The sequence below is a fragment of the Girardinichthys multiradiatus genome, chromosome X (genome assembly GCF_021462225.1).
Source record: "Girardinichthys multiradiatus isolate DD_20200921_A chromosome X, DD_fGirMul_XY1, whole genome shotgun sequence".
Taxonomy (NCBI): Eukaryota; Metazoa; Chordata; class Actinopteri; order Cyprinodontiformes; family Goodeidae; genus Girardinichthys; species Girardinichthys multiradiatus.
The window spans coordinates 3385355-3447130 of NC_061817.1; the positions used below are offsets into that span (position 1 = coordinate 3385355).

At 41.0% G+C, this 61776-nt stretch overlaps 3 protein-coding genes and 1 long non-coding RNA gene across 10 annotated transcripts; 1 reads left to right on the forward strand and 3 right to left on the reverse strand.

Moving 5' to 3' along the window:
• Nucleotides 1–15418: 15418 nt before the first annotated feature.
• On the reverse strand, nucleotides 15419–18825 carry LOC124862999 (homeobox protein Hox-B2a-like). 2 transcript variants are annotated; one of them, XM_047357231.1, is made up of 2 exons: nucleotides 18105–18825; nucleotides 15419–16888 (listed from the first exon to the last, which is right to left on the reverse strand). In XM_047357231.1, the coding sequence occupies exons 1-2, from the start codon at nucleotides 18580–18582 to the stop codon at nucleotides 16089–16091; spliced, it is 1278 nt and encodes a 425-aa protein (XP_047213187.1). In that variant the 5' UTR covers nucleotides 18583–18825; the 3' UTR covers nucleotides 15419–16088. The 2 variants fall into 2 exon arrangements, with proteins under 2 accessions (XP_047213187.1, XP_047213186.1); XM_047357230.1 differs by having other exon boundaries at nucleotides 15419–16891.
• Nucleotides 18826–21768: 2943 nt separating this feature from the next.
• LOC124862997 (homeobox protein Hox-B3a-like) lies at nucleotides 21769–48222 on the reverse strand. 4 transcript variants are annotated; one of them, XM_047357227.1, is made up of 3 exons: nucleotides 47948–48222; nucleotides 27725–28416; nucleotides 21769–25071 (listed from the first exon to the last, which is right to left on the reverse strand). In XM_047357227.1, the coding sequence occupies exons 2-3, from the start codon at nucleotides 28293–28295 to the stop codon at nucleotides 24215–24217; spliced, it is 1428 nt and encodes a 475-aa protein (XP_047213183.1). In that variant the 5' UTR covers nucleotides 28296–28416; nucleotides 47948–48222; the 3' UTR covers nucleotides 21769–24214. The 4 variants fall into 4 exon arrangements, with proteins under 4 accessions (XP_047213183.1, XP_047213185.1, XP_047213184.1 ...); XM_047357229.1 differs by lacking the exon at nucleotides 47948–48222 and adding an exon at nucleotides 42553–42657; XM_047357228.1 differs by lacking the exon at nucleotides 47948–48222 and adding an exon at nucleotides 32021–32225.
• LOC124863006 lies at nucleotides 42564–46437 on the forward strand. Its single transcript, XR_007037054.1, has 2 exons — nucleotides 42564–42697; nucleotides 43548–46437. It is a non-coding gene; the product is annotated as an uncharacterized LOC124863006 (long non-coding RNA).
• A 6578-nt stretch (nucleotides 48223–54800) lies between the features above and the next one.
• Nucleotides 54801–60427, reverse strand: LOC124863003 (homeobox protein Hox-B4a-like). 3 transcript variants are annotated; one of them, XR_007037049.1, is made up of 3 exons: nucleotides 59544–60427; nucleotides 57683–58087; nucleotides 54801–54935 (listed from the first exon to the last, which is right to left on the reverse strand). XR_007037049.1 is itself a non-coding variant. In XM_047357234.1 (2 exons), exons 1-2 carry the CDS (start codon nucleotides 60010–60012, stop codon nucleotides 57786–57788), a joined length of 771 nt encoding a protein of 256 aa, XP_047213190.1. In that variant the 5' UTR covers nucleotides 60013–60427; the 3' UTR covers nucleotides 56565–57785. The 3 variants fall into 3 exon arrangements, 1 of the variants encoding a protein (XP_047213190.1); XR_007037050.1 differs by having other exon boundaries at nucleotides 54816–54932; XM_047357234.1 differs by lacking the exon at nucleotides 54801–54935 and having other exon boundaries at nucleotides 56565–58087.
• Between the last annotated feature and the right edge of the window lie 1349 nt (nucleotides 60428–61776).

Sequence of the window (61776 nt, forward strand, 5' to 3'; positions counted from 1 at the left end):
AGAATGTTACACCTTGTTGTGGGAGTAATAATTGCTTGATATAAATGTATCTGATTCTTCACAGAATCCCCATACCATCACGGAGAATTCCTGGTCAACAAAAGTCAGGCATGATCTCCTTTATTAGTTCTTATGGGAACTGTGCAACAGATGGCTCTGCCACTCCATTACTTGGCTTTGAAAGTTTATTGCACTCTTTCTGAACAGTGTGTGTTAGTGAGTCCACAATATTTGTAAGTATTTCTACTTTTTCTGAAAATGTTGTATTGTGTCTGTTTTGGCTTTATGTCCCACCATACCCATCACCATCTTGTATTTGTTTGTTTCATATTTTCTCCATGAACATATGCACTATGCATAGTGTCATGTTTCTGACTCTTTGTGGGTCCCAACCATAATTGTTGCTAACTTTCATCACAAGTTTCTCGCCTAACACGCTTTCAGAATGGCCTCATCAGAAACTGTGTGAGTGTGTCTGACACCCTGAATATAGAAAGACATCCTGAACAAAATCTGGACTGTACTTAATTCCAGTTCCTGACTGTTTTCACTCAAACAGGACCTTCTGCTTCAGATCGATAACAGGAACAGGAACTAGTGAGGAATTCCGTGGACCTTCTGCTTAACACACAGTAACTCTTGAAATAGCACTGTGCCATTTTTCCCCAAGGTGTGACTGCAGAAACCCCCTTAATTCAGTCATGTACTCCTTGTTAATGAGCATGTCCTTGAATTTAATCTTTAGCGCATTTCACACAATCTCTGAATCTGTGAAGTTGTCTTTCACCTCTTCTTTCTGCCTGCACACACTGTTGTAATTTACACTGTATTGGCTCACAGCACCACATTAATGAGTTCTGGTGTTCCAAACACTTTCCAAGTTTGGTTTGGAGAAACCTAACTGGACTGCAGAGTCCTGACCTAAACCTTCTTGAACATCTTTGAGATAAATTAGAGTGGAGGCTGCAGTTCTGGTTTTCTCATCTAACTATGAACACTCTCCTAAACCTTGGAAGATGTTTACAGAAAAGCCAAAGTTGCTGTTGCTGACAACAGCGAATCCATCAACAAATTGGACCTCAAAAATTAAGAATAGGATGTCATCAAAGTTTATGTACATGTAAAATTAGACAGACAAATACTTTTGGCAAAATAGAGTTGAGATGAGTGGTCCTCAGTTTGACCTCTTTGAACTTTAAACTCACATCATTAGAGGGAAGATCCTTTAAAGACACTACTTTGCCATGTGTACTCTGTCTCCCTGCATCTCATGGTGTGTTCAAACGTAGGGCGGATTGTGTTTGTGTAGCTGGTGTCACTGCCTGCGTGGAAGAAAGATTTACATGGTGCATTAGCTGTTTAGACAAGCATTCATAATCTGAAATCATTTTCTGGACATCATCTGGCAAAAACACCGCTACTGTTAAGTTTTACGTTAATATTTTCTTCTGAGTCTATGCCGCAGTAACATTTACTACATCAAATAATGATATATTTGCTGGCAATAGGTTAGCTGGATCAACAGGTGGGGTCACAATACCCTGAGACTGTACAATCTCATTAACAAAATATTGCAAGGCCAACTATTCATCCATACTCCTGACCTCAGCCTCTAATACAACCTCTAAAACAACCTGGAAACATTTTTCAGATGACAGAGTCAGCAGGCTTTTCCTGATGTTTCACACTAGGCTCTTCCTCATGCTGTCGGCCATAATCACACTTTTACCAGTCTGTCACACAAAAACTCTCTTTGGATCACCTCTGCTCTCTGTGTGATTCAGTTCTTCTTGGTCAGATCAGCAGCGCCTTATAGGTCCAGTCATGGCACCAAACTCTCATCCATGGTCACAGGAAGGTTTTGGAATCAACTTCCATGGAATGTATAGAGCCTTTAGCCATACGGGCCTCAGGTGTGTGGCCTGTTGCAAGATTACGTTTGTTCTGTAAAGAACAGAGAAAGTGATGAGGTCGGCTAACAGGGGTTTACTTCCTACTTTCTCTCAAGTCAGTCTGTTGTATTACCACAAACATGTTTCCAGTTTCCATTGTATTCAGTTTGAAAATGAGTCGTCAGTTACACTTTCAGTTCACAATTCAAGAATATCCCAAAATAATTTTCTCTTTTCACATATTACAAATGATCTAGGGACAATATTTCCAATAAGTACATTAAGTACAGCTTACAAAGGTAACATCTCCCTCTTAGTTTAATAGGCCAGCTGGTCGGTTCTTATTAATGTCGTGCCACAGAGCTGAGTGAAGGTTGGTGTTGTGCAGGTTTCTCTCTTTACGTTGTGTTACGACCCCAGGCCTAGGGGATCAGGGGGTGGTAACATAAAAATGTGTCCAGAGGAAAAACAAATGAAAAGGGGTAGAGTTTAAAAGGATTTATTACAAAGAAAAGGGTTCCACATACAAAACAGCTAATGCTTTCCCCAATTAATAATCAAATTTGGGCTAACATAAACAAACTAGAGGAGGACAAATTCAGCCTCAGCAATTAAAAGATCAAATCAAAACAAGAAAAAAAAAAAAAATGAACCTAAAGCAAACTCAAAACTCTCCACGACAAAGGGACTAAAATAAAGGGATGTCACATTTCCCAAAGACAGGCTGCTAGGTTGAACTATTAGAAACAAACCAAGTCCAACACCAAACTGCTAAGCAGTGCAAGGTGGGCCAACAGTACAAAATACTATAAAGCTACCAAAGCAACCTTCAAAAGACTTTACACAAAGCAAAGTGGGGGTCAGCTGCACAAAGCATCTTCCAAAAGCTGCCCCACTAGAAGAATGACTCCAGCAGATTTTTATATGGTGCAGGTGGGCCTTATCATCCACTGATTGGCTTGGTCAACACCTGCTTGGACCAATGGAGTTGCCTCTCTGCAGCCATCGAGTAGGCAATCAGCTGAGTGTGCTCCCACATCTGAATCTGCATAAAAACAAACAGACTGCAAAACTTCTAAAGGCCAGGGGCCATAACAATAAGCAATAACAAGGAGAACCTACTTCTTATTCCTAATATCCGCAGACCAAAGAAAACTACGAACTGCTTCTCATGATTACCTACCTCAAGCTCACCTGCCAGTTCACCTTCTGACATCACATGCCACCATCTGGAAAACAAACAAGGAGAGATTCAGACACAAAATAAAACTCCCAGTCAATCACAGCTTCTGTGGTTTAACTCTTCTCTTCCTGGAAATCCATCTTCCGCAGCAACAGTAAGATGCCTCTACACATTTCCCAATACTGAATCTTCTCTCATACTCATCTTTCTCACTCACCTCGCTTCCTTAGTGCACGGACCCATTGAAATAAGGCATCCTGACATTCCCTCTGCCTCTCCTCGTTTATCAACAAATCTGTTAAACCTGTTAAACCATAACCTTGTCTCTGTAATTGTTGCCTGCACTAGAGTCATTTTCTCAACTGTCATGAGAATACTTGTTGTTTTTCAGCACACTGCCTTTAATTTTCTGCTCACATTAAGTCAATGAGTAACATGTAAAGAACACAGAAAATTATGAGGTCGGCAACAATTGGTGTGCCTCCTCCTTTCTCCGCCTGAGCTTTCTTCCAACCACACCACACGAAACAATGTCCCCCAGTTGCATTAATTGGTACTAATTATTATTATTATAATTAGTACCACTTGTAATTATTTCTCATTTCTGGAGAACTCCACATTGCCTAGTTTATTATACACACAAATAGTGCAATGTCAACCAAAATAAACTATATACAATGTGACAAAACATTTATGTGTGTCACATACCAACCTTTTTAATAAAAAGGTTAATTAGGTTTAATGCAAATTGTGTCATTAGTGTTTTTAAAGTAACTTATTTTTATTACTGATTTTTCTCAGTATCTGTAACAAATTTCAGATGCTTTATTACTCGGCAACCGACACATAGTACAATAGAATAGGGAAAGCCCATTAAAGTGGCCATATCAACACTTGATTGACAAATATTTGCCTATTTCTATTTAACATCCTGAGCATCACTGACAGACTAATGCCCTAAAAGCTACTGCACATATAAATCATGTTCAAAGACCCATTGCACACATCATGATTGTAAGGCCTTTTGTAAGACTTTAGTCCCTGCCATAAACTCTGACCGTCTTAACTGTTCCTGCTAAAGAAACGTGTTTTCACAGCATGATGCTGCCATCAGAGCCCTCTCCAAGTATGGTGGTGCCCTAAGCAAGATTATGTCACCCCCATTCCATGACATAAAATCTCATCCATAATACATTCGAAAAGCACAAGTAACCTGAGAAAGAGAGGAGATGTCAATACCAAACGTAATTTAGAGCATCTCTGTTTCAGGAATAAAGACATGATCTAATAATTTAATCTGCAACTATTATCTAGCAAATATTTAAATGGAGGCAAAAACACTGTTCTTTGTAATTTTATTCAGTTTTTTGGTTATCTTTATAACACAAATAAATTAATACACAAATATTTGATATACTAAACAAATTATTTTGTACAGTATGTTTAAGATAACAGATAAGAAGGGAGGTGAAAAGCTTCATCTTGAGCATCTTATCCTTTCATATTTTTCCTTTAACTACACACTGAAAAGAAAGATAAAGGAACACAAGAAACACAAGCTATCTTTCCTTAAATTTTGAAACATTTGTGTTCTTGAGTACAGCTTTAGGTTGCTACTTGGCTAAATCCTTGGCATTAGCTGACTAGATTCTAGATTAAATATACAGCTTGTGAGAGATACCTACGTTTTAATATTGATACTAATTGTCTGGCTCGCATTCCAATTAAATGAAAATTACCTCCACACAAAACTGATTAGACATGGTGTAGATGTGTCTAATCAAGGCCTAAAGCCCTTTAAAAGAATAAAATAAAATACCAAGTTTTGAGGACTAGAACATTTATATATTACATCACCTGAATTTTTGTTCTTAAATAAGGGGTATCCAATGTGTGGCTCGGGCCCCAATTGCCGCCTTCTCAATGATTTTATGCAACCCCAGCCTTAGACCACACTGATATTAACTAAGTAGGTTCTACCCGTGAGAGGTCTCTGACCTTTCCATATATTTTAATTCAGATTGTTCACCAATCAAGCAGTGTTCCGTACAAAATTGGCTGAGTGTTCCACAGTTCTTTGGACAACTTTTATCATACTTGGTCATTTGTGAGTCACAGTAAACTCAGGCAATAAAATGTTCTTGTGATAGTTCAAATGTTGGTGTATTTCAATGCAGGCTGTGTGATTAAACAACAGTAAATAAAAGCATGAAAACATCAGTGTTTACTTTCTATCTGCGGGTTCTAACAACTTGATATATTGAGTAATTTTGCAGAAAATTTGATAAAATTGCAACTATGTTGTTTTGGTTAACTCTATGTTCGACAGATTATTCTTTTTTTTTTTTTATGGCAGTCATAATAACTGTTACCACTACATACTGATGTGGCTCTAAGCACTTACATAAATCTGAAACAAATGGCCACAGTTTGAAATGATGAAAAATCATGAAAACATTAGCAGAAACCTTTTTATAAAGATTAAAGTGAGAGAAAGGTGGAACAGGAGGGGATTTTAAAGGGGTCATCAGGAACAACATCTTGGGCCTGCAGGAAAATATCCCTGTAATGCTTTTCCTCTTTAGGTTCCTAAGATACCTAAAGGCAGGAAGAATTACTGTGAAGATCACAACTAGTAGCAGTTAAATCAGTTTTAATGGATACATGACTTTTTTCCAGTTGGAATTATAAACTGAATTTTATTACCATGAGGATTCAGTTTGAATTGCATGCCCAGTCCCTGTTTAGGCTTTTAAAAATTAACATTTTCACCAAGTATTCAACATGTTTACACTGGGAAAAGAGATTGGTTGGTGTAATCCATTGGGTACTTGAAAAACATTGTGTCAAACCTGACACCACTGTGATAGAATCCAGAGCCTTAAGGTCAAATGCAAGGCCACACGTTATCGCTAGTTAGTTATCTCTCCAACATTAGCTCTTAACATGCCAAGGGAGGCCTGCAGAATCAGTGATGTTGCTCGTTGGTTTCCTTTGAGTATTGCATAGTCCGACCTTACATGTTTCATTAATAATGACAAGTTGAAATCGATTGTGTGCTTTTGGACACTTTGTGGTTATATTTCTATAATTTTAAAACCTCAGTTAATAAAATAATTATTTTCCATTACTTCCAGAATATTTTTCTTTAAATGCGGTTTAGAGATTTTATTTTATTTTTTCACAAATCATCTCTTATCCAGAAGGTAAAATATACGTCTTTCAATCAAAACAACTGTAGAAAAGTTTGACTGAAAATGCTGCCCTCTATTTGAGATGTGTCTGTGTCAAACACATGGCATATACATGTTTTGACCCCTGCTCGACTGCTGTTTTAACCATGGCCCGTGTCTGATCCTCACCATCGTCTCTTTAAACCTGATCCATCTCTCACACTAGTGGTCTGCAGAGGCTTAGAAAGACAGGTGGGAAGCAAATGGAGAATGAATGAGGGGGATTTCCTGTGAGTTGAAAGAAATCCTGTTAATAGTTAAACAGCTAATGACTGATGCGTCAGCTGAAGATAAATTAACTGTATTTGACTATTAAACACACATCAGGTAAAACCCAAAATCCTGAAAGTTAATGTGAGCGGTTTAGAGTAAAGTTGGGTTAGGCATATAGGTTCCTATAGAGACAATATTCAGAAGTTATGAATATGATTTTGGTGGTAGAAACACAATTCAATTCAGTTTTATTTATATAGTGCCAATTATACTTTGTAAAGTGCCTTGTCGTCTCAAGGCAGTTTACAAAGTTTATTCAATCAAATTATACAGATTTCAAGTTGGGTACATACATTCCATTCAGCTGAGGATAAGCCACTCAAACTATAAGTTTTAATAATAAAAAGGAAAATTTTAAGTCTAGCCTTAAAAGTATACAGGGTGTCTGCCTCACGTACCAAAACTGGGAGCTGGTTCCACAGGAGAGGAGCTCAATAACTAAAGGATCTGCCTCCCATTCTACTTCTAGAGACTCTAGGAACCACCAGCAAACCTGCAGTCTGAGAACGAAGTGCTCTGTTAGGAATATATGGAACAATCAGATCTCTGATGTATGATGGAGCTAGATCATTAAGGGCTTTATATGTGAGAAGGAGAATTTTAAATTATGTTCTGGATTTAACAGGGAGCCATTGAAGGGAAGCTAAAATAGGAGAAATATGATCTCTCTTTATAATTTTCATCAGACTTTTTGCTGCAGTATTTTGGATCAGCTGAAGGCTTTTAACAGCATTTTGTGGACATCCTGATAGTAAAGAATTACAATAATCCAGCCTTGAAGTAACAAATTCATGGGCTAGTTTTTCAGCGTCACTCCTGGACAGAATATTAATAATTTCGGCAACATTCCGGAGGTGAAAGAAGGAAATCCTAGAAACCTGTTTATCATGGGATTTAAATGACATGTCCTGCTCAAAAATAACACCAAGGGTTTTTACTTTATTACCAGAGGTCAGTGTAAACCCATCCACATTAATTAATTGTCTAAGCAGTTTCTTTTTCAAAGACTCTGGTCCAAACACGACAACTTCTGTCTTGTCTGAATTTAGAAGCAGAAAATTTAAAGTCATCCAACTTTTTATGTATTCAAAACATGCCTGTAGTCTATCTAACTGGTTGGGCTCATTAGGATTTATGGATAAGTAAAGCTGAGTATCATCAGCGTAACAGTGAAAATTTATCCTATGCTGCCTGATAATCTTACCTGTTGGAAGCATATATACAGTAAAGAGTAATCCACAATTAACCCTGGAGTTTAAAGATGATTGATCATTTACATGAATTAACTGGAATCTGACAGACCAATAAGATTTAAGTCAGCCTAGTGCTGTTCCTCTGATCCCTACAGCATGTTTCAGCCTTTCTAAAAGAATATTGTGATCAACTGTATAAAATGCAGCACTGAAATCTAACAGAACAAGTACAGACACAAGTTCATTATCTGAGGCCATAAAAATAAGTGACTTGCATTAGTGCTGTTTCAGTGCTATGATGAGCTCTGAAACCTGACTGAAACTCTTCAAACAGATCATTGCTGTGTAAATGCTCACACATCTGATTAGCAACTTTTTTCTCGACAATTTTAGATAAGAATGGCAGATTGGATATAGGTATTTCTTAATAAAGGTTCAATTACAGCTACCCTAAAAGCCTGTGGTACATATCCGTTTACTAAGTATATATTAATCATATCTAAAATGGGGCTGGTAATCAAAAGGAACACTTCTTTAAATAATTTGGTTGGGATTGGGTCTAACATACAAGTTGAAAGTGTAGATGAAGCTAATATTTTTGATAACTCAGGAAGCTCCAGTGGATCAAAACAGTTCAACAGTTCCTCCTGTGAGTGAGTTTTTGTTATTCAAAGATTAAAACTTTTTACTTACCATCATGCTGCCTGCTTGTCTGCATTCCGGGGTCCTACGCTGCACCAACCCTGACAGAATGTTTCCGCCAAACACGGACCCCGTGGACAAGCAGAAGGCAGACGCCTTGGATCGCTGGGTTCAGCGTCAAATGGAGGAGGCAATGAGGCATCTGCCCAAAGATTTGGAGGTTCTACCGTCTCCACTGCTGCTGGAGCAGATGGAGCGTGAGGCGGCCCAGTGCCAGAGAGAGTTCTGGCCATCTGCCACGACCGACTGGTCGTGGCAGATGGCCGCTCACACTGAGCCTGGTTCTGCTGGAAGTTTCTTCCTGTTAAAAGGGAGTTTTTCCTCTCCACTGTCGTTACATGCATGCTCAGTATGAGGGATTGCTGCAAAGTCAAAGCCAGTGACTGTCCACTGTCTCTATATGCTCATCCAGGAGGAGTGAATCCTGCAAGTCATTGACTTGATGCAATCTGCTGGGTTTCCTTAGATAGAGAAACTTTTTATCCAATTTGAATAAATAACTGAATCTGACTGCACTGTTCAATGGTTAGGATTAATAGGAATGTATGTACCTGACTTTTGTGAAGTGCCTTGAGAACACATGTGTTGTGAATTGGCGCTATGTAAGGAAACTGAATTGAATAGATAATATGGCTGTTTTTTTTTAAATGTCCTTTTAGAACCAACTACAGCTCTCCTTTCCAACAGTAGAAATGTTTTTCTACTACACAGTTTCATCTCATCAGCTGTTTGTTTAGGGGACATTGTTATTATTTTTTTAATGTTTACTGGACTGTTGTGATAAATATCCATTCTTATTGTTTAGGTTTTCTTGAAACACCAGTCATACCCCTGCCTGCTGTTCTTCTGTTTTGCCAATGTGACACTTGACAGTGCACAATAGTTCTTCAAATACTTTTCTTCCATGACTAGCAACAACATAAAGCCTTTCTGGGTGACTAATAGTGTGATGCCAGTTTCAGCCTGCCGCACCATTTCACTCCATTCAGAGACCAGGAAAGGCAAGCATAAACCAGCAATAGCACTCCTGCAGTTTTTCACCACTCTTACAGTTTGCTCAACATTAGATACACAGGACACCGTGCTGAGATATGACAAGATTCTGGCCCAGAGTTTTTGAACAGTCCAAATATAGCAGAAAAAATAACATTTGTTCATTCATTCATTTTGTATACCGCTTATTCCATAATGGGTCGCGGGGAAGCTGCTCCCTATCTCCAGCAGTCTATAGGTGGCCAGTCTATCGCAGGGCAACACACAAACAACCATGCACACACTCATTCATACACCTAAGGGGAATTTAGAAAAAAAAATTGTATTTAAAAAATAACATTTTATGTTTATTACACTGGGTAGCTGGAAGAATATTTTAGATGCAAGTACTAAAAAATTTAGTTTGCAATTGATTATTTGTTAGTTGTTTGTTAACTACAGACACAGCACTGGTTTATTGGTTAGATGATAGATGTATTAATTAAGCCTAAACGTACTCGTCTTCTGCTCTATCCAGGTCACGGGGACAGCAGACTTAGAAGAGACACCCAGACCCCCTCTCTCCCCGGACACCTCCTCCAGTCTGCCAGTCCAGAAGCAATGTCCCAAAATACCACAATGTTGAAGAGACCTGTCAGCCAGAGACTTGAGGTACTCAGGGCAGATCTCATCCACCCTCGAAGCCTTGCCACCATGAAGTTTTTTGACCACCTCAGTCACTTCAGCCTGGATGACGAACGAGTCCAACTCCGAGTCCCCAGTCCTTGCTGCCACCAAGGAAGGCATGATAACAGGATTTTGGAGATCCTCGAAGTAACCCTTCCACCGCCCGATAACGTCCCCAGTCGAGGTCAGCAGCTCCCCACCCCCACTGTAAAGAGTATAGGCGAAGCACTGCTTCCCTCTCCTGAGAAACCGGATGGTTTACCAGAATTGCTTCAAGGCTGACCGGTAGTCCTTCTCCATGGCCTCACCGAACACCTCCCAGGACCAAGTTTTTGCCTCTGCCAAAGCACAGACCATGGCATGCTTGGCCTCACGGTACCCGTCAGCTGCCTGAGGAGCCCCACTAGCCAACCACAGCCGAAAGGACTCCTTCTCCGGCCTTACTGCCTGTATCTACCACCAGCTTCGGGGATTGCCACCATGACAGTCACCGCAGGCTTCACGGGCACAGCTACGGGTGGCAGCTCGACGATAGTGGTTGGGAACATGAATATTCCACTCGGACTCTATGTCTCCAACCTCCGCCGGAATCTGGCCAAAGCTGGGAGTTGAATACATCCCTGGCTGAGGGCTCTGTCAGCCCTCACAATACACTTGGGCCTCCCAAGTCAGTCCAGCTTCCTACTCTTCCAGGTGGTGATCAGTGGACAGCTCAGTCCCTCTCTTCACCTGAGTGTCCAAGACATGCGCCGAAGGTCCGAAGACTCGACTACAAAGTCGATCATCGACCTCCTGCCTAGGGTGTCCTGGTGCCAAGTGCACTTATGCTTAACACCCTTATGCTTAAGCCTGGTGTTCATTATGGACAATCCCTGGCACAGTAGTCCAATATTGAAACACCACTCGGTTTTAGATTGGGGAGGCCATTCCTCCCAATCACACCCATTCTGGCTGTCACTCTAGTTTTGGCGGAGTCCCCAAGAGGGGCACTATTCAGCACCTCCAAGAGGGACGCCAGGAAGTACCACTGCTCGGCCAGTAGCCCAAAATGACAGTCAGAGAACTCCTGAAGGTGCAGGGATGTAACTCTCTCATCCACCGGGGTAAACCCCAACATGATACGGCTGAGCTTGAGGGGTAACAAGCAAGCCCATCCCAGCTCGCCGTCTCTCCCCACAGGCCACTCTAGAGTAGAAGAAAGTCCAGCCTCTCTGGAAGAGCTGGGTTCCACAGCCAATGCTGTGCCTGGAGTGAAGCCCAACTATTTCTTGACAATATCTCTTGACCTCCTGCACAGGCTCAGGCTCCTTAACCCTCAGTGAGGTTACATTCCATGTCCCTAGAGCCAGTTTAAGCATCCGGAGACCAGGTCGTCAAGGTCTCCACCTCTGTCCATTAGCCCATCCTCTTTGCACCAGTCCCTCATGGTTCCCCCTGCAGGTTGTGGGCCCACTGGGGGATGGCCTCATGTCTTTCGTTTGTGCTTGGCCTGGTCCCGCGAGGAGTAACCCAGCCACCAGGCACTCGCCAACGAGTCCCAACCCCGGGCCTGGCTCCAGGGTGGGACCTGGGCTCTGCCATACCGGGCGACATCAAGTGTCTTATTATAGTAGTCCTCATGAAGGCGTCTGATCCACTCTTTGTCTGACCTGTCACCCGGCATTTAAGCCCCGGACAACATAGCTTCTAGGATCGTTTGAGCTCTCAAACCCCTCCGCCACGTTAAGGTGGTGGATCAAGTAGGGGTAAGCCTAAATGGTCAGGTTAAAAAGGGAGCACACCTACAATTTTCTTTTTAAATAGGGAATGGGGTTTTAATGTATAAATAATCCGGTTCTCATTACTTTCTATGAGTGTCTTTAAAATGATCTTCTTTTGTACCAAACCACACTCCACAGATTCCATCATAATAAATTCCATAAAGTTGAGTTTGTGGAAGTTGTTGAAGTTAAAAAAATTGCACAAAAATTAAGTACATCACAAATACCTAAAAGGTACAAAATACAAAAAAATATATAAAATTTAAAGATGTTTGAATTCTTTACATCTACCATAACATGGGAAACCAGGATGGAAGGTCAGTGACTGACAGCTGATCAATTACTAATAGCTTTCACTTTCAGGGAAGCATTTTTGGTTTTTTTGATGGCACAAAGTTCTAAAGCAATACCATGGTTTGTTTTTCCATTGTTATTTGGTCAGCATGGTGTAAAGACACACTTCCTGACTTCTGATTGAAGCGTGTCACTGTGTCTTGCAGCCTGCAACGTGTGTCAGAAGACAGGGGGCGCAGCATCAGAGAAGCACACCAGTTTGTGACTAAGGGTAAAATTTCCTCTTGACACCCAGGAAGATAAAATCCACTGCTCCCATATTTCACCACTGCTGCTAAGTGGGTGATCTATCATGCTTGAGTTACTGTATGCAATCACACATACACATACACATGCACACAAACACACAGCACACATACACACAAGTTGAAATCAAAACAATGACGGTGATGCAAGAGATAAAGGAACAATCCACATATTATGGTATGGCAGCAAGCCGACAGGTGGTGACAGCAAGGAGAGAGAGATTATTGGAACACACACACACACACACACACATAAAATCTCTAAACACAGACGTACAGACACTCAGAGGGTGAGATATGTCTCCCTGCATAGAGATGTACTCCACCGTAATCTTTTTTTCTACAAGGTGCACTGAGATGAATAGTCACAAGTATGAAAGTGAGCGTTAGTTGTTTGGTCTCACATGTTCAGTTTCTTTTTATTGCGCTGATCACATTAAACTTTAACAGTAGTGATTTGATCTATTTGTGAGATTTTCTACAGACAGAGAATGCTTCCTTTGTCAGTGTTGAGATCACACAAACACTGGTGTGGGGAACTGACTCAGTCAACTGTGTGTTGCACCAGTGTTCTGCAGTTAGAACATTTAAAAAAATTATATCCAAAAATATCTCTCAGCCTTCTGCTGGTATAACATAGTCTTATATAAAATTGTGCAAAAGTAAAAAAACAAACTTGTTTACCTGTGTGTAAGATATTTTTCCTGTTTTTGACAGTAAATCTTCCTGCAATGAGAACTAAATCCTCAAAGATTTTGGGATTTTCATCACCTAAACAAATGATATTTAAAAGTCTTTGATAGTTTAATGGCCACAGAAGACTTTCAAACAGAAGAATCCATGTTTGTTCAATTCTGATACAATACCTTGTCCCTCACTAAACTTCCCTCCTGTTTTCAGCCACCATCCTGATTAGGTACAAAATAAAAAAAATGTCATTGTTAGATTAGCATTTAAACATAATTTTCACCTGAAAGCATTGTGACGTTTGTCACTTCATCTTTTTTACTGCCCAACCATGTTGAATTAGTCATCTGTCATAAAATACAACATTTTTAGCATTAAGGACCAAAAGCTTCCAATGGCATCATAGACCTCACAAGCAAACCGTTTATTACACCATGTGTCGGGATGCAACATTTTTGGCCAATTAATGCCTTGTTTTGTAATTAAAAGTATTTGAGGCAGACTATTCTGCAACAATTGCTCAATGAAAAATAAAATTTTAAAGTTATAAATATATTTTATTATAATTATAACGTGTCTCTATATCAAAAATTTAGTGCTTTATTCTTTCCAGTTTTTTCTTACCATTTTTGTTTAAGTTTGCAAATTAGCTGTTCTACATATGTTACCTCATTAAAAGGAAAAAGTACTTTTTATGACTTAGTTTGTCCTGAAATATTTCAGAAATATAAAACAACAGTTCACTCTGAATTATTTAACGCCATAACTTGCAACTTTCCATGTGAACCGTTTCATGTTTAAGTGAAGCTCATGTGCAGAAGTCAAGAATCACAGCAAATTAACTGTTTAAAACAACATTAGAATTAATCCTTAAGGCCCACATTCAACTAAAAACACATTCCAAGGTTTTACTCATCAAACTGTTGAATTCATAGACTATTTTAATTTTAAGTTAACTCAGAGGTCGTCCATAAGAACTTCAGTTAGCTCATTAAACTTTTCCTAAAGAGCTAAGCCTATAATTTTATATTGGAGCTATAGAGAAACTTATTTTGCATAAACAGTGCTTATGCAAAAGAATAGTAGAATAGCTTTACAATCTTCCTTTTCTGCCTTATCTACAGTTATTACCATTCTTTATCTTTTTATTATTGTCATCATTTTATTATTATTATGGTTGATATTATTATTAGTAGTAATAGCAGTATTATAATTATCTTCCAATGATGATTATTTGTATAATTATTTTTGGTAGTATTAGAATTATAATGTGAAACAACATTCATCCATTTGGCCTACAGACACGCACACTGGGCCTGTCAGTGGGGGCCAGTCATCCTGTAATGGCTGCCACTGCTCATTGTTCACAGTCTTCTTTGTTTTCAGCGCCATTTTGACTGCGCAGAAGGAGCAGCAGCTAGTTAGCATCATTTCCACATACAGGGAGGGAGCTACAGCCATGCTAACCAGTTTAGCTTCCCATTGACTACCAAAGGAAATATGAAATCCCAGCAATGCGGCAGTTATTAGGCCTATGGTGAAAATAAATGTACTTTTATGCTCACACACAGACAGCAGCATACGGGGCTGTGTTGGGTTTAGGCTCTGTCAGCTGCTTTGTTGTTGGAATCCCTCCGCACAGTGATAGCTGCTGCTGGTGGAGCGCTGGCTGAGTAGATATTGTAATGTGGTGGGGTTGGGTGTCTTACCATGACAAAGCATTATGTGTTAAAAGCACTGAGATGGTAAAACTGAGTAAACATCCCATTATCCAGAAATGTTCATGTGGTAAAATTAAAAAGCGTCAAATAATAGTTTCTAGGACTAAATGTGTTCCTGTGTATTTTATATTAAATAAAAGCACAGGAGATTGCTTATATAAATATAAATGTACTAATATACCAAATTATCCTAATTAAACAAATTTGTTGAATTTGTTTAATCAGCTGGAACTGTAATTTATTAAAAGGTGGCTATATTAATGACTGGCGATTTATAAAGTTATCCATTTATTTTGTCCTTAATGCCTCAACAATTTGTTACCTGAACACAAAGGATAAATATTTAGTCTACTGTAAAACCAAATTATGAAAATATTGCTGTATAAAATAAAATTTTTAATTGTGTTGATGCTGTTAAATAAATGGCATAAATATAAGTTTAGATATCTTGAAGTGTCAATCCCAAACACACGTTGTAAATTCCAGGCTATTAAACAAAAGCATGGAGCACGTTGAGAACGTTTATATTTTTATTCTTTATTATTATCCCGCTATGAAAATATTTGTACAATAAATAATTTTGATTTTCACTATTAAAGAATCTTAATAAATAAACTAAGGTCTACATATCGGCTCTTCAGCAGGGGTTGTCGCCCAGAGAAAAAAAAAACTTTATTCCTCAATTTAGAATACATTAGTTTTTTCAAAGCAGTCCTGCTGTGAGCAGTTCCTGAGTTTTTTAGGATCCACGAAGGTGAACCCCTAATAGACCAGAATACATTAATCATCTCACCGATTAAGAGAAGCCCAATTCACAAAAAATAAAAACAATACAAAACATCATAAATTAAACAACACCTGGAATCTGCCTAATCGGGGGAGATAATAATCTAACCAAAACAAAAGGACTGCGCTACCTTCTTTCCATGTTTGAGATAAAAAATAAAAATCAAATCAAATCAAATCAAATGAAATTTGCTGACTGTGTCTCTTAAAGTACAATTGCAGCCATAAACAAAAAAGGGCGAAGGAATGTTAGATAAAAAAGAGCAACATGTTTATTCATAAACCTTTCAGGAATGTTGCGGAGAAGCTTTTTTTAACAACAGTCCCTTCGAATGGTTGTATGTTCATTATTCACTCCCTGGTGAGTTGTATTCCCCTTGTTGAACCGTTGCCACTACCTTCAAAAGTTGAGGTGCTGTAAATCTATGGTGCACAGTGTGCTTGTGAACAAATCGAAGTCTTCCTCGGAAAAATCCACCGGACTATCCAGGGAGCTTTGCAGGCTGGGAGACAAGCAGGTGTCATCAGTGAAAAGTGTCAGGTCGGAAAGCGCGGTGGACGATGAGGAGGCGGATGGGTGAGAATCAGATGGAGCGATCACACGGTGATCCAAAAAAGACGGATCGGGGCCCGGTGCATTCCCGGACCCCCTACGTTGTATGAGACCAGTGCTCTCAGATGAGTTTGTCGGGGAGCGCAGAGCTCCAGCAGAGTCCGTTGAGACAGATGTCCTGGGCTGCAGGCTCACGCAGTCTGTGTCCTCCTGCGTGGGTTGTGCATTGTCCCCGTTGTCAGTGGTACTATAGCCGCTAGAAATAGCAGTCGACGGCGTATTGCCGTCCCCCTGCTCGCTCCCTGTTGTGCTTTCCCCGGTGCCAGAAGCTTCCAGCGGCTGGCTGGAGTATGGAGACGATGCATCGGCACCTTCGAGCGGCTCAAACCCGCTGGAACACGGACTTCCTCCGCTGCCATCCCGGTGCGTGGTCTGTCGCTTGTGTTTCATCCTCCGATTCTGAAACCAAACTTTGACCTGGCGCTCTGTGAGATCTAGTAGAGCGGCGATCTCCACTCTCCTCGGCCGACATAAGTACTTGTTGAAGTGGAATTCCTTTTCCAGCTCCAGAAGCTGTGTGTTGGTGTAGGCGGTGCGCAGGCGACGGGACCCGGATCCCCCGGCGTCCAGGCCAACTTGGCTTGAGTCTACTGGGGAAAAAAAGAAAATTAGAACACAGAAAATGCAGACACACACATACACAGACACACAGACACACACACACACACACACACATATATATATATATATATATATGTGTGTGTGTGTGAGAGAGAGAGTGTATGTGTGACTATATTTGAAATTTAAATTTAAATTCTGACTTAGTTAGAAATACATTCCTGCTCTGTTCCTGCACAAAGCAAAAATACAGCTTCAGCATAAGGCAGGTTTGCCTTTTGTGAATTGATTGTAATAAAATAAAATAGGAGAACAAAACCTTTCCACTAATATGAGAAAAGGTCAAGAAAGAAAGATCAGCATGCATGAGTTTGCACCTCTTCATCAGAAGAAAAAAATACAACCCTTAGACAAGAAGGAATGGAAATGCGGCCATGTCGATGAGAAGCGAACGTGAAATGTGTTCCAAAGCCCGAACAACTGGTGCTTTTTTAGTGAGATCAGAGAAAACAGAGACGGGATGTGATATGAGTAGATGACTACATGAAGTTCTCATTTTAATGTATTAGGTGGGGTTTTTATTTGTTTGTTTGTTGTTTATTTTTTTACCTCTAGTGATGTAAAAAATAAGAAAAGAAACGTAGTGATTGTCGTGGATGTCATCGACAGAAATAGGACTGATTGTTTGTCGAGGTTTTCCTGTGTGGCCGCAGCATATAGTGTTCCCCAACCCCCACCCATCATACTCTGTCATATCCCCGCCTTATTATTTTTCCTAATTCCATCCAATATGGCGCCGACTTTAACTGTGGATACTATAACACTACACTGATCCGAAATGCAGCATCCATGGAACAAACAATATGCAGTACCATGATATGAAGGACAAATATCTCTCCTCTTCAGAGCATCACACTGCAGCTGTCATGCACATTGGAAAAATGGGCCGCACTACGCAAGTAATATTTAGATCGTGTGGATGAAGTTCTGATATGCAGAGCATTGCAGCATAATGCAGTCGTCCGGATATGGCTTCCCTTTTCATGCGACCTCATACCATTGAACCACACGCACGCGCGCTAACATGCACATGCACTGATGGCGAAAAAAAGACAATGACAGCCAGGCACTGAGTAAAAACTGATGACTGATATTCGGAAATGAGTGTGAGTGCATGCAAACAGAAAATCTCAGCACATGATCCACACCTTTGCACCACTGATCCATGCGCTCCAGCATACCGACCTGTGGGTGACTCGATGCCCGCCGAAGCGTACCCAGAGGCGTTTGGCGAGGGGTAGGATGATGCCGGTGTGATGATGGATCCGCCCCCGCTGGAGCCGCTTCCAGGCTTGGGGCATTTCTTGGATGGTTTCTTCTCTTTCATCCAGGGAAACTCATGGGCCAATGGACCAACCGGGGTGGCCAGTGCCGGGGCCTGGCCAGGCGGGCATGGCTGCTGGACGGCGCGGTGATGCGTCTGGTGGTCATTTGTAGCCGAGCTTCTCCGGCTCTGCTGGCTCCCAGAAGCTGGTTTCGGCTGGGTGGCTGTGCAAGGGCTCAAGCTGGGGATGGTGTGCTCGAAGGGAGGCGGAATTACTGTCGACTCCTTGATTGATGAAGTTTGAAATGACTCCAGGACGGCGGGGAAGGACGTCAAGCACTCTGCTAGGGACGGCTGGCTGTTTATAAACCCGATCTCCCTCTCAAATTCAAAATTCATAGCTTCCTCAGACTAGTGCCCCCCCTAGACGACGAGAGCCCAGAATAATCCCTTTCCCGAAATAAAATAATAGTAATAATAAAACCCTCATAGGCCTACACGCACGCGTGCACACGCACACCACAAAACATGGCTGATTAAGAAAATAAATAATGCGTGATAAAAAAGACGCAGCAGCGTATAGGCTTCTGACCGCAGTAGCGTAAATGCGGTGGCTATATCATAATTGTGTATATTGGTTATAATAGTAGCGTATGGGGACCTGGATAGACTAAACTGAACAACTATGGGACGAAAATGCAGCCAATTCCTGGTCACGTGACCTAAGACAGCCAATCGGTGGTCCGGGCCTAGCGGCTATGATGTCTGTGGGAAGCATTATTATTATTTTTCTCCAAAAGCTGAAGCAAAGAGCGCCTATCTGCCATTGTTCTGTCTTAACAGGGGTAAATTAGAAAAAAAAAAACATGGGGTCGGTTGCCATGTGCGCTGTGTGGGCGGCAGCTCGGCACATCCTGGCTGGTGGAACCCTCCAACAATAGAGCTGTGCAAATTTTCAGGCTTCTGGGTGATGTAATGGCCGTTAACAGTAGGTTAACCTAGGTAGCCGGCACCGTTAACAATATGTTTTCTCCATGAAAAAAATAGAACAAAAGTGGGCTCATTAATCTTGAAAATGGACAGTTTAGGCAGCAGACATTTGGAGAGGTTTCTAGATGGTGCAGCCGCTCAGGAGAAGAGGTTATGAAAGATTTGCTCCCAGTGATGGTGTTGGATCATTTTGGGCTTCAGAGCAGGCAGTTTTAGATTTGAAAAGATGCAGTGGTGGACATTGAGGAGTTCTTGTGTAAGTGTCCAATTTATCCTATTTAACACGAATATGTAGGTCGCCATTATAAGTGAACTCTGTGCTTGTGTGTGTGTGACCGCAATGAAGAAAGAGAGTGTGGGAAAAATGAAATAAATATTGTCTCACTCTAAAATAGACAATTTTCTCAGGCTCCAAAAACCCTCCTGCACGGTGTACCGTGGCTCCTCTCTCACCCTCGTGTTCGTGTGTGTCTACTAAAAATGTGCGGGGTGTTCACGCAGGGAAAGCGAGTTCAGAGCGAGGTCGCCCTATAGCTGCAAGATAAAGAGCGGACCCTGTTCCTCCCTCTTATAAAACATAATAAGAGGTCCTCGGCTATTAATATAATGCTAAGTGTAAGTTAAATCTTGCTGAGTTGCCATCAGACTCAACGGGACGTACATGTAGATATTTATAAAGATTAACTGGAGAGTTGAGCAGAGGATATTTCGGGGAGGGTCAGAAGAGCCCCGGGTGGAGAAAAAAGGTGGTGATCAATCTTTCTCTCCTTGAGAGAGGCTGACAGCAGTCCCTCTCTTCTTAAATGAGGAGAAAACCTCCAGCCCTGCTGCCTCTGCCTCTGAGCTTCAGGGCCAAGGATTGATCTGGTTTTATGTTTTTATTTTTGCTATCATTATTTCATCAGCAGCCCGCACGTAAAATGGGGCAGATGCCATACAGACAAGGCCCTTTTCAGCTCGTTCACTTTCCTCTGTGTTTGTCATGGCTTCTCCTCACCCCCATCTCTGCTCCGAAAAAAAAGGCGAAGATGCAGCTATGTGTGTGGGAGTGAGAGGCTTTGAGAGGAGCAGAAAGAACAGGCAGTGAGTGGGAAAAACAGGCGGGCTGCGGGGACACACACACCGAGCAGAAGCTGACTCACTCAGGACTCTGCTGGGCTGCAGCATCAGTTAAACGCTTCCTGCGCATTTCTGTGACTTATATTGTCTTTTGGCGACAATTAAAAAATGTCTTAAGATTAATTATTTACGAGGCTACAGAAGCGTGTTAACGAAGAAATGGTGTGTTGTTTCCTTATGCCAGACATGGAAAGAGGACATAAGACTACTAAGGAAAGGCATTTGTAAATTTTACAATTGTTTTTTTATTCGTTTATTTATTTATTTATGAAGAGAGGTTATTTTCGGGACTGTTTCAAACATAGCAATAACATTTATAAATTAATTTCGATATACTACTAGTTCTACTAGAACCACGTAATAATAATTATTATTATTTTATTTTATTATACATTTATTATTTTAGAAATGATTGTTATTCTATTTTAAATAGCTGCTGCTTAATGCCAAAGCACTATTTCGAAGAATTGTAATACTGTTCGGGTCAGTCTCTAAGAAAAACCGTAAATCATCCCGTGACAGAAAGTTTTGCTGTCAGATTTAGTTTTTCTAGAAATCAATAATGAAATCATACAGGTTATCACACCCAGTTTAGTGTTTTGACAAATAGCCCGGTTGATCATACAGAAGCTTATGTTGGGACAGTGCATTTATAATGTGAGCAGCAGCCGGGGTTCCTCAAAGTTCCAGCTCCACTGTTTCCAGCAGCGTGCGCATGCCGAAGAGAAACTGGGCTCTCCATCTGGTTTTACGAGGCAATAAATTAGAGCCAATCTCTGCTCATTGGTGTTTTTATTGTCTGTTAGTCCAGAGGAGATGTAAAGGGAAATATGGCCATTATTTACGAGATCCTGATTTACGTCCTAAATTTTTATGCCGCTCTCAGGCTTCTGAGCACGTGACAAGGAAAGAAATATGGGCCAAAGAGGCTGGAGCGAGAGATCACGTGGACTGAACAAGGCGCTGGCCTCGAGGCTTTTTTGGTGAGAGAGGGGAGATATAAACATATCCTATGGCCAAAGTTAGCGGCATGATGCAGGCCTGAGTTAAGCTGCACGACCAAGAGACACTCATTTTCTACAGCACATAACAGTGGACGACACCCATACCCTGGATGGTCGTCAGTCTATCATAGATAACACAACGCGCGAAGCTCCACGAAACTGTTGTAGTCAATTTGTGTTTCTTTGTGCCGAGCTCACCAAAGGTTTACTTCAGCTCTTCTGACAATATAAAGAGGTAATTTGAACTTTTCTGTTACTCGTTCATTTTGGTGAGTCTGCAGTGCTCAGACAAATATACAACATAAAATAAAAATATTTGGAGAAGATGATTGGCTAAGGTTAACCTCACTTAGAGGCAGGTTCTCGCTGACACACCACTTGTTTGAATATGATTGGTGCACTGATATTTTAGTGATTATACATCAGATCACTATGAATCAACTGTTTCTCATCTTTAAAAAATAACGACTGCTCTGAGTAACATAAAGCTTTATTAAAGAATTGTTTGACAGACAACTTTATCAACAGTGAAAGAAAAAAGGAACTACAAAGGACAGACAAATGTTTCCTCCAAAATGAGTTTTTCGCCTCTCCTGCTAATAGTTTGTTTCTATTTTCAGACTATGGGCGGATATCCATACCCAACACTTGACTCTTCCCTGTGCAAGCCAAGACATTTATGTACAAGGATCATAATAACATAAAGGGTTCATAATAACAAAAAAAAAACTACCTATTTTATTCTAAAATGCAAGAATTAAAAATTTAATTTCAGTACAATGGACAAGAGGAAACACAATGTTTTTTTATTACAGGTAAATACTAAAAAAGCACATGATTTTTTCCTCAATATAAATACACAAAGGATAAATAATATTAATACAAAACAGAAACTCTTTTTAAACTGGCTATAACAAATAAATATTTATATGTGAATGTTCGCTTGAACACACATTAGCAAAAGACGCTTTGATTGGACGGCCTTCGTCTTCAAAATAAGATTTTATTATTATTTTTTTAACCATTAACCATCAAAATGTAAACTCTAAGTGCAACAATGATGCCCAGGTGTAAAACAGCATTTGTGTAAAATCTAAACTTTTGAAAACAACTTTAGGGATTTACTTCCTGATTATCAGTGAGTTTGGATGACTTACCCACTCCACAGTGTTCAATCCGGTTAAACAGCCGGAAGTGTTTGACATATCTTTTCCAAAATGTCCTCACTGACAGATGAACAAATAAACCCAGTTGTTTCAAAATCGGTTTTACACATATGCTCAGAAATCTGGGACATGCATTTTTTTGTTCAAATATATACCCTGTTTCCACGTTAAAAGTCAAGACATGTGGGAACAAAACAAAAGAATGGAAAATGCGGTCTTTCACACATTGGCATCTACCAAAGTGTTTAATGGGATGGTAGGTTGTAAGGTAAGGTGGGTAATATCAATGACTTATTTAAACACAAACAAATAGTCCTCTCCACTCTTATTATTTACCCTGTGTCGATGATGTGCTAAAATAAGGACACTAAAATTGTAGATTCTGTGCGCTCTTGTGTTTGTCTAAAGAGGTCAACAGCTGGCAAGCTGCTTGTGGACATACATCAGTGAGAGGAAGTTAGCTTAGTGTTGCTGTATATGTATGCAGACATAACTGTGTCATAAGATAGTTTAGAACAAGTGTGTGCCTGTTCGGGCTAGTTCAGCCTTTAAGCTCTCATCTTAAACCCTGTTACAGTGATGGGACGGATGAATACGTATGTGTGCGTATGTGGTTGTCTGTGCTGGGAATGGGGATGGGGGGGTTGAGATTGGGTTAGTAATGATTGGGTCTAGACGGACAGAGATGGGTACTGCAGGGAGAAAAAAGACTGGTGCTGGAAAGCCGTCCAGTGGTTTTGATGTGCTTCATAAAACATGAGGCCCAGAAAAAGATCTGCGCTGCCAGCTTGAGCCATATATTTCTTCTCTCACTCATGTTCCAGCTGATGGAGAAACAGAGCCCTCCACATAGCTCAGCTCTGCTGACAACAACATGTGTTGCCTGCAGGGGAGAGAAGTCAGCATAATAAATCTAACCACCTCATTAACAGCCCATTAAAATCTCAACTATTTAATCTACCAGGTAGGAGAGCTGTATGTATATATGTGTCTTAGTGGGAGATTTCGCCATCAAACGACAATTTGAAACCATGCATTATCTCCTAAAGGGTCATTATAGGCTTTTCTGTTTTGCTCCATGCTTGCTCTACTATTGTTGTAATTTGCTCCATGCCTACAAAGATCAACTAATGCACTTATTATAAAATCCACAGACATGGATGTTTATTTATTCACTCAAAAAATTGACTTAAACATTGCAAATTTTTAAAAATTTTAGATCTCTTTCTATGTTCATTTATACGACTTATTCCTTAATTGTCTTAAAAGATCTACATGAAAATTAATGTTGAATAATAAATTTGAAAATGAAAAAATATTGAATGTGAAGCAAGACTTCATAGTAAGAGATGAAATATTGAACACATTAAAGTTTATTTTTTATTTTTTACTGCAGTAAACTGTGGGTTTTAACTGGCACGGTGAAGTTCAGCCAAACCACAAATTGTTCAGACAACTATAACCTTCAGTACGCTGTTTTAAAATAACAGAGGAATAAGGAATGTTTTCTCCACAGGTTTGATACTACTCTAATGATGGCAGTGACATTTAACACTGATTCTTGCATATTGTGGCACAGGGCATTTCACAAACCACTGGATGGCTCCTTCCTGTCTTGCTTTGCCCCTCCTGCTGTCCCATTGCAGCGGTATAATCCCCACATTTTGGTTTGTCTCTTAGTGAGTCATGTCATGATACGTTTTTCTGTGTTGTATTCCCCAATTCCTACATGATCATGTTGTTCCAGACCTGCTACAAGTGGGTGAGCTTGGGTGCTTCTTGAATTCTGCCCTGAGTTGAGGTGTGGTGTGCTGACAGCTCAGTGTAAGTTGGGTGTGTGGGTGGGTCACAGGGACCCTGGGGCCCCCCTCCACCCACATGGTGCTGGTTGGTAGTTGACATGGGCCCTGCGCCATTGTAGTCTATGGTTTGGTGGTGGGGCGGCGTAGGGCCAAGGTGGTTTAGGCCATACATGGAGGGCCCAGAGACAGCCATAGGCTCCACATAGCTGCCACCCCCAACGTAGACTGGACTGGCCTGCATGTTATTTGGCGTCCCATAGCCAGCATTGTTGGCCTGTACTAGGCCATGGTGGGGATCACTATAGTCTGGATCTGGGGCACCATATTTCTGAGGAGGGCAGCCCTTCATAGAAACATTGGAATAGGCAGTGGACATAGAATAAGACACTCCCTGGTGGAGCTTTCCAAAGGATGGGGGAGAGGGGGTCTCATAGGTTGGGCCCCCTCCTCCCCCTCCCATTGGATGCATTGAGTTCAGGAAGCTGGCAGAGGACTGCATGGTCAAAGGAGGGGAACCTGTTGGAGATGGTCCTCCAGAGCTGGAGCTCAAGCCCTTCAACTTCTGGTCTTTTTTGTACTTCATACGTCGGTTCTGGAACCAGATCTTAATCTGGCGTTCGGACAAATTGAGCAGGTTGGCCATTTCCACACGTCGTGGTCGGCACAGGTACCTGTTGAAGTGAAACTCCTTCTCCAGCTCAACCAGCTGAGCACTGGTGTACGCTGTACGGGCTCGCTTGGATGATGCCGATGAGCCTCCAGTAGGACTTTTCTCCCCACTGCTGCCGCTCTCAGCGCCCCCTGATGCTATGGAGAAAAAAACACATTAGCCTCAACCAGCATGTCTGAAAAGAGCATCAAGAATCACATTGAAACCAGTTTGTTAACATTTTGAAAAGAAAAAAGATATATGTGGTTCAGCAGAGAAAAACAAAAAGGAAGCAAGTTCTACAAATTATACCATGTAATTATCCAAATACAAATTATGAATTGTAAATGTAAGGGTAATAGAATAAATCTAGGCTGCATGCCAGAGGAAATTGGAAGCATTCAAAGTCTTAATAAAGCAGAGGGTGGTCTGGGCAGGCGGCCTGAATTATCCCTTGATATTAGTTGTCAACACTTCATAACAGTGGCAGTTATTAAAAGATGAAGGCCCCGGTGCTGGCCGAGAACACCTAAATTGCATTTTGGCAAGAGTGGCAAACCCCCTTAGCAATAGCAGCTGCAGCACAAGGAACTGTTTCACCTAAGTGGACTCACCAAAAAAATAAAAACCCAAGTTGAGTTAGAGCTCTTTAGATTCAACTGCAAGGTAACCATTTGTATCAGGCTGAGGTCCTGTGAGTGACTGCTTCACATGGCACTCTAAATCATACATGTATACTAGTCATATCAGTTTCCCTCATCTTCACCAGTCTTGCAAACAGGATTTTCCCGACAAATAAAATCAACTAACATCAAACAGCTGGGAAGGGTATTTATTAGGAACCTTTTCACACATGTACTTTGCTATTTAAAATTAAAAATACTGTGACAAAATACATTTAACTGGATACCCCAATCAAGCCTTTGTTGAGTGCATGTGAAAAACAATGCGGCCTGTAAAATTATAGGTAATGTAAACTTGGATTTTCCATCTATTCTTAGTGGTTTAATTTATAACACTGTTTTCCTTGAAAGTGATGATGACTTGGAATGATAATATTGTTAAACAGATAAGGTAATCATTCAAGCAGATATAAGCAAATTTCACATTTATGTTCCAATGAACATGTCAAAGATAAAGCAAGAGGCTTCTTCTTTAAATTGTGTCATGTTTTTATAACTATTTCAGTATTTGACCACATCTCTTTTTGAAACCCATTGGTCAGTTTATTACAAATGTTTCTATTCTACCAATTATTTGGGTATACATCTCTGAGTTTTAAAGGCATATTCAAAATATAAAGTTAAAGAGAATTAAAGTTATACACAATAAATTAAATACATTATACTATAGGACACGCCTGCTGTGTTAAGACGTGGATTCATGTGAATGCCCCTAATCACTTTAATATTAAAACATGACAAACATTAACCTAGTATCAGACACACAGATTATTTTTGCATAAGTCACTTTACATGTTTCCCAGTTGATAAGATTTTCCATATCAAATGTGTCCTAACATGTTATATTTCTGTAAAACAAAAAAAATGAGTCTGACATTACCCTTACTAATATCTCTCATTTTTAGTAGTTGTTGGAGGTAAAACATGAGGACGAGAAAACAAGAACAAACCCAACAACAAAACTCTTCTTTTAAGTGTTATTTGCAGATTGTCACCAAATAGTTGTCTTTTCTGGCAAAATCGTTTCTGCTGCTCACCTGGATTGTAATTTGCCATCACATGTCAAAAAATATAAATTGTTCTCAACCACCTTTCCTCTAAGCTGACATACAATGACCACACATATTGTAGTTGAATTAATATTTTATAACATAACTATGTGTGTGTAACTCCTGGATCCATGTGAAACACATGTCCTATAAGTACTGAATTATACACAACTGCCTAAAGAATTTATATGAAAACTATTTCATATTCAAAATGATTACAGGAAAAATCTATTCAATTCTTTTACATGTTTGTTTTGGTAGAATAAGATAAAGTTTATATTGTAAGTGTAGGAAAGTTGATTGACACTTTAATGTAAAAGTCTCTAAATTGTTCAGCTCTCCTAACCAATGATACCAACTTTCTGTTCTCCACCATGTAAATAAATAAATCAAACAAATATTTGAAATTGTTTCTGCCATAACAAATGCAAACATTTTCTGCTGTGATTACTTAAACTATCCCCAAAATATAATAATATCAGTGTCTGTACTGATGTCCTTAGGTTAAAAAAATGAAATCAGACAACCTTAAATTTAATGCCCAAGATAAACTTTCTTTAACTACTTTTTTTTTTTAGCATTAACAACAACATGCTTTGAAAAATTAGCTCACATGGCACTTTATTATTTGCCTTATATTGGTATACTTAGCTTGCACCACAGCAATCTGACAGATAACACACAACAGGCAGACAAAACCCCGCTGGACTAGTTTCATTTGGTCATTTCTCTGTCTGAAATAGGTCTCTGCTGGAACTGTCCTGAAGAGACCCAATTTAACATAGGAAATCTTCTTAATTCTTTTGAGATCTAGCCCTGGAAAAAAAATGTTGATAAGCAAGGTGCTGAAAGAGCAGAGTGGTGAGAGTAAAGATAAGGACAGGATAGTAGCAAGAAAGATGCTAATGAATGTAGAATGTTGGAACGCCAATGAGCAGATGAGTAACGGAAATGAGGAAAGAGGTGATATATAGCAGAAATAATGGAGGTTGTGTTGTTGCTGTTATAATTACTTTGTTTGATCAGCAAAGACAAAGAAAGATAAAGACAGTGAAAAGTGTAATCTAATACACCATTACCGGAGTTGTTGCTTGGTGAACAGTTTTTCTGCTTGGTTGTTTGCCGACACTCTTTCATCCAGGGAAAAATCTGCTTGGCCAGCGTGGGGTTGGGTGGCAGTGAAGAGGAGCTGGATGATGTGGAAGAAGATGTGGAGGAGGAAGAATTTGATGACTTAGGGCCTGATTTAGAGACTGTCGAAGACCCAGCACTGCCCTCCGGCTGCTGGGTAGCAGCATTACCATTGCTGGATTTGGGGGGCAGTGGAGGGGACACCTGGGAGGCAGGGTGGGGCTCAGGAGGCAGACTAGGCCGCATACAGCTGCCATTCAGCTCCTTGGTCTTGGCTAGCTGCTGCTGCTGCTGGTGGCAACTGTTATTGCCTAGTGACTGCAAAGAGCAGGCGGAGTGTTGGTATGAATCCACATCCAGATGGGTTGGCGACTGGAAGGGTGGTTGCTGGTGGGACACTGGGACCGGGGCATCATAGCCCCCAAAGCCATTGGCAGCTGCTGCTGCTCCTTGTACCTGGTAGGTCGAGTAGCCACCAAAAAGTGTGGGGGAGTTGTCGTAGTATGTTGTCTTCTGCATTTCTGTGAGAGATGGCAGCGTCTTCTTTTGCTCCAGTCCTTACTGAAAACCACTGCCGGAAGACCATTTGGTACCAGAGGTCACGTGACGGTGTCTCTCCAACGGTCCCCTGCAACCTGACCTGAAAGGTTAGCAAAGACAGAATAAAGAAATGACAGAGTTAAATCCATCTTCCTCCAGTGAAAGGCAGCATGACATGAATAGAAACCACTGCTTTTCTTTCCTCATCACCTGACCCTCCCCCACCCTTTCTGAGCCCAGTTCACAGCCAGCAGATGCTCTAGAGGAGGGGGCACAACGAGGGTAAACTGTGTGTATGCTCTCCCTGTACACACACACACACACAAAAAAAAACACACACACACACACACACACACACACACACAAACACAAACACACACACACACACTAATGTTAAAGTTAAACAGAAATTTTACTCACTGGGGTCATTAGAATGTCTTTTTACTTTTAATTCACAAACTGTAATATGGTTTTCTAATGTAAGAACAATAAAAATATGTTGTTGCTGTTTTTAATTTTCATTGCTGATTATCAAGTTCTATCAATTAATTATTTAATTCAAAAACCATAGAGATGCATCCAAAAATAAAAATAAAATCCAAATCCATATTGGAATGTGTAAAAATGACTATCTTCATTGTTGTTTGTATATGTCTTCATTATTTATTTGAAATAAACCAATACATTGAATCCTGCAAGCCGAGAAATATTCTTGTTAAATGTAGAGCAAGAAAACCTGTATATACATTGTTTAGTGACTGATGAAGGCAGCCTCTATCTGTCAACCCTTGCTTGCCCAAACCCAGACTGTTGTTGGCCTTCCACGTGTGATTTACATTATTCCAGCCGCGCGACTCTGATCCCACTCATCGTCATGAAAATTATTGCTGCTCAATAACAAGCGAGATTCATTTCCCGATGGGTTTGTTTTAACAGGGCCGGGGAAATCTGTAGGGTGAATAAAACCTTTATTATTGCACAGATAAGTTTTGTTTTATTATTGTTATAATTTTATTTTTTTGTCTAGACGGTGACAACAAGGAAGAATAACAAATTGAATAATTCCATGCAATTCATGTCTTGCCCGGAAATGTTTCCGGATTTTTTTTCTCTTGAGAGCGAAGGCAGATTAGATAGATAGATAGATAGATAGATAGATAGATAGATAGATAGATAGATAGATAGATAGATAGATAGATAGATAGATAGATAGATAGATAGATAGATAGATAGATAGATAGATAGATAGATAGATAGATAGATAGATAGATAGATAGATAGATAGATAGATAGATAGATAGATAGATAGATAGATGCAGTGTTGTTGGCCTATCAAGTAAAGACTGAGGTGAAACAACAACAGGATGAGCCATGTGCGCTTCTGGCTGGAAATGCCGCAACGACCCACAAGCTTTTTGTCAGGCGCGACAGAACAGCTGGTATTCATTACTTTTCCTGAGAAGAAACGTCTTCAGGGGAGACCTTAAAGTAAAGAGGCCCACCAGCTCAGTCAGGATATTTCCGTATTTTCCTGTTTTTCTATGGATTTTATGTTGTTTTTTTAAATATATTTTTGGTTGTAGTTGGATTACTATTATTATTGTTATTATTATTATTATTAGTAGTAGTAGTAATAGTAGTAAAATTATAAACGTCGTCATTATGAAAACTAGAAAAAATTATATATATATATATATATATATATATATATATATGTGTGTGTGTGTGTGTGTGTGTGTGTGTGTGTGTGTGTGTGTGTGTGTGTGTAAAATGGACGGAAAGAACTAAGCTAGCTAAAGCTAGGTAATGTTGAGCCAACTACAAATGTTCGAGCTAGTCTTGGCCTACAATTTATTTGTTATTTAAAATAAAATAAAAATAAACTATATTGAAAGCCTGAAAAGCATAATGGGTTTAAAAGAGAATTTAAATTATATGGCCTCATCATTCCACATATAGCAATCAATTAAATGTCTCAAAAAATCAAACCCATTAAAACTATCTTTAGAACGCTTTTGTAAACCAATCAGCTGTTTGAATCTTTAGTTGATATTAGGTCTATCGTTGTTTTTCTTCCTCGGCCGTTCTCCAGTTCTTAGTACGTCACATATGTCAGTCATTTATCTTTCACGCAGACAAGCTGGAATCCTAATTATTTACTGGGAGGAATAGTCCCTAGGTGGGGGGGGCCGTGGCAAACAGTGTGGGAGGAATATGTTATTAAATCATAACGCTGTTTCACCATTAAACGCGACACGTAATGCCTCTGCCCTTGGCATGTAGGACTACAGCTTAATACAATCAGTAACTTTACCAGACGTCTCCCTGAATAATCGGCCTACAGGCTCCTGACACAGCCTCCCAAAACAACAGCAGAAAGAGTGGGAGGAAGGGAGAGGTGGAAGTCGGCCTTGGTGTCCAGTGCCTGTGTTTTATCCCGGGATATAAAATTACAAATGGCGCCTGCCACGAAGAGCCATGCAGGGTCGGCGACAGAAAGAGAATCCATTAACTTGGACAGTCCACAAAGCTTTTTCTTTACTCCATTAACAGAAACACAGAACGAAGAGCTGCAGAAACACTAAACTGGTCTCATAAGACCCACTATTGCTCAGAATCTAAGTCAAAATCTCCACAAATCATTCAGAACTCATACAAGTTATATTGTAGCTTTAGATATTAAAAAATACAAATAAACAACACGGGCCTATTTGCATAATTATAATAATAATGCTGGCGGACAAAGCATGAAGGGATAACAGAAAATTGGTCGGCAGGGCTTTGCATAAATAAATGGGTTAGCTGCAGGAGAAGGAGAAGCAGAAGCGGGAAAATAGGCAGAAGAGAGGAAGACAGAGATGGACGACCGCGAGAAGAAGGGGACCACTGGTAGGTCCAGCAGCTAAAAGCATTGTGAACTCTTCTTGAACCGGGATTCAAGTCATATGGCCCATAAATCACTGAGCCAGCCATCCGCCGCTCACAAAGCCAACAGCCAGGAAACACAGCCTATATACCACTGCTAGATTTTCAGTTTGGGCTCACTTTATTTATGACGGACTGCCAGTGATGTCTCTTACCTTCCTTAGCACCGGCAGTCCCGGTCCACTCCGGAACGGACCCGGCAAAGTCGCATCATACGTCCTCACAAAGATTCACCATATGATCAGTACTGATAAAAAAAAATATTCGAATTAACTATATCTCCGTAAGCTTTGCTGTCCTCATGCCTGTCTCCTTTCCACAATCCGTGGTTCCTCCGGTGCAGGCTGGAAACTAGCGCAGCCTCTTACCACAACAACACCTACTGGAGCAGCAGCAGCGGCACCAGCAGCGGCACAGCGCGCTGAGCGGACCGGACACCTTGAGCGGCTGGCAGGTGGGAGCGCCAACGGGTTTCGAGGCGTCAGCGGGGGGGGGTGAGGATGCTTGATAAACAGGCGCAATCACTCCACGGGCTACGCGTACAGGCTATATTCGGGCTAGCTGAACAACCTTACCGGGAGCCTGCTGCTGCCTGCTCGCGCCCCCCGTGCCCCCCCACCGCCACCCTCCGCCCCGGCACCAGCTCTGCCTTCACCGCTTCGAGCTGATAACAATGGCCTCAAATTTCTCTCTTCTTATCCTCTGTCGCTCATTCAAGCAGCCAGCCAGCCAACCAGACAGTCATTCAGCAAGACAACCTCTGAGAAACAGATTGTTACCCCATCGCATTTTGAGTGTTTATCCGCTTTCTTTATATTTTGCTCCACACGTTTATCTCTTTGAGCCGGAAGTATCTCCTCCTTCAGGATCCTTTTCTGGATTTTGCAGTTTCGGTCTCTGGTAGGCTGCAGGGAAGTCTGCTGCACACGACTAAGATCACGGGTAAACGCGGCCTCCAAACAAAGCTCTTGCTCCTGGTTGATCGCGCATTATGAATGTTTATATAAATATATAATTATATCTGTAGTAGCAACACGCGCGAATAGGTATCAACGACGCTCACGAGACTAACAAAATAAGGGGCTTTATTCGAGGACGCAATGACTCCCTCATCAAACGTCATTCACAAATTATGCTAATGGCGCTGCATGGAAGTAAAACACGCAGTTAGCTGTTGGCTCTAGAGGCACACTTTCTTGCTGGGATTACTTTCCTGGTGTCACCATAACTTCCGATGACGTCTAACAGTTTACACATGTTACAGCAGGCACGTTCTCAGCTGCGACTCTGCCACAGAAATTAATCATTTTATTGTCCCGCATCTCTTCTTATCATTTAACAGCTGATTTGAGTGAAACGTCCTGCTGCCACTCAGACACGGACACCACCTTGAACGGGCCGAGTACAAAAACAAAATAATAATGTTATGATTTCAGTTATTTTCATGACAGCAATAGGCCCTCATATCAGAATCTGTTAGATCACTCGGTGAGATTACATTCAGTGTGCATTAGCGTGACCTTGAATAAAACTGACAAATGTCTGATTTGTAGCATCTTAGTAAAAGACAAACAGTAACAAAGTCGCTACAGGAGAAAAAGTAGTGATGTCTTACCAAAAGTTCTTAATAAGCAATACAAGTGGAATGAGAATAGTAAAATTGACACAATGACTGTGCCAAAGAAACATCTGTCGTTGCTGGGATGTTGGTGAAAATATGCAAATAGAAAATTTTAGTTTAAAATATTTATATAAACAGACATAAAGCCATTTTTCAGGACAAAGCGATCTAATGCATACCCAGAAAAATAGAATTAAATCATATCCTTCAAATTCAATCAACTTCAAGAACAGCAACACAGCAGGAGAGTGTTACGATTTGTAAAGTGATTTTAGAGATATCGCGTGTTTTTAGAAGATAAAATGTTACAGGTCCGTAGAGAGGTGAAGTCGTTAAAAGCAAACGAGAAGAAAAGAAAGTGTTTTGTGATCTTTCCCCAGCCCAGCACCAGCCCCATCTCTCTCCCTCAACTACCCTTCTCTCTGTTTTTATTATTCAGGACGCTACTGCTGTCGTTTATGGCTTCGTAAGATTTATGAGTTACCTCACACCCTGCAGCGTGTGTGCGTCTTTGCTTGTGTGTAAACGGTCCAACTTTAAAACAGATAGCAGCGGCTGTGGACTGCTTAAATGAGAGGATGAGCTCAGTGTGGGTAGAAGGTGGGTGCTTGGAATGTGTCCGTCTGCAACTTTTATTTTAAAGCAGCCTTTGCATTGGACTGAAGGACCTGCTCACAAAACTCGTTATTCATTTACCAAGTCCTTAATCAGCGTTTTTTTTTTTTTTTGTCCCAGTATCTGAGTGGTGTGGGAAGACTGCAACACATGGAGAAATAAGTGCCTCGGATTACATGCAGGCTCTGCATTGAATTACACCAGTCCTCGTAAAAGAAGGCCATGATTTTTTATTTCTCTTTCGATTGCAGACATATTTCAACGGTTTATGTTTGGGATTGAGTCCTGGATTTTGGCTCCCACAAATACGAGTCGGTGCCTTGTGGAAATCTACATTTTTCATCCGACTGGGATTCCAGACATGTGGGTCACAGGGAATGACACAAAGGAATTTACTCTGACTCTGGCTTCTGGAAATGATCACGCATAGCTACTTTTAATGTGACCCTCGGTCCGTTTTATTTAACCTTTCGCAGAGCTTTCTAAAAAAAAACGTTTTATTTATTTACTTGTTTTAATTTAATTTAATTGTAGAAACAACAAAAAAGAACCAGCAGCATATCAAGAGCAAGCGTTCTATAGTAGCCTATATGACTGGCTGTTCAGCAGTTATGAAAGACGTTTTTGATAGTCTGCTTGTCTGTCACATGAGCTGTTTCCTGCTGGCTGTACCCGCGGTCATCACACTGGCCTCTATCAGCTAGATCATGGTTGCACATAATATTGGATTTCGCTCACGTGCATTCAGCTGTGCCATCAAGCGTACTTTCAAAAAATAAAAATAATAACATAAGGATATTTTAAAAGAAAATGATATTCGAAATAACTGTACGTTAATACTATTTGCGCGAAAGGAAAGTAGCTATTTAATATGGTTATTCAAGCTGACGGCCACTCAGTCGATAAAAAGAATTGAGGTCCCCTCTTCCTCCAGATAAATGATTTAAAACATCTGCACTCACCGGACGATTCCTTTATTTTAAAGCTTCGATCGAGAAGACGGGCTTCCAGAAAGCTTCAAGCAACAATGGGTAAACCATGGGAAAAGGCAGGGAGACGGTGGAGAAAGAAGGATGGAAAGGTAATAGAAAGGGGAAAGGGAAGTGATGTGCAGTTAAAAAACTCTGTAAAATCCGATCAGGAGCCCTGACCTCATGTGGTCGTTCCAATGTTTGGGATAGAAACACCGCAGACAGGTAGGCTACTGACCTTTAAATTACTCCCGGAATAAAAGCAAAGAGCGGCAGAGGGAAGGACGAAGCTTGGCTGGAAGTTATATGAGCTGCTATTGATCCGGGTAATCATTTTACAGATCCTATTATATTCAAGGCGCTTCCCTCTCGTTTTAAACCGGCCTTATAGAATATTTCAAATCCCACAGAGCCCGATGAAGAAACGAATACAGACTAGTTACATTTACAGGTAGAAATAAGTGGCTTTATTTGAACCCTGCTTCTGCAGACAAAACAACGAAAGAAAGAAAGAAAGAAAGAAAGAAAGAAAGAAAGCATCTTTAATGTTCATCAGGAGCAAATGAAATATGATAGCTGCTGTTACCGTTACTCCAAACAGTGCTCTCTCTCTCTCTCTCTCTCACACACACACACACACACACACACACACACACACACACACACACACACACACACACAAAACAGCTCTACACAATCTAGAATTTCATTCAAGACAGGCTGCACTTAAAACATGCAATGAAAGCTCTAAGATGAGTGGCTCTTTTGAATTTTTTTCTGAAAGCACAAACAACCTTGAAAGCCACCACAGCATTGGGCACCCAAAGGAGAAAAGTTAGCCCTGAAAACTAGCAGCTGTTTCTTCCCTGCAGCCCATAAATAACTGCAGCATCAGTTAGAGACATCAATGACAAAATTCAATGCTGTATCAGCTGTACATTTCAAAATTATAAACTCTCTAATGTCAAAAAGAGCGAAATAAAAACATAAAAAAACCCATGAAAAGGCCCCCCGCTGCTCCGGTTAACAGTTGTTATTAAAGTTTTTTTCTGCCACTCAGTGCCTGTTTATGCTCCTGACAACTTCTACAAAGCACATAAATCAAAAGCAAAAGATCCCCCAACCTCTGTACCAGTCTACTCCAGCAACACCACCAGCTCTGCCGCCTCTGCTGCTTTCAAATTGTTTCCATACAGGGACTCACGCACAGTACTGGCTGCAGTCCATCCCCATCCCAGGACCAGCAGTTGTTGTTCCCCCCTCCTCTCAGCCTCTCTGGAGCTACCGAGCAAGAGTGAACTAGTCTTAAGTTGCCCAGAAACTGATGCCGGGACTGACAAGCTTAGCCAGCTAGCTTGCAGGCTGAGACAAAGAGAGGAGGCTTCCTCCAGGGCCCCCCAGAACTGCTGATGAGTTCAAATTTGAGCTCAAGAAGAAGCTGCAAGGGAGAGAGGATGAGTTTTTCAGATAGACTAGAAGCAATGTGCAATTCACAGGTCTAACAGTCTAAAGGTTTAACGGGTTTATTCTGCAGGCGCATGACAACACCAAGGTTTGTTGGTTAAATGACAGAACAGCAGGATTAGAATGCTGTGAGATTTATGTAAAAACTTAAACTAAAATTAAATTTTAATCTGAGGTTATTTAGATATTAACAATGTCCATTTAGCTGCTGGTTTTACTGTTCCACTGGAACTTGATGCAGTGAACGGCTAAATAATAAACAGGGTTAATGCATTGTGTTACAACATCAAAAAATAGAAACTTTACATCTTTCGATCATTATTTCTCTTCTCTTATTGACTCAATCATGTTAAAATATCCCATTTTATCTTCGGTAGGATGTCAATTTCAGAGGTGGACAGATGTTCTCCTGTAAAAATGTCCTGACTTGACCCATGGCGGAGTCAACTGTACGGTCAAAACAAACACATATAAAGACCATCTTTAAACAATGTTTCCAAGATAACAGCTGAATTATTGTAGAATTATTTTAAAGTCTGATGCTGATTCAAAAACGGTTTATTTTGTACGTCGAAGCAAGAATCAGAAAAATGTTTTTACTCATAAACATCGCATGATCTACTGACTCCACCTGTACTGAATTAAAACTGGGTTCATTAAACAGAATTTGCATTTGAATTAGATTGTGAGTCTATTTTTAATTTAACAGAATGGCGTTGAAATAAACTGTGTTCAAAGAAATAAATCTGTATTGTTTATACTTGGATATGAATTGTTTTTCCTGAAATCATTTTTGGTGTGAACTGCTGGTATTTACATAAAATAAAATGAACTGAACAAACTGTGAACCTACTGTCAATAACTGACTGCATTAGTATAACTATTGATACTTTATAAGGTAGCAAAATTAACAGAACATAGAAACTGAAGTGTTCTTCCAGTGATCAACTAATAGATCTAAGAGCACAATGAGTATAAAGGCTGAACCCACATCCAGAAAAATTTGAAAACGAATCTAAATTAAAAACTTGAATTTAGGATTTCTTGTTTTTTGTTGTTGTTTATTCAGTGGTATAAAGGAAACAATCTTCCATGTGTTGCCTGACTTTTCTCCCGGTATGAAAATCATATTAACAAATCAAGAACGATGCAGCAAAACTGGAAAAAAAAGTTGAGAGGAAGCCATGTTGACATCCATCAAACATCTGTTCATTGGCAATTTCAAATTGTTTAGAAAATGGTACTGTTAGAGCTCTGTGTTTTTCTTGTGATAAAATGTGATGACAAAGCATTTTACTGTTGTTGTCTAACTGTCCCATTCACAACACACACTCACTCTGTATCAGTGATGCTGTGCACCAAAGCTTGGCCTTTTTTTTACTAATACCTCAATGCAAACAAGTGCCACGATGGTAGCAAATTTCTGTTAAATCTCTCCATTGTCTCTGTTGGAGTGGCATAAAAGCAGGTAACCAGGCTTACTATGGGTGCAGGACCATTAGGCTGACACAGAAACTGGCTTTAATAACTTTCACGGAATGATCCTTTTCGGCACACTGGACCTAATGTTGGTTTTCCCAAAGTAGTTAAAATGGACTCATCTGACTGCAGAACACATACTCAACCCTTTTTTTGTCCATCTAAGATGTGTCTATGCCCCGATTACTCAGCAGCTTTCCTGTTTTCTATGGTTTTCTTCATGGAGTTTGAGGATGCATTGTTGCATCCAGCTGCTGGATATGTAACTCTGTAGATGAATATAAGAGAACATACCCAACACAGTCCCAAACTAGGGCTTAAAGATGAGCAACATTAAAAAAGAAACCTCTTACTTAGTTCACTGAGATTAGCTAGACTCCATGAACCTTATACAATGTTATATGGATGCACTGCAGACGTAGATGTAGATGCTGATGTAGATACTGATGTAGATACTGATGTAGATACTGATGTAGATACTGAAAAAGCTCAGTTTTACACTCCCGAAATTTTTTTATTCATTAACATGTACTGAACTCCTTTCTGGAATGGAATAGGTTACAAAGTACTGAGCTACGTTCCATCCTTCTGTACCTTCGGCCGATGCCTTTTTATACCTAATCTGATTCTAATTTGACTCTTTAAACTTCTTGGGGTGGAATGCCTGAGTGGAATATTAAGCTTTCAGAAATTTAAAATAATTAATCTTAGAAAACCTCCACAACTTTGTGGAAATGAAATTTGGATCAGTTGCATCCGATCCAAATTTAATTTCCACAAAGTAGGATTAGTTGCACCTGATCCAACTTTGTAGAAATGAAATTTGGATCAGGTGCAACTGAAAGTACTTCCTCTGACTCTCTGAAACATTTATGACAAAACCATAAACCTTAGTTACCTTACAGGTCTGTTCCTGGTCTACCAATGCTTTATCTTTAACTATAAATACTGTAGATCTAATAAGGTTTCCTGTTGCTACATGTTTTACTTTGAAGCCAATTTATAAAGCACTATGGGAATAACAATAAATACTTACATCTCATGGCAGTGGTATTTTAGTTACATTCACAGAACAGCTTTTAGTTTTCAGTGGAATAGAATAACCTTTAAATGTATCATTCTCATCCAGCCTAAAACACACCTGACAAGGATAAAATCAAATCAATGAGATTTAGTTGCTTTTTTATAATTTCTGTCATTCTTAAAATTTTCATTGAATCTGTTTTGTTGAGCAGCATTGTACTATTTTATTTTAAAAGTATAAACTCTTTTCAGCTATTTATAAGACAATTAATACAATCCATTCTAACAGTAATCCCTGGTGTTGTATAACAATAACAGTATTTGTGCAACTAGATGAAAACCACATCATTAGAGTGTCAGCAATGCTGTCTCTGTCTCTTTTCAACATGATATTAAAATGTGTGCAGCTGTGACTGGGGAGCTGTCTCTGCGGGCTTTGTCTTCAAAATGATAATATTTAATTAGAAAAATAAATATAGTGATAAGCTTCAAATCCCCAGTGCATTTCCAAATTTGGATAATCTGATATTACAGCACCTTAATGAAGGTAGACCTGATCACTGAGACCTTTAAGGCTGACGGCATCACCCACTGCCACACTTTCCTGAGACATGCTAACATTCCTGCACTTTTCTATAAAAACACTTTTCAACCAGTCTGATTTGTGCTTACACAGTTTAATGAGGTCAATCGCTTATGCAGCCTCATAATCAACGCCAGACACAGTCCCACCTAACGGGCAAGCTTAGACATGCATAATATTGCAACACGGTTTGTTCAACCCATTTAGCTTCAGGTAGATGCCATTTCAACATTTCGGCACTACTTTCAGTGGCCAGACATGCCCTAGAAAGAGACACCATTCATATTCATTTGCACTCACTCCACTCAATGTTTCTAATTATTTTGCTTTCAGAAAGCTTTTATAAATGGGTAGAACAAGTAAAGCCCTGAATTTAGAAACCATTTTCAATTGAAAAGTTTTTCTCCAACAGGTGCATTTTTGTATCTGTCAAATAGAGAGTGTTTAAACTGAAATCTCAGAAAGATTAATTGGAAAATACGTGGAAGTTCTTTTTTGAATTTGGTGCAATTTGTTTAAGGAATGTTGGTGGAAGGAACACTTTTTCTGACTTGTCTTTACATATTGTTTGCTGAATATTTTACTAAATACAAAGCAAAGCATGCTAAGATATTGTAACAAACTATCTTCTGTTTGGTGGTGGCCATCTGCTGTCACAGGATTACCTTCATTGTAGGTAAAAATCAATTTTGAAATATTCAGGGCTAGAATTGTCTCTTGGTTTTTATTAATGAATTTAAACTATAAAAAGGTAAGTGAATACAAATATATTTGGTGAATAGCTTTAAAAGCATGCAGAGGTTGGCTTTATTTATATCAAAATGAATACATACCAGTAAAAATCAAAGATTAATTGGATTTTGTTAGTATTCTTCAGATCCTTTTTGTTGTGTTAATTCTTTCTCATAAACAAAAAAACTTGACAACTTAAAATGTTGTCCACTGTTCACAAACAGCTCTGCTCCTTATAACCAAATTCTCTTAGACTTTGCTCAGCTATAAGCATCATATCTTGCTAAGACCATTTTGTTTTGTTATTTTCCATCTTATTTCTGAAAATCCACCCATGTGGAACCTTTCTGTGTTCCTCCATCCAGAGTTTCCTCTGTTCAATGAGAGCTTGGCCTTAGGTAAAAACAGTCCTGAACCAGAAAATCATGCCATCAGCTTCTTCACTTGACAGAGAGTTAATCTTTATCAGAGATGCTAATCTTTAACCACAAACTCAAAGGAAACCAGACATCATCAGAGGGGGAGGAGGTGTTGGTGCAGGGGTCAAATTGCCCTTTTTGCTCCTGGGCCAAAAAAGTGCCAAGCCAACCAAGTCTGTTAGGCGATAAATGTGGCTGCTTGTGTGTGCATGTGTGTTGTGGGTGGGGTGGGGGTTGGGGGGTAATCCTTTGCTTTTCTTATTTTGTAACATTTAAAGTGAACCTACTGCAGAATCTTTCAAATATTCAAATACAGATATTTTGCCAACTTTGGTCATCCTGGTAAACTTTTTCGATCTAATGGAAGATGTAATGATGTGAGAGATTCAATTTTGGATCCTAAATGGAACTCATAAAATATATTCCTAGGTTTGATGTGAAACCTCTCACTGGTTTGAATACATCTATAATTGTCAAGTCTCTAAAGTTTTGATATCTTTCAAACATTGTATTTATAAGACTTAAATGTCCTGTTGGACCATGTTTTATTTATTTGCATATGTTCTAAATTATTGTTTTTGGACATGTGGCTTTTTGGTCTGTTGGTCAGAAGAGCTAACGTCTTGCTTTAGTGAACCCTTTCATTTACAGAACAGTGCTGAATGCCCTAAACCTGGAGTTTCTTTGCTTGTTATTGAAGAGCTTGGAAAGCTCAGGATGCTGCATCAAACCGCCTGGACCATATCAGGTTCCTAACAACATCCTCCTCTTATGAGACTTCTGTAATATAATGAGGGCACTTGGCCCAGTATCAGACAGGTCTACTGTTGAGTAGGTTACAGTGGAAGAGAGTAGCTGTATGGATCCCTGCCAGATCTGTCAGCCGTCACACAGCGCAGCAGCGTCAGGGGTCCATGTCTCTGTTTTACTCTGATTGTGTTTTGCCCATAGTTTGTCAGTGATGTATGATAAAATCAATTTAAACACAAATTTAAAAGAGTTGCTGTGGTTTTGTCAAGCCTTGAAAGTCTGTATGTGGCCCTGAGCAAAACCCACCAAGGTCAAGCATTCTGCCAGAGCAGACCAGTTACTTAAGATGATGGAAACCATACCTTGTTTTTTGTTTTGACAAGTTTTGATCAGATTTAATAACAGAATAATAGCTAACATTGGTAATAAATTATATAGGTTTTGAGGACTTTTAAACAAGTAATTCTTTCTGAAAATCAAGTCAGACTTTATTAAAAAAATAATTTATATATTTTTGATGCAGTGTTTATGGGAAAGGCTGTTATGCAGGTTGTATTAATTAAACACATCAAAAGCCTCATAAGATGCTTCAATAACAAGGACACTACCACAGCCACTTTTTTGTGGTAGGAAGAGGTTTAGTCAGAATCTATATTGTAAAGTTCAATAGCATCATAGTTGGTTGTTTTCCTAAATGATAATTTTATTTGTAGATGTTGTACTGCTGCTGCTAGTTAAAAGTATCTAACTTAAGTTTATATCCACTCATAAAAACTACATTACAATAAAACAAATCCAACAATGAAATCCCCTTCTTCAGTCAGCATTGACTAATCACAACCTGGTGGTGAGTTGGTTGAACAATGTGAACAAAACTGGGAACATATACGTCTTACCACAGCAACCAGAAAAAAGTCAAATTGTCCTCACTGAATAAACTTTACATACTTCACAAAAATCTCATCTTGCATGGGTTCTTTTATGTATAAGGTGCTTTAATTTGCAATGTGTTCATTTTAGGTCATATTCACTGGGAATTGGGTGTTCTTTTTCTGCTGTTTGTTGGGGGCAGGAAACGACATGACAATATGTGGGTAAGAAAGGCACGAAAGAATGAGTGGGGGGAGCAGCTTCTTGAGTAAGCAATCCATTCACACTATCATAAATCACAAGGCAAACATGTGTCTTCTTTCATTGTACTGAGCCATCAGGTCTCTATCCTTTTCATCTCAGTCAATCTCTTTCACAAGCTCCCACACATACCACAGCACCTCCCTATCCAGAGATTTCTTCATGCTGCAGGTAAGCTCCTTTTAAATTGAGAAGGGAACCAGAGGGAGCACTGCGCAGTGCCCTTTTTGAGGTCCGTCTGTGAGCCTTCTCATTCTGAAACACACACACACACACACACACACACACACACACACACACACACACACACACACACACGCACACACACACACACACATATATATATATATTTGTCCAAGTCTGCAAGCGAGTCCAGCCCATGGATATCTCTAAGAGTGAGAGACACTATTCACATTCATACAACAAATAATTAATGATGTGACGAGCTGTGGAGCGTGGGATAAGGGACACATCCATGACACAGGACGGAAAACTGAGGAAGAAGCGTCCCGGCAGACCTTACCTGCTTTATGTCGGCTTGTCTCCTGCTGGATCTGCTTCTGCTGTTGGTTTACCCCACTGGACACCATCCACTCCAATTACAACGGGCAATCAATCCCTCTTTCACTTGGACGCAGCATGTTTTTCATGTTTTTCAGTAGCCGCTGGTGCGTATTTACGCTAATTTTGGTTTCTGCTCGCTGTTAATGTCTTTCAAAGTTGTGCTAAAACAATCTCGGCAGCTAAACCTGATTTTTCTCTGCACAATGTTGCGTTACAGCCACTACAGCACCTTCCTCACGTATAACGAAGTGTTTTTTTTTTGTTGTTGTTGTTTTTTTTTTTGCCTGCAGTGTTTGGTAAGAGCCATTCATCTGTGAAGCTTTCCATAAATCTGTAACATCCGAGCCTACAAGCAGCACACAATCTCACGGGAACTGCTCCATCCGTGGCTCTTTGTACTTCCTTACCTTAAAAAAAGAAAAATACAGGCACACGGCGCGCTGTCGCAGAATGCCTTACACATTCGGCTCGGTGCTTATCTAGAACCGCAACCAGTGGTGAACCTTTTTCTGTCTTTTTCTTAGACTACAGTATTGTCGGTCCGACGGCAAAAGTTCGTGTGCGGAGCAGCTTTTGAATGGCTCCCGGTAAATGACAGTGAGCGACACTGAAGAATGAATCAAGTGGAGCCTCCGGTGATCAATGATCAGTCTGTCTTTTTTCCCAGCTCCCACATGAGTGAAGCAAAACCCTATGCTCCTCTCTGATGCTGTCCCCTGTCTTCTGTCCGGCTATCGGAATAATCCACTAAAACATGCTTGTTGCTCATCTGCTAACCCAAGATATTACCTTGGAACCTTATTATGAACCAGAGCAGCCTGGATTCGTCGCTATGACGCGTAGCTGTTTTTATCTCCAATATTAAGAGAATAAGATTTTTATTTGCCCTGTCTTCTTGTAATGTTACCTTGTATTTTTTTTCTTTTGTTTGGGTCGTCACTGACGGCTCGGCAGCGAGGACTGATCCTGACCCGAGTCAGGGACTCCCAGAGAGGAAATGAGGACTCTGGAGGGGTGGTGGAGGTGACCCTATATGGTTAGGACGGTTCACGACAATCTGTGTGTCCATCCTGCACAAGGTCCCCAGAAAGCTGTTCTTACATGGCGTCAAACGGAGCACTATCAGAGGAGAGGAAGGTTAAAACAGTGCCCGCCAAGCTTTTACCACAGGAAGCTGTTTCAGCTTTTCTACTGACTGTAAATGTGGCTACCAGAAGTACTAGTTACCGAAACATTGCAGTCTAAATTGCATGAAATATGTAAAGAGGAGTTTCGATTGGAATTTTATTTTAATTTTCACTTGCGAGTTTATTGGAAAACATGATCTCTAAGTGGTTTACTTTCATTTGGCGTTGACCGTGTCCAGTTATAGCAAATATTTGGAGATCAAATAAATCTTTAAGACGTGCACTTGGCTTTAAATTCAGCCTATGTCTCCTTTTTCTTGTGTTAATATCTGCCCACGCGTATAGACAGGCTCTCTGCCATGGAAAGCCGCGCGAACAGACACACACCTACACACACACAATCCACAGACAGAGGGAGTTCGGCGAGATAGGGGACAACAGAAGAAGGAGGAAGATAAAGGGCAAAAAAAGTTCACCTAAAGGGAAGCGAATTCGTTCATTTCAGCTGCATTGTATTTTGATTGAAGAGAGACAACCGAGCAGAGAGCAAACCCTGGACTACTCTCCGCTTGGAATCATTTCCGGCTCAAATGTCCCCAGTTGGTGTTTCTCGGCCTTTCTCAGGCAGACCAATACAATGGGCTATCTGCACAGCTCTTCTTTCAGCTGCAGTCGCTTCGGCTTCGCGAGCTTTGAGTCAGGGCCGTCGCTATGAAGATTACAAATTACCAGAGAAGCTTCGCATTGATTTATTTCCGACGGGAGAGTCATTTCCGCGGGAAGGTTAGGAATTTGCCGACTGGCGCGTGGAGCAAAGGACTGGATATCAGATATCAGCAAAATCGTAAGAAATGATAATAACAACAAAAACAATAATAATAATAAAATGTATGTTTGACAATGTTAGACGTTCGTCACACATCGATCTTTTTGAGGTTTAGAGGGCTGCAGATTTATAACCAAATCGTGGTCGTGATTTTATGTTTAATATGTTAGAATAATTTCTATTACTTTTGTTCTTCTTCTTCTTCTTAATATTGTATTATTATTATTTTTCTTAAACTTAAAACAGTTTTGTCTGCAGCAGCCGTCTCGGTAAAATTCCACACCGTTTCAGCTAATGTGGCTCACCTTCTGTATTTTGTCGGTCTTTTCAGCCTTCAGGGGTATTTTACAGCAGTTAGAAAACTCTTGTTCGCTTGATTTTTTTGTTGCTTTACTAATGGGATATCTCCTCATTTGCAATGCCCCTTTTGCAGCTTGACCATAATATGCAGACATGGCTCGTTCGCAAACGACGACGTCCCAAATTTAGCAAAGACATTTCGACATGTTGCATACCCGAAACAAAACGGTTTAGTTAATCTGTCAGTAATTACTAAAACCTGACTTTTACCTCCGTCTTTGGCATAAAAATAAGTGATTTATCCGGACATAATTTGATCTTAATAAGGACTACAGCTGCATTAGAAATATAGAAAAGAAACACTCGCTGTCATTTAAGATATCTCCCTGCCCGTTTCAAATATTTGCTGCGTGGGCAAAGAACAGTGAAACCATCAACATAGCTGCCAGTCACAGTGGGAGAATGCGTCGCGGTTTGCACGCCTGGCTCTCAGGTGCGTCTGCGCTCATTTGTTCTGACATTAACTTTGGATATAATCATAAAATGCGCGGCGTGATTACGGTCACTGAGACGTAAAAGCGTTGGGTAAATAAACACGGATCAGAGACGTTCACTCGCAAAAACCACAGCAGACGATAGCCTCTGTTTTGAGGGACAAACAGTCCAGATACTACAGTATTCCTGATATTTACAACACAACAAATTCTTTATTTTAAACGGATCATTTAACACACCATTGGTTACTTTATGTAGTATTTTCCGTCAACAATTCCACTTTGTTCAATTAAAATCTTTTCAAAAGAACCGCTTACAAAGACAAGCCAGTATTTAATGGGTAATGTATTATTCAATTATTTGTAAGGATACAATGGATTGAACATATCGCCACAGCGCATCAGACACACACGGCTCTTCCAAGAGGCCTGTAGAGAAATTGGATGCTAAATATTTTTCAGTGTAGTTACAGAGAGAGCACGGCTTGCTTTCAGCGTCTACGCCAAGCGACCTGAACAAATAGATACACTGCTGCCAATAAAGCTGGACTTTTTTCAGATACGTTTTTATTGTGAATTAATTTTTACTGTTTTGTGTTTGGGAGAGACTACTCAATATTTTGAGAAGACATACATTTTATCTGTCAAGTATAAATCATATTATAGTAATTTCACAAGAAGGGGTAACATTTTTTTACTCCAATCTTATAGGCTGCAGTGTGTTATTATTGGAATGAAACAGCACCTCCACCCGTTCTCTCTGTCAACAGAAATGAGCCAAAATATTGTTTTTGACACGACAACGAAGAGCGAGAATATGCATGTGGATAAGAAGCTCTGTCCTCTCTACTGTTGCTATGGGATGACTAGTTCTAATACTAAGGTTTACACTGATGGCTGTGGCCAGAAGGAGACAGGCGGGCTGGGATGCGCCATCCATCCATCCATCCATCCATCCATCCATCCATCCATCCATCCATCCATCTATCCATCCATCCTAAACAATAACAACTATAACAATAATAATAATAATTTAATATTTTGATATGTCTGCCAGTGCTTTGTGTTTTTTTCCACAATAAACTGATGTGATCCAATATTGTGTGTCCTGTGCTGTTCTCTCTGCACTTTGCACCAGCTGCTTTTACACTCAAACACCACACAGCTATCACATACCACGGTGAGTTATGAGGTTAGCTGGTGAAATTATGTTTACTCCCACCCCCATCTCACTCTGCTGGCAGGCTAAAAATGGAATCAGATCACACATCTTGTAGATTGTTCCTAATTCTTAGTCACGTTTGATGCATATTTACACCAATAAACAAACAGTAAAAATGGGAGCGGCTCTTCCTTTTCTACTTTTTTCCGTTCAGTCTTTCTTCAATTTCAAAGAAACGGAGAATGTTCTGATTAACAGCGAAGGAGCAGAGCTAAACCAGAGATACTGGATGTTGACATGAATTATTGCGACAAGCTTCTTTCCAGTCTGCATCCAAGGAAAATACAGGGAGAGAGAAAGGGGAATCAAACTTTTGGAATAGTTTGTTCAGCTGGGATGGCACAAATACGGTTCAGATGTCTTTTAAATTAAATTACTAAAAGCAGAGAGATTTAGGATGTCTGAAAAGCCAAAATCATGCTAATTGTTCCCGGATAGGCCAGGCCAGCACACATTTCATCTTTAGTCCGGGGCCTAGCTGTGCTTGTAAAGTGCTATTATTAGTTAATTCATCCTGGCCCTGCTTGATGAGTTTCATCACTCTGGGCTAAATACTGAGTTTTTCTTTTGCCAGCAGGTCCTTTGCGTGAGATTTCATTACTGCCGAGAGCTTCGCGGTGCGCCAAATTTGAGCAAATCTTACTTTAATAGGTCAGCACAGTAATTTAAGAACAGGAGCTGATTAGGTAAGGCGAGAGCAAGGGGGAATGGGGAAGACCGCGAGTATTAATCAAAACTGAGGGAAAAAAAGAAAAAAAGTGTGTGAATGATGGCCGGGAGGGAGGGGGCATCAGCAACACAGGAACATCTAAGCTGGAACAGAGGGAAGGTAAAAGAAGAGCCGGTGGAAGCAGCGGTACTTCACCCTCTCTTCTGCTTCTGTCTGCTGCATCATCGGTCCATCGGCCGTCATTTTTCCTCACCATCTTTCCACAGCGTTGGAACACATGATTTATCACGGGCGGTGCCATAAACAACAGCACTCCTTCACAAAATAAGAATGGCAGCCGCCGCACGCTGACACCCAGCCTCAAAATAAATCAGGAGAAGTAGCTGGCTGCGAGGGAAAAATGAGAGAGAGGAGTGGAAAGGGAGAGGGGGATGGACAGACTCAAGCTGATAGAGACATGTGGAGGCAAACAGGAGCTGATGGGAGAAAGATGGAGAAGAACATCCGAGTGCTTCTGAAGACAGAAACAGCCATCGGCTAACACCGCAGCACTCCCTCTCCCTTCCTCGTTGTGGGCTGCACGGCTGTATCTCTCAACCTATAAACAATGGCTGATGATGATGGGTGGGGGGGGGGCGTGATGTGTAAACAACACGACAGCCACATGCACCATGAGAAAACACGGCGAAAGATGAGGATTTGGGGGCATAGTTACCACGGTGTTAAAACAGCCTGTGATTCACTGGGTGGGATGCGGGTGAAGGCGGCGCGGCGTACAGGTGGAAGAAGTCTGCTTTCCCCCATGCAGTCCACTTCCTTCCGCAATACTCACGGTGTCCACAGCGACCCGCAAGACGCACACCCGTCCAAATTTGTTTGATTGCAGCCTCCTCTCTTTTCTCCTGCTCTCTCTCTCTGTGTTTGCGTTTCCCGGTGTCTTTTCTTCTCCCCTCTCCCTCTCTCTCTCCTCTTCCCTCTCTCTCCCCCCTCTCCGCTGCTACAGGGGGCTCGTATTTTTTTAAAGGACAGTTGAATTTTCCACGTCAGGCACACACGCACACTTGGAGCAATGTGACATCCTGTCCGTTATATTCCTGACGAATCCATATCGGTTCTGCAACCTCTGCATTAATTATTTCATGAAGCACGTGACGCCTTGGTCGTGGCAGGGGTCCGGGGGGTGGGGGGTGGGGGGTTGTTGGAGGGGAGCAACCGTGAGTCTGTCCGTTCTTGGGACCCACCCGGGTCTGTACACACAGTTTGGGACAAAGGTGATGTGAAAACAGGAGTAAAGCGTTCTGCTCCCCTTTTGATCTTTAATTTGGGTGGAGGGCAGATAGTGTGTTCAGTAAACTGTGAGGTAAAGCAGAAGCTGGCCCACGCACACACACAGAGAGTGAAAAAAAGACAAAAGCCAATCCTGTGTTTGTTTGTAAGGATGAGTGCACGCATCGCAATCTTCACTGTCATATTTTCAGCACTCAGTCACTCGGCCAGTCAGGAAGAATCCATAGTTGTCCCGTCAGAGCCCATATTTTAATGGATGTGTTTCTAGCAACAGGAAATAAGGAAATCATTTAAGTGACGCTAGGATCCGCAGCAGGGGTGTCGTTCTTTTTTTCCGTGCCAAACTAAATATGTATTAATGCTAAAAAAAATATTAAAGAAACGGAGAACAAAAGCCTTTTACTACATGAAACCAAACAAATCACATCAAATCGCCACTGAGCCTCCAGGCTGCCGAAGGAAGGGTAAGACAATAAAATAACAGGCTAAATTTCCAAACGACAAATAAAAATGGCCTTTAATTTTCGTTTGTAAATTCAGTCTCTTCCCAATATAATGCGATGTCCTGATATAAATCACAATCCCTTGTTTGAAATAATATCTCCCACAACATCGCTTTCCCGCATTCATCCTATTACAAGAACAATTCCTACAGAGGCGCATTTATTTGGGTGCGAGAAAAGAGGATCGGCAGGTAGCGGACAGTCAGAGAGCTCCAAAAAGCAACAGTTCAGTGAAACAAGAGAGTAAAACAAAGAAAGAATGTCAGATTAGCACAGAGAGAATAACACCAAGGAGGCAAAGGGACCCAGAGGCCGTGCGGGGCCCCAACAATAGGACCTTGAATTCCTTCTGGCGCTCTGGCCACCGCGGGTGGAACAATAGGGAGCGAGACTTGAAGGAAAAATGTCGGGACTGAGAAGCTGAGCATGTTAACTTAGGCGGGGTGCAGAGGAACGGACACTTCAAGGTTAAAGCAATGGAAAATTTTAACATCCCGAAATCGCTTCTCCTTCAGTCACCATAAATTAACCCTGCATGCTGTTACATTCCAAATAAAAAATAAAAAAAATAAAAAAAACACAGAGGCAAATAAACAATGGAAATTACTAGCCATCATTTGCAGGACATCATTTTCTTACTTAACTTATTTGAGAAAATTACCATTTTTGAAAGTAAAAAATGATTAAAGCAAAATAGGTTATAAACACAGGAATTTCATTGATTTTATTGTGGTGCAATAAAAACACAAGGAGTTCTTAGTACTACTTTGCTGCTTTAAGGTTCTTGTCCACGAAAGACTGAAATCAAACATGCGATGTTGATCACGCCATTATAATGGTGCCTATAAATTATAGCGAGTGAGCTATCTATCTATCTATCTATCTATCTATCTATCTATCTATCTATCTATCTATCTATCTATCTATCTATCTATCTATCTATCTATCTATCTATCTATCTATCTATCTATCTATCTATCTATCTATCTATCTATCTATCTATCTATCTATCTATCTATCTATCTATCTATCTATCTATCTATCTATCTATCTATCTATCTATCTATCTATCTATCTATCTATCTATCTATCTATCTATCTATCTATCTATCTATCTATCTATCTATCTATCTATCTATCTATCTAAATATCTAAATATATTGGGGGATAAAGACAGGTCCATTAATAATTTACTGTGGTTTAAATAAAGCAAGAGTCACTGACATTGTCTCTTTGTGTAAACAGAATGGTCGTGTAGTTAATGTGTCTGCAGTGTCATTAAGCAGACACACATGACCACATATTGTTCTTATTATTATTATATATATTATTATTACATTTAAGATTCTATTTAGTTTAAAATTTTACCACAACACCGACATCTCATGTAACTTACTGTGATTTACTGATTCTTTTGTTTCTTTCTTTGTTTCTTTATTTTCAGTTTATTACAATTTTTTTAATGTGACTTTTAAATTTGTCTTCACTGGTGAAACACTGGGGCTTAAAGCATGTTGTTCTCCTGGATGTCTCATAAGGTCCTCTTTCCGTTCTGGGGTCGCACCATAGACTACACTAGGTGGTCTAATTTTGTGCTGCTCAGTTGACGCCTGTGTGTGCTATTCCTTTATTTTATAATACAAACCAGAGCAACTAAATTCCTGCTGTTGAACTACGCAGTGTCTTTAACTGGTCGGCCTTCAGATGGCAGTGTCAGTGCTTTTTAATGGCCTGATGTGACTGCGGACTTTTCAACAGATTCGGTGGGGTCCTGATTGTTACCTTAGCGATGCCGGTCAGATAGCCTTTAGCATTCCACTGTCTACTGCACCTGAACTGCTGGGTCGGTTTTTGCCCTTAGACATGTCACTGTTTAACAGCCTTAAATAAAACAAGCTTTTAAATTCTGCCTTCTTCTTTGTGTTCAACAGCTGTATTAAATGTGCGCATTTAAAAGGTCCCCATGCTCAAAACGTATTTAGTGGACTTAAAAAGACACAGTAAACAGCAATGTTGAGCAAAAGGCAACCTAGAATTTCAGTCAGACACTGGATGTTCTGAAACTTGGCTAGAAGAGACGATTAATCCTTTAACATCAAGACGCTGAGGCCTAATGCGCCGCTGTCATACAGACCACAGAAGCATATTTATCACTCACATGTACGGATATGAGCTCGCGGCTGTATAGATAGTATCATCTCAACGCAGTTCCACGTCACAGCTTCAGTATAAGCAGCGTCATGGGTTGTACGAGAAAATGTTGTTGAGAGAAGGTGATGAGCTGACATGTAATAATTATTACCCTATTTCCGCCCTATAATGCTCTAAAATATTAATAACCCTGATCTGGAGATTGCGCTGCAGATCAAATAAATAAGTAGCAAAGTGTTCTGGAAGGAGGAACCAGACTGAAGGTATTAAACGGTCAGTCTTGCCAAAATATGAGTTTGTCAGAAATATGCAGTCTTAAATTGAGTTTTAAACAGGGACCTGATGTGGAATTATTGAATTTTAGCAGCTAACTTTCCAAACCCTCTTTAATCACCTAGAAACATTGACAAATAGGGAACATCTCAACAGCGTGGCTACTTCAAAGAAACTGCACGCGCCTGTTGCACTTGGCAGCCGTTATCTGGCTCTGGCTTTTTAATACTTAATAGATGGCTACTTTTAAAAAGCTCACAGGGCCCCTTTCCCTGGGACACACATACACACAGAGATACAGCCACATACACGCACACACTAAACTCTCCGCCGGCTCTTGCTGCCATATATCTCCAGTGAAGACCTCCTCCTGCAGCACGTGCGCCTGTACTGTGACCTCCCCGGCTTCTCGCGCTCTCCAGAATAATAAATTTTTCTGGCACCCTGGATGCAGCGAGCCAAAGGGAGAAAAATGTGCGGGCGATTTGTCGGATAATTAGCAAGCCACTACGAGACTCTCTGGGCCAAAGATCATTGTGTGTGTGAGAGTGTGTGCGCGAAGCTCTGAATTCATAATGCCTACCTAGAATATATTTCCTAGTACATGTTCCCCATGTCTTGCAAGCACAGAATGGACGCGTGCATCACGTGAGTTCTTGCAGTCTACGGCTTCCTGTTGAAAAATCATTCGCATCACCTGGGCCAGATCATCCAAACAGACAGAGAGCGAGCACTCCCATCACCTGCCAGCTGACCCCCTCCCTCGTCCCTTCACCTCACAGTTAACTGAGATTCTCTTCAGCTTGTTTTTGGTCACCAGTGTAGCTCACCGACTGCATGCATAAAGGGTCGTTTATGATTGTTTTGGTTTTGTTGTTTTAAATTAACGTATATTATACTGAAATAAGCAAAAATAAGTACATATTTTGTACAAAATCTGCAGCACTACAAAGTGACTCGCGCCATTCATATATATGACAAAAAACATAGTTCTCTAACTCAAAGTAGAACCCGAAGAAAACTATTTATGCCTTTCTCATAGAGCAAATCTGTCCGCCTTATTTCCCTTCGGAAATGTCTATAACTACACATCGAATCAAAATGTTCTGATTGGTTTGTTAGTTTCACATATTCCCAAACAGTCCCAGGCTCCATAAATGGGCTAGCTTCATAGCTTCGCATCTGTGTAATAGTTCCTTTTCCACTGTCGCCACATCATTGATGCAAAATCAATGACTCCATGCAACCAATCAGCTGACTGCGTTGTGCGTTATAATGAGGGTAAAATTGGATGGTACACAATTACATTTAACCAATTTCTTAGATGTTTCTTTGATTGTAGAGGCTATAAAATATCTTTCAAAGTAAACTGACTAAGCTGTGTGTATCTGGTTACTGTCATGATGGATTTGTCGTGTGCGTTGTTTCCCTATGAAACCCAAAGTGACTTTCCGTTAAAATACCATCCTACAGGTTGGTGACAAGGCTTATAGGCAGGCTGGGAAGCCTGTCTGAGAAAAAAGGGCAGCCCCCTCCACATCATTTCATCGTCAGTCATCTAAGTGATTATCTGAAACGTACAGCGTGCACTTACAATGTCTCATCTTTCATCACAGCCCTCAAGGTTTCACGCTGAGAACGGAGAGTGTGGACTTTAATGTCGTCATATTTAAAAGCCTATTATTTCCCATTTTTCTCGTCTTGACAAATGACAGTGTGCCGTAGTCTGCAGTCCTGAGCACTGGCCATGTGGAAATATTGTCTGTCTGTCTGTCTGTCTGTCTGTCTGTCTGTCTGTCTGTCTGTCTGTCTGTCTGTCTGTCTGTCTGTTTGAGTGTGTGGGGAAAGATGCCACGGTCAGCCTGGGTTTCGGTGCTCTGAACTCTGCCTGTTATGACAAAGTGGCCCTGGGGCTCCAGAGGTCTGGGAATGTCCGAGGGAGCGGAGGGTCCAGCCGTCTGGTGAGGTCAAGGGGGACCAGGAGAGGCGGGGGTAGGTACGCTGTGGGTACGGGGGAGGTAAGGTAGGAATGGGACAGGGGGTAACCGCGGGTCAGCCTCTGGCTTTAGAGCCGGTGGACCTCATCGGTCAGAAAAACGTGTCCCCTGGTTGAACCCTTTCCGGCCGCAGCTTTGTTTTCTGCTGTCACTGCACGATCATCAATTTTTCTTTCCAAAGCTGGCCTTCTTATCGCTGACTTTTGTTCAGCGTCCACCTCTGATATTTCTACAGCTTGATTCTCTTTTCTACGCCTGCGCCCTCCAGCAGATATCTGCTATGGTTTGATTTCTCATTCCTGTAAGATTGATTGTGAACAGGCCAGCCAGAAGTGAGTGTGCTTTCTGAGGCTGCTGCTGCTCGGATCAGCAGATAAACAGAAGTCCAGCGAGCGCACAGCAGTTAATTCATCTGGAAAGCCTGGCAGATTCTTTGTTTTCCAGCTAAATTGGTTTTGAAGTGGGACCATACAAGTTTCCATTAACCAGGGCTCGCTGCGTTGTTTTAATTTGTCTTTTTTGGGACTCCGCCTCCCGCTGCAGACCCTCACTGCCTGAACTATTCTTCATATTCTCACCACATCTGTGGCCTGTATGCACCTTGTGGGAAAAAACAAAAATACGAAAAAAAAAACACTCATGCATGGGTCCGAACTAAACGCTGAACAAGCTTTAGGTTGTCTTTGTGGATCATTACGTCAACAGTTCTCGGTGAGTTTTAACAAAGTGAGTTCACTTCCACACCATCCTTCAGGCATAAAACCAAGGCTGCTGGTTCAGATGAATGTGAAAAATGAAATATCCATACAAACAAACCAAACAAATGCGCAGATGGTCAGGCTTCAAACCGGATGTGGGACAAACATAAACGGAGGTGATGATCAACGAAACATTTCAATAAACTCATGAGCAAAAAGATAAAACAGCACAACAGATGCCCCCAGCTCTGTAGACTCTGTACAGACACACACACACACACACACACACACACACACACACACACACAACCTTTTAAAATCAAAGCTCCTCCAGGGATAAATGCCCTCTTTTCATGACCTCAAAACTGTAAAAAGTGAGCAGATTCAGAGTAGCAGGATAACCAGAGACAGAGGAGACTAAAATACCACCCGCACTCCCCACAACCCTACCCCCACTCTTCCCCAGGCTTCTTACCTTTGTTGCGGTTTCCAGTAGCCTCAAGGCCATCCTCTCTTGCGCTGTGAGGACTCCTGACTTTACTGAGCTTCCTTTCTTAGTACTAACGAACAAAAAAGTTACTTTCTTTTTATGGGCAGAGAAGTCACTTGTGGGATGTAAAAATAGCTCGCTGATGACAAGGAAGGGGAGGTGTGGATGTGTGCATGTGTGTCTTGGGGAAGGTGGGGGGCTTGGTCTTCCATGTGTCTTCCAAGACGTCTTCTTTTTCTTTTCGTGTGCCTATGTGCTCTTTGCCCTCCCTCTCTCCTGGCATAGGAGGTCTTGTGTGGAGCTGCTGAATGACAATAGAAAAAGAAGAAGCGTTTAAAGAAAAGCAAGTGATTAATGATTTTTTCTTGAATAATTTTCGCATTTTTCTTGCGGTGCTGTCCTTTCTGCCCTGGCCAGTACATAATGGCAGTGGACATTTCTGCAGAGGGTGGGTGTGGGTATCTATTTCCATTCAGAGAAACGGTAAAACCGCCTGGTTGCGTGAATGATATCGCCCCCCTCAAAATAAAATGAAGTAAAATAAAATAAAACATGCTCTCTTACACACACACACACACATATATATATATAAAGATGTATGTGCAAGGGGGGTTACGTGGCAACTGGACCGAGGAGAAATCAGCCGACAAATAGAGAATCGCGGAGTCTTCTTTGTGCGCGAACGAACCAATTTGGGGAGCACAGTTTTTGGTTTGAAGTTCATCGAGAGGAATGCTATTTTCTCGTTCTCCTCCTCTTGTTCTATATTTTTCGATACCTGCTCAAACAAAAGAAAATTAAAATTAATACGAGAGCCGCACCTCCCAAAAGAAGCCATTCGTCTTGTTGATTATCTATTTGGTTGTCAAGGCTTGAGCTATTGCGCCGGCCCGCTACCTTTCCGTAAAAAAAAGAAAAGCACATGTGCACATAATGATGGTCAAAAACATAGATTGGTGATGTAAAATGTAGGAAAATTTGTATTTGTTTCCGCGTAAAAAGATCAGATTTTGTTCTCAAAGCTCAAAGCAATCGGAATGGGGGGTGGGGGGTAATGGGTTTGGTGTTGCTGGCGTGTGTGTGTGTGTGTGGTGGGGGGGGGGGGGGGGGGGGGGGGGGGGGGGGCAGGCCTTGTGGAAGCAGCGCATCTGAGCTGCCGTTAAATTAAGGGGAAAACGGGAGAGAAACGGAAGGACGGCTTGTGATTTAAAACGAGATTTACAGGACGTAATGTACCAGGATCACTCCTGGCCGGGAGAGATTAATCATCACAGCCTGGTGATTTCTGCACACAGCTCGCTGTGCCTTTGTAGGCAAAACCAACACTGAGATTATATGGAATTATTTATTGTGTGTCAAATACTTCTTCCAGCGTAGAATTCTGGAGGGAGGAGCAGAGCAGAAATATCACAAAGGAAAAATGAAAAAGAAACTCTAATTTTCCATAACAGTATGATAATTTAAAAAGAGAATATTCCAAATCCAATCTGACAGAGAGAAGACAACCTAAAGATAAACAGAACCCTAAAAATGGTTTAGTCGATACCGTTATATAAAACAACTGAAACAGTATTTTTAAAATAAAGTAAGTAGAATAACATTAGAAATGTTACACGTTCAGTCATTTATTTCTATTTCTCAGTTATTTACAAAGAACGGAAAGCTTGACACTGAGAAAGGAGAGAAAGAAACATCTACATATCCGGGAGGTAACACATGTTCAACAAATGCCATCATCACTGAACATCCTGCGGCTGCGGCATTCGGAATAAAAACAGCATCATTTAAAATAAAACATAAAACTTGAAGGATAAAATCAAGCGGATGAACAAAATAAAAATATCCGACGCAGCGGGAAAGGGAATATGTGCTGATTCAATGTCCAGAAAAAAATCTATAGATGATCTATAGATAATCTCTCTCTCTCTCTCTCTCTCTCTCTCTCTCTCTCTCTCTATATATATATATATATATATATATATATATATATATATATATATATATGTTTGTGTGTGTGTGTGTGTATTTACATTGTGTATTTACATGTACGGTGATAAGTAATACATTTTTTAGTGCTGTGTTTGAATACTCTTTGTACGTTTTTGGTGTGATTGTTAATGTCCTCTGGGCAAATTTTCAGCCCGTCCATGTTCGATAAGCGGTGGGAAATACTTATGTGTCCCACCACCAGCTGAACAGTAAACGGACCTCTAGAAACCTTCCGCATCATTCTCAGCAGTACCAACACAGAGTACCGTTTGACAATCAATACTGACTTCAAAAATAACTCTATAATAACATGGTCACAATTATATTCTGCCACCAATCAAACAAGAAAACCGAGTTCAAACTATTGCAGCGAGAAAGCAACCCGCCAGCTGGGTTCTACCTGCGGGTACATGTTCTGTTTGACTGCTGCAGGCACGAGCATGGCTATATGATAATTTCCACTGTTTCTACGCGTGTATGTGTGCATGGGGGTGGAGTTGGAGATATGGAGGAAACGACAGTTCCATTTTTTACAAATGTGTGAGAGGGTAGTGGTCAGAGGGGGCGGGTTAATGGGCAAAGTCGCGAAATTCACCTCTTTGCTTTGTATCCCGCACAGAAAACATGAAAAATGGCTCTCAGGTTTGGTGTAATTTAACATGGAAACGAGGATGTTCTTAGAAGAAATAGAAGAAAAGAAAGTATGTGCAAGCAAACATTCAAACAAACACATGTTTGTTTGAATGTTTACACATGTTTACACATGTTGTACACACTCGGAGTACAACATGGTAGGTGGATGGTTCTGCTTAGTCTGACTGCAGGCGTAAATCCAAAGGAAAAAAGAAACAGAAGGGATCTTAGGGTTCAGGAAGGACAAACATTTGGAATGTGTAGCACTAGTGTTCTTGCTTCTGACATATGCCTGTCCTTTTCATACTTTGTTAAATAACATTTTACAACAAGCCCCACCCCCACAAAGTCATAGGTGAGTAACGGGAGAGATCAGGGCCATGCTGTCTGCAATGAGTGGCCTTTGTCCTCTTCTCAAGAGTTACGTACATTTTCCGGTCCAACGTGCACATCCGGAGGTTCTGCTGGGCCACACCTTCAATTTTTAGTCTAGAAGCTTCTGAACCAAACTGCCAAAGCTCAAAGAGCCGCACTATAGAGGTCCGGAGGAGCGGTTCTGAGAAGCAGACACAGTCTGAGAACTTGTGGTGCTGTTGGTCCCGGAGCGGACCTTCGTGTTTGGCAGCTTGTGGTCCTTCTTCCACTTCATCCTCCGGTTCTGGAACCAGATCTTTATCTGCCGCTCGGACAGACACAGAGTGTGCGCAATCTCCACCCTACGCCTGCGTGTCAGATAGCGGTTGTAGTGGAACTCCTTCTCCAGCTCCAGGACTTGTTGGCGTGTATAAGCCGTCCGCGAACGCTTCGGCTCTCCACCCGAGTAGCTGGAATTGACTGTGGGAGAAAAAAGGGACGAGGCATTAAAAAGCCAAATACAGACGGAGAGGAACTGTGAATGTCACTCAATAAGCACAACAGAACTACAATGAGCCTACTAATATTTATAGAGCTAATATCTATATTTCAACTTCATAATAAACCGCCTGGATAAATTATAAACAATAAATAAACTATATTATAATCTAATAAAATTTAGGCACACGAGAGTTGTTGAAAAATGACAGGAATAAGATATTAGCAGTCATCTTTTACTGCGCTACTGTTCCTTAAAATAACTAAACAAACTAAGAATAAGACACTGGTCTCAGTGTCATGTCAGAGACAGCTAGAAAACAATAAACAGCAGTATTTCCAGACGCTCGTTTTTCTGTCGCGCGATCTGGTTGTCCAGATGTTTCCAGGTGACGCGCCGGGCCCGCGGCAGTGACACTTTACATCTAAATGGCCTGGTGTAAACTCCTATCGTGAGCGCAGACGCATTGGAAGCTTGAATACGAATATGTGTCGAGATGTTAAAAAATAAGACAAATTTGCCTGCAACGTAAGCAAATCATTACACCTCGTTTCCCACGATTTCGTGAGCAGATGACACAAACTGGATGCTTGAATGGTGTCATCCCGTGTTTGTTCTAACTAGTAAAAAAAAAAAAAACAACAAAGGCGGTGGTTTTGGTGGAGGCGGGGAGGGGGACGATGGAGCACCAGGCGTCATGGCACTGAATGGTTGACGCGGTAATGATTCAACAAATCTGAAAAATTACAGACAACTGTAAACAAATGTGGCGCAGAGGACTTCAGTTTCTAACTGTGACAACTGCATGGATTATTTGAAGAAAAAGAAAATAGAATCAAATGTCGCTTTTCGTAAATACGAAACGTTTAGGAGTGAACACAATTATATGACTGTGCAAAGCTGATATTTGCTGTCTGCCGACGAGCACTGCGGTTGTAACGCAATAGGCTGCAAGCCTGTTAGAACATGACGAGAGAAGCCGTACCAGACTGGAGCTATTCGCTTTCACATTAGGGTTTTACGGTCGGCTCTATAAACATGAATATTTCATCTGCCATAAAACTTTCCTTTCCTTGGAACAACGAGAGGGACGGAAGGCTGGAGTCTACCGCTTATACAGCCGCACCACTTAAAGCCGAATTACCAGCGCATAAAATCTAACTTATGGGCTCGCTCTGAGTTGTCATAAGGCAGAGCAGACTGCGATCAGACTTCAAAAGACACCACAGCTGAGAGATGTAATAAAATTTATGGAGGGTGTAATTATATTGACCCTGCATACAGACGACCGTAAATCTCAACCCTGCAGCGACTTCTCTCTTCTACTGCTAACGTAACACAAGGAGCAGACGGTGGACACCGAGCTGTCTGCATGGCCAGCTCTCCGCTACAACCAGAGGCAGAGAGAGGTGGATAAAGTTCCCATGCAGCGCTTACCGATGTTTACATGCACTTTCTTCATCCACGGATACACCACCGGGTCCTTCCGGCTGCTCGCGGTGGAAGAGGCGCTTTGGCTGCGAGGAGTTTGACCACAGGGTGGAGGTGGAGGCGGGCTCGGTGTGACCGAGTCACAGCGGTGACTCTGCTCCGACACAGTGGTAGTGTGCAACCCGGCAGGGAGAACGGTGTGACCCTGGGGGGATGTCACTACTGAAGCGGGTTGCGGTGTACGCCGGCACGGCGTGTACGGCGGCTCGACTCGGTGCTGGTGATGAGCCGGGTGGTGCGGGTGGTGTTCGGTGTGGAAGATAGAGTCCGGCCGAAAAGAAGCAGGCTCCTGCCTCTGGGAGCTGTAATAGTCCGGGGAGTGACTGGGCAGATAGTCGCTTTGTGAGTATTCCTCGCAGGGTGGGAACTTCGGATCCACATAGTTGGAGTTGATCAAATAGGAGCTCATGGCCATTAATTTGAGTCTTTTTCTGAAATTACACCGACTAGAAAAGATATATAACTAAAAATTATATGTCATCCCTTTAGTCTACGGTTATTGCTGTTCACTTGAACCCTCCTACTTTTCTGTCAAGCGAACAAAGTTAGGAGTCCACGTGACGGCAGCCAGCCAATGGCACGCCTCTTGGACGAATCCCCGGATAAGGAAATGGAATTAAACATACACACGGCTCCCGCACACGCATGATCATATGACCTCAATTTCTGATTAGACCCTCTCCTTGTGAGCTTCCATCATTTCTCCCGGTAGCTCTGTGTATCAGTCCGCTCATATCTACAGACGTGCAGCTTGTAAAACAGCAGAGAATCCCCCCAAAAAGAAGAGCGTTTCTATAGTAATTAGAATAAAGTTTGATTAAATGCAAAAATGAGCAACACCTGATCTTCTATCTCTCTTTTCCTCTTTTTAGATGCCTGACTGCAAAGCTCAAGCAGAGAATAAAACAGAACAAGTAGCTGAAAGGAAGTTCTCTGGGGACTTCACGGTGCCTGCACCTCCTTCTGTGTACATACAGGATGTGTGCAGAGGCTGTTTGCCAACTTTATTCTTCTCCGCCAATACCTGGGAGTGGGAGAGTGGCCTGGCCGGCCCCGGCCCCGGCACCGCCACCCAGTAGCAGTGTCAGAGATTAATCTGGCTTGTTTAGGATCGATAGAAAATTCATCAAGTAATTCAGGTTCCGCGGCCTCCTAAATCACAAGCAGACCTTTGCATGAGGAACGATAGTTGAGCACCGGCGTCCTTTTAAAACCCATGCGGCTCCAACAGGCACCGAGCCAACAATCAGCCCCAAAGCCCCAACTCACTTACTGATTCATCCAGAGTCGCTTTTACTTTGCATGAAAAATACTGGATTTAGTTTACTCCTTGAGTCCATACAACCAGCTGAGTGCTTTGTTTTCTTCATCCTCACATAAACCAGAGATCTTCAACGTTTAGTTTTCTCCCTTCAGGTGTTAACAGCCCCCAATAATAAATAATAAAAAGTAAGTCTCACTTAAAAGCTATAAAGTTAAATGTACACAATGTGTTTCTTATTTAAAGTGGACGCTGTGTAAGCCTTCAATAATGTGAACGCACACATAGAAAGAAAGAAGAAAAGAAAAGAAAGAAAGAAAAAATAATCATGTCTTCATACTTTAATGTTTAAAGGGGGCATTCAATACAAACATATATATATATGTTTGTTTATATATATATAATATATATATATATATATATATATATATATAAAACTCCAAATATATTTACTATATTGGCATTATTGAAAATTGAAACGAGTTTTGCTCCCATTTCCAAACGAATTCGAACAGGAAGCAGCATGGAGCGACCCTCCAGCTTCCCAGGAGCTGCGGTGAATCCATCGCTGCCGTCGTGTTTAAATCCACTATATACTCCCCTAGAAGCGAATTTGTGATGCTTTCAGTCATTTTGACACAAATCCGGATCTACAGGGTAGATATAGAAGACATCGGCTCTGAACAGGCGCAGCTTGTATTCTTCTTATCATTTCAGATTTCCCTTTGTAAGAAATGTCCTTGACCTCTGACCATGGATGAAATTGTAACGCTGCTCTAACTTCCTGCAGCTTGAGGGCGTAAATGAAAAAGCCGAGGATAAAGAGCGCTGGAATCTATCATGCTCCTCTTGCTTCTTTGTCGTGCTGAGAAAATGCCTCTGAACTGCTGATTGTCATTTCCTACATTTGTTTCTCAA

Coding starts and splice junctions, on each gene's coding strand:
- LOC124862999 (XM_047357230.1), bottom strand. CDS start 18,582: ATGAATTTTGAATTTGAGAGGGAGATCGGGTTTATAAACAGCCAGCCG. Junction 16,892..18,104: donor GGGCATCGAGTCACCCACAG/GTCGGTATGCTG, acceptor TTTTTTCCCCAG/TAGACTCAAGCCAAGTTGGC.
- LOC124862997 (XM_047357227.1), bottom strand. CDS start 28,295: ATGCAGAAGACAACATACTACGACAACTCCCCCACACTTTTTGGTGGC. Junction 25,072..27,724: donor TTCACCAAGCAACAACTCCG/GTAATGGTGTAT, acceptor TTTTCTCCATAG/CATCAGGGGGCGCTGAGAGC.
- LOC124863003 (XM_047357234.1), bottom strand. CDS start 60,012: ATGGCCATGAGCTCCTATTTGATCAACTCCAACTATGTGGATCCGAAG. Junction 58,088..59,543: donor GAAAGTGCATGTAAACATCG/GTAAGCGCTGCA, acceptor TTTCTCCCACAG/TCAATTCCAGCTACTCGGGT.